Below are 72,089 nucleotides of genomic sequence, written 5' to 3'. Positions count from 1 at the left end.
AAGCCTCTAGGAGGACAAGTGGAGGGTTGGCACAAGGAATCTTGCCACCTCATCCTACTTTCCCCATTATTTAACTTGCTCTCTTGGACCTTCTATACCTCCCCCACATGGGCCTATCCCATATGGAGGGAATAACTCAATATAATATCCATCTCCACCTATTTTATATTACTTCTCCCATGGACTTTGAGCCATATCTCACTAAATGCAGCCTAGGTGGAGGGGTGGCACATGGAGGAGCCATGCCACCTTACATTTTACAATATTACTATCATGGATTATGTACAACAAACCTTATGGGTCCTTTTACGTGGAAGGGTGGCACATGGTCATGCCCTGCCACCTCAACCTTGGGCCCTATGCACACCATATTTTATTATACTATTGCCACATATACAAACACACACATATTAATGCCTTTTTCCTTAGACAATTTTATCCATAACAGTTCCCCCCCCAGGCAGGGAATGCACATCATTTCCATGCCTGGGTCCATCACGCACAAAGAAAGGCTTGAGGTAACGCTTGTTGATCACCTTCTTGCCATATGGTTCAGGCAGCTCCTAAACTTGTACAGACCCATTGCTACATTCCTTGATGACTTTGTATGGACCAGTCCACAGTGGCAGAAACTTCTTATCCATTTGGTGGTCTAATCTGTTATCAAAGCATAGCACCACATCCCCCTCAGCAAAGTGTCTTTCCCATCCCTTGCGAATCTTAGCATCCAAACGGGCCTTTTGTCGATTCTTTTGGACCTCTGTTTGGTGTAGTGCAAGGCATCGGGTTTCATCTAACTTCTCAAGTTGTACCAATCTGGCCTCTACATGTTCATCTTCTGTCATCCTTTGTTCTTGTGCCAATCTCAAAGCTAGAATCTCCATCTCTAGTGGTAAAACGGCCTCAGTACCATACACCAACTCAAAAGGAGTGTGACCTGTAGATGTTTTATGAGTGATGTTGTAAGCCCACACGGCTTCAGTGACCTTCTGATCCCATTGGCTCCTATTCCCTGTGGCCATTTTTCCCATGGTTTTACAAAGGAGGCCATTAGTTCGCTCTGTTTGACCCATGGATGCCAGATAATAGATGCTAGAAGTGTGATGATCAATACCCATGCGATCCATGAGTAACTCCACTGCTTCATTTAAGAATGGACTCCCATGGTCAGAGACAATCTCCATGGGTGTCCCAAACCTTGTGCAGATATGTTCAAATATGAAATTTGAAACTGCCTTACCATTGCACCGGGGAGGGCAATAGCTTCAGCCCACTTAGTGACATACTGAGTGGCTACCAAAAGATATTTCTTTTTGCGGGCAGTCATGGGCAAGGGCCCGACAAAATCTATTCCCCACTTCTGAAACGGATGGATGGACATCACTGGGTGATGTTGACCCGGATGCAAATCCTTCTTACCAAAGAATTGGCATGGTTCACAGGTTTCGCAATACAAAGTGATATTTCTGAACAAGGTCGGCCAATAGTATCCAGCATGTAAAATCTTTTTAGCTGTATAGTCACTGGCATAGTGGCCTCCACAAAATCCATCATGATAATGCTTCAATACCTTAGGCACTTCATCAGCATCAATGGCCTGTCTTAGTACCCCATCCATGCCTTAACGGTACAACACCCCATCAAGGAGGGTGTAGCGCCGCCTACTATCTCTACGGATCTTCTTTCTCTCATAGCTAGTACTTTCTGAAGGAAAGGAGAAAGCAGTCAGAAACTTGTAGATACCACCATACCATGGATCCCCAACTTCTATGGCTACTACAAGGGTTACATCAAGGCACTCCTCTAAATCAATCAAAGCATTCTTCAAGTTGGAACAACCCCCTTTTACAATTTTGAAAGAAAAATCATATTCTTGTAGAACTGCCAACCATTTGGCCAACCGGCCCATGGGATTTGGTGATTGAAGAACGTGCTTTGCAAGACCAGTGCTAGTGAGTATAATGAAGGACTTTCCAGCCACATAATGCTTAAATTTCTCAATGCTAACACCAAAGACAAGGCATGCTTGTCAGCCTCTAAATAGCATCACTCAGTGTCGAGCAATTGTCGAGAAGCAAATCAAACGGGATACATGAATCGATCCTCCCCTTACTGGAGAAGAATACCTACCAAAGTGTGCTCACCAAACCCAGGATTGATATAGAAAGTCTTTGACCAATCTGGTTTGCGTAGAATGGGTTCTGAAGGCAGAGCATTCTTGATTTGTGCAAAGCCATGATCACAATCCTCATCCCAAGAGAAATCAACCCCATCTTTTGATAGCATAGTCATGGGTCGTGTCAAAGTAGCATATTGATCAATGAAGCGGCGATAGTATCCTGCTAGATTGACAAATGAGCGTACCTGACGTTTGGTTGTAGGCGGGGAGAGCTTGAGGATGGCTTCTACCTTCTCGAGGTTAGGCTTGACGCCCTCGGATGAGACACTATGTCCCAGTAACCTCCCTTGAGTGGCTCCAATGGTGCATTTCTCAGGATTGATGCTGCCATTTGCATCATTGACCCTTTGGAAGGCCAATCTAACCTTCATGACGTGCTCCTTACGTGTCGAGAATATACAGAAATCATCTATAAACACCTCTAAGAAATCCCCCAAATAAGGAGCAAACACCATTTGCATAAATCTTTGAAAGGTAGCAGGAGCATTGGTGAGGCCAAATGGCATTACTTTGAATGATGTCCCCTAGGGTGTGGCAAATGTGGTTTTAAGCACATCTTCTTCGACAATTATGATTTGATAAAACCTGGAGTAACCATCACAGAAAGTATACATCTCATGACCACTTACCTTCTCAAGAATGAGGTCTTGAAAGGGCAGAGGATGATGATAACTCTTGGTGGTTGCATTGAGTTTCTTATAGTCAATGCAGACCCGCCACTTGTTGTTTTTCTTTGGGGTGACTACCACTGGTGAAACCCATTCAGTATTGGGAACCGGAACAATAAACCCAGCCTCTACAAGCTTCTACAACTCCGAGCGCAAAGCATCAACCTGCAGGGGCCCTAGTCTCTGATACTTCTAAGCCACAGGCTTCGCATCAGGCTTCAACTCTATCTTGTGCTCTATGGCAGTCACATGGCAAAGGTGGTGGTAGCTAGTTGCAAAGAGGTCAGGGAAATCTTTGAACATTTCTAGGAACTCATCTTTCTCACTTGGAGTGACGTCTGGGGAAAGCATAGATTCAAGCTGTTGAGGACTAGCTGTTACCTTTTCTGCAGGTGGCGGGGTCGGAGACACCTCCATCATGTAAACTTCCTCCTCTGAGAATTCCTCCCCCCCGTCTGATTCTTCCATTGTTTCAGACATCGAGGATGAGGGAGTATCACTAACTTGCTCCTCTTCTTCTTTCGGTTCCATGGCACCGGGTTGCACCGGGATCTTCTCCTTAGAAGCACCAAAAGACATGTGTCCTATCTTCCAATAGCTGACTGCATCACTCTTTCTCAACCATGGTCTCCTGAGTATGGCTGGGTAACTCCTGCCTGTATCTTCAATGTCCATTGCATAGAAATTGACAGTGGTGGTCAACCCATTGACAGTGATGGGCAAATCCTCAATGACTCCCAGGGTGGTGAGTCGTCGACCATCTGTTACCTTGATTCGAGTGGAGGAACGCCTTGTACATTTCAAATTCAATTTCTTCATGATTCGGGGCACCATGATATTACATGCAGCTCCCCCATCAAGACACACATTTTTGACATGGCAATTATCTATGATGACATCGACTGTATGTGGGTGCCAATCAATTTCTTCAGAGATAGAGGATACCTCTCATACCTTTCCCTATTTCTTATTCCTCCTTGTTGAGAGCCGGATGTGTCAATTTTACGAGCAAAAACCTATGAGCAGGTTTATCCGAGCGTGTTTTTCAAGAGATTTTTAAAAATGTTTTTCTTTAGGAAACATGGTTTTTACACTTTTATTTTCACTAGAACTAGATCCCTTTATCATAAAAATATACAGACTAGTCACTCATTCATTTTTACACAACATAATTTTCTTATTTAGAGACATCCCTTTGTACCTCTGTTATTACCTTAAAAAAGTGTTGATTCCTTTAAGAAACATTCCTCATAATCACTCTCAATGTAATAATACTATGCATATATAATTACTTATTAACACATTTATATCATATGGCAATATCTTTTTAGTGTTTTTATAGCATATTTATGGACATGTTTCTAAAGAAGTTTAAATTACTATAAATAAGTATTAACTTGGGCTTATATATCACTCTCATAAAATACATGTAATATTTAATACTATATATGAAAGATTTTCCAAAATATAACTCCATAGATGTGCTCAAATGGGGTGTTCCGATCAATTTGAGTGGTTGAATGACTATATTTGGACATTGGATATGAAAGTTATGTCACTTTTAAAAGTGCTGTCCAAGGTAGTTTCGCCAGCGAAACTACCTTGGGAGACTTGCTTCAAAGGGGTTTCGCTGGCGAAACTACTTGGATGGCTTGCTTCAATGAGTTTTCTTTGAAGAAACTCTTTCATGAAGATAGATTGAGAGAGGGTTTTCAATGTCACCTCCTATTAAGTAAAAGTTGTAAGAAGGATCATAAGGGAATTTTCATAGAGAAGTCTACTCTACATGTGGGTTTCTTCAAAAGCCATCCCATTATGCTCTCACCATTCCTACAGATTCACCTAAAGATTTTTGTATGAAATAGGCATTGCTATAATACTTTGCATATTTCTAAGTGAAACTATGTTTTCTTCTGATCGATTTTCGCCATATTTATGCATAGTTGGAAGCTTTTTTTTTCCTTCGCTCGGACGCTCGGAAGATTTTGCTCAGAAAATGCTCATCCCCTTGAGAGCCCTTGCTGTAGCTCACGTCTCACCTTAGGGCTTAATGCTATTAGTTGAGGGAGCGTGATGCTTAAAGAACGATGAGCAAGGTCCTAAACGACCGAATAGTCTTCTTGCCCCGAGCCGATGGGAAATCCGAGGGTGACCACTTACTCTTGTGGGATCTTTTAGTCTTCTCTGTTGGTGGGACTGCCATCTCAGCATCTGAGGGCTCTGAGAAGGACACCTTCTTCCTAGGGCAGCCCGCTCCATGGCTTGGAGAGGGGTTCGAGGTGGTACGACTTCTTTTCCCGAGGTCAAGGATCTCTACATCAGAATCCTCAGTGCCAGACTCACTTAGAAAATTCACCCTTGGATTATTGGGGCATTCCGTGCAATAATGACCCTTCTCGTGGCACTCGTAGCATACAACATTAGCACGGTCTCTGGGAGGGCGGTTGGCTTGATTTCTGATGCCCACCATCTCAAGCCGAAGATCATTCAGGGCCTTGGCTAGGTCATTGACTCTAGGTTCTATTGTAGGGGGGGCCTCTTTAGGTGGAGGGGCCGAGGGAGTAGACAGGAGGGGGGCTCGTGGGCGAGGCTAGGGAAATCTTCGAGGCGGAGGGTGAGAGTATACACCTTGTTGTGGGTAAGCATCTAAGGGAGGACCATACATTTGAGGTGGAGGCGGTGGATACATCCCTGATGAGGAGTGGGGAATGGCAGGTTAAGACAGAGGACCACCAAAATCTTGATTGGCTATTCCACCACATAGAAGTACCAAGCAATTGTCAAAATCCAAGTTCACAGAGAGCATCTTGATTGTTGAGGGAAAAGGTGATTTCCAAGTAGAGTGGCATATGGTAGGTGACCCAAAGACCCTCAAGTGTATGTTCATTATAAGCAAAAGAGGCAATTTGAAATCTCCATGCCTTTACTACAAGGAGCTAGCATATGCATGGATCCTAAATTTGGAGAAAAGCACCTAAAAGAGATAAGTTTTATCCTTTTAAAGAACTATTCTTTATATCCCTTTGTGCAATGTACACATCTGCACATTATATGGTGTATGTTGGATCATTAAAAAGTTGATATTTCTATATCTTGGATTTGTCTAAAAGCTTCATCCTAAAAAGCATAAGAAAGTGGCAATTCAAGCATTGGAAAAAGTATTATCTGGCATCGGCCTCCACCATGGAGGATATTTTCATATTACAATAGACCTTAAGAAGTCAACAAATGGAAAGAAAGTCCATCTATTGATGTAGTCGAAGCTATAAGATTTTTTTCAAAACCACAAAGCAAAAGAAAACAAGGCAGGCAATCAAGAGGGAAGTATGGCCTTTGGAAGCCCATATATAATGAAATCAAATATCAGACCTTCAAGTGAGTTCAAACAATAGTGAACATTTAGACAAGTGCATAGGAATAACTAATGCAGAAGAAAATCTTAGAATGAAGCATTGACCTTTGGAAGGACAAAATTTTGGGAGGAGATGAGAATATGAAGGTAAACTAATATTGTCTTTGACTAGATTATTTTGATATTGCACTATGTGTTGTTTCTGTTGGACATTATAGTTGTTTGTTGAAGATGACAACTTTCTTTGAGGCCCGTGGGAGTAGAGAGGTTTTGGTCAACCGGCTAGCCTTTCTAACTGTATCAAGATGCTATCTTCTACAAAGATAATTATTGATGACCAGCAATTAAGCAATGATGGAGAGGTTATTGTTTATTTCTTCAAGTGTTTGTCAAAGTCACTTGGTGGCCATCAGACCATTGGTAGAAAGGCCATGTCATCTTGATTGAAAAATATTCTGCCTTGCACATTTTTTGTTATTACCCTGGAAAATATAGCTTAAGGATAGGGCATTTTCTCTCCTACATTACATATGCCCTTGCAAATGGAATTAGAAGTCTTCTCCACTTGGATGGTTATAGAAGACATCATCTTATCAGGTGTAGAAAGGTAGCTTTGGCCCCAGAGGCCAAGCAAATGACCAACCACCACCATCTAAATAAAAAGTACATGTGCCTACTTATGTGCAGCTCATAGAGGAGGCTAGTCCTCAATCCCTAAACTAGAGGTAGAGCATTTGATGCACCTAGATGATTCTCTGAAGAATGCTCACCACTTGGATGATTCTCTTGTATTTGCTCCTCTACCTTCTCCTTATCCTTCTGTACCCTTTCCCCCTCTATTTTTTCCTCAATGCATCGGCTCCTCAAGCATGACCTCTTCATTTTATATTGATCTTCCACTCCCGTACTCTTCCCTCTTGGACTGGGAGAAGCATATCGGAGAAGCTTTGCTATGGTTTTAGCTCTAAATCTATATAAAATGTCTAACTTGTAACTATGCTCCTTCAGCTGCCATAAACAATAATAGAAATTCGATTTTTTTGTCCTATTTCAAACTTTTGTATATGAATCATTCACAATGGAAATCTTATGATTCTTACATCTAGTGAAATTTTTTGGAAAAATTTGTCTAGTATGTACTGTGCATGGATCAATACTCTCCACCCACAAGAATGTGCATCTTGCTACTGTGATGTCTATATACATTATAACAACTCCTCAGGTTTCTATTTGGGTAAGTTCAAAATAGTAATGCTCAAAAGACAAAAAAAGAGTTCAGGTCTTACTTCCAAGTGAGTGGACTCAATAGACTCTAACAAGTTAACATTTGGGGGACAATGATTCAAAGCATCAAATAATCTCTTCAGACATAGTTCAAGTCTTCCAACTGAGTGGGCTCAATAGACTCGAACAAGTTGACATTTGGGGGACAATGATCCAAAGCATCAAAGAATCTCTTCAGACATTTGCAATTGAGATACTTCATGTATTGTAAATAGTTGGTTTTAAAAAATCCTCTATAGAATTTCAAAGTTAAGGCAACCAAGATCACATCTTGGTCAATCTCTCTATGAGTCTTAATGATGGAGTTGAAATAAAAGCACTGTTTTGGTTGAATGTCAATAGTTGCCAAACTCCAAGGTTGACTTGAATAAAAGATGCACAAATAGATTAATATTGATAGCTTAAATGAAACCTTGTAGCTTGTGTGAAGCTTGTTGACTGCCAAACTACAATGTTGACTGCAATAAAAGATGCATGCATAGATTAATGTTCGTGACTTAAATGAAACCTTGAAGCTTGTGTGTAGCCTAGTTAAATATTCACTTACATTGATGCTATGGAAGGTTCTTCACATCCACTAAAGAAAAATCACAATATTTAAACCACTTTGCAATTTGTTCAATTGGTTCTCCTGGATTTCTCAACTTGGAGGAGATTGTAGGATCTACAATATGTACATTATGCACTTACACAATCCTTGCCTGGGACAAACTGTCTGATTGAATTAAGATCTTGTAGATTTATCACAATCCTTGGCCCTAGTTCCATTAATCTTTGCAAAATCTTCACCTCTTGCATTGCAGTCTCATTAACAAAGATTTTAGATTTTTGTACTCCCTTAGTGATCCTTTATATGCTACCTTGGCTCGAGTGCTTATTGTAACCTGCTGTACTTTTATGTCTTTAGTTATTGGCTTCCTTTTAGGTGGTATAAGTAGTATGTCCCTCATCTTAAGATCTTCCAATCTATAGGATTCAATAGCTTGTCATATATATAACATACTCTTTTGAGAGTATCTGTGTCCTTGACCATCATTGTAGCCCTTATGGGCAGGAACAACAACCAACATTGTGTCCTGAATGAACTAAATAAAGATATCCTCCATAGCCTCTTTGAAGTGTGAGTGTAGCTGTTCTTTTCCACCTCATACCTACATTCCAATTGTCACACACTTCCTTCACCAACCTTTGGAAGGGTGCCTTAGGAATGGCAAATCCAATGGCCTTTTGAGCTTTCTTAATTGCTCTCAAAACACTCATGCTTTGTTTGAATTCTATTACCTTTGCTTGTTGGAGGATGTGCATAGGCTTTCTCTTTCTGCCATGTCTAGCTTTTCCTTGTGCATTATCCTATTTATCTCTCTGTTGTCCTTTCCTTTTGGGTGGAGAACATGGTTGTTGCAGCTTTTGCTACACTCGAGACTTTTCCCTATCCTTTTGTAGTCTTTCTTGTCCTTGTCATTACTCCTGATAGCCACTAGGCCTACATAAAGAGATAATTAAACAATAGATATATTATGTGCATAAGAAAGCAATTTGAAGTGTTGGAACATGCCCATACTGCCAAATCGCGCTCTAATACCCTATCTCAATATCAGACCAAAATTTTCCATGTAGTTGTTTGTACCATGCAAATACCACTTTTTGCAAATAGAGGAGCATGAAACCCAAAATGAGTTTCCATTTTTCCTAATGAGGATGGGGTGTTTGGAGGGTTAGTTTTTGTGATTAGTGGTTAATTTGCTTTATGGAAGCCACCGAAGCATATAACTAATGTTAAATTTCATAATTTAGTGGTATTTGGAAGCATTTTTGTACTCCTTTGCTTGAGCAATTTAGTGTTGATTGTTTTGAAAGGGCATTCTTTCTCATGCAAACAAACAAACATTTTTGTACTCCTTTGCCTTGAGTGATTTATTGTTGATGGTTTTGAATGGGGATTCTTTCTCATGCAAGTACATGATCTGCTTTCACTTCAGGCACTAACCTCCCTGGCAACAACACCAAAATGTTCTTACTTTTCCTCTCATTTTTAAGTTCCAAAGTTTTAGTCACCTACAATTATGTTGTTGCTTATTATAACATAGGTGTTCACAATAGTAGCATAGGTCCTCGCATCATATTCTCGTGAGAGGTGTAGGTTAAAGCATGGAAAGTAGTCTTGGTATAAGCTTAGGTGGGAAAGAAGTATTGCTACTAAGGTTTGACGAAGGTTCACACCTCCATAGGGGTTCAAGGATGTAGGAAAGGGTTGTAGGGTTTAGAAGGAGGGTAGGATTGAGAAATCTAACTAGGAGTATACGTCTAAGAGAGGGTTGTAAGGTTTAGGATGAGGTCAAGTTTGAGGAGTGGAGAGCTATTCTCCTTCATGGATTCATGGGGTTTAGGGTTGAGGAGGAGTGAACAAGCACTAGGAAGAGGGGTGCGGAGGAGGAGGAGGAGGAGATGGTGGTGGTGGTGGTGGTGGTGGTGGAGAAGGGAGGATGAGAAGGGAGTGCAAGAGTAAGGGTTGCAAGGGTAAGGGCATTAGGATGAGTTCAAGTTTGAGGAGTGGAGAGCCATTTTCCTTCATGGATTCATGGGGTTTAAGGTCGAGGAGGAGTGAACAAGGGCTACGAGGAGGGGCGAGGAGGAGGAGGGAGGAGGGAGGAGGAGCATGGATGCCAAGAGATCATCAAGCACATGGACGTTAGGAGATCATCAAGCACATGGACACAAACATAAACTAAACATTGAGCTCCAATGAGTGGGCTTCTTTCCATTGAGAGATATTTATACATGTTTGTCTCTACAAAAAATGTATGTGATAGTCTCTATACAATTGTAGGGGACCTCAAGGGTCTCTACACTTTTTGTAGGGGACCTCACAGTAGTCACTTTTTGTATGGACCTCAAGTGTTATGGGACCTCAAGTGTCTCCATACGTTTTGTAGGGGACTCCACAATAGTCTTTACACTTTTTCGAGGGAAATCCACAATAGTCCCTACACTTTTTGTAGGGGACTCAAGCATCTCTACACTTTTTGTAGGGGACTCCGCTATAGTCCCTATACTTATTGTAGGGGGCCCCAAGGGCATCTATTTTGTAGGGGACCTCACAAGTCTAGAGATTTAATTTTCTCTCTCTACTTTAAACATCTCTCTCAATATCATAATTTTGCAAGCATATTTGGACCTTTTCTAGAGAGTATTTTGGTCATTCCTATCCTTGTCCTAGGGTTACTAAATTTCTAAGATCCTTAGTGCTTAAACTCTCCATAATCTTGGATCCTTTTTCCTCATTCAAGCACTCTTTATGCCAAATGCTCTCTCACCTCCGCCATGCCCAAACTTGCTACCACAAAGCAATACATCTCAGGAACAAATAGGAAATGTCCTACCCAAACAAAAGAGATTTGAGAAAACCAAAGCACTAATGATGAAGAATAAAGCAAAGGTTGATAGAGCGAAGGGGATTGACATCTAGCCACCTCTAGAACAAAGTTGGCCACCATGTGGGCAACAATTAATTGGCTACATTTTATAGGACTCCACAAATTCCAAGAGCTCCCATGTAGCATATTGTTTGACTGTGTGGTGGCAATCGAAGCTATGATGCCCACAATGCTACAATAGAGTTATCCTAGGCCAAAGGAAGGTGGCTAGCCATAAACAAGTTATCCTAGGCCAAAGGAAGGTGGCTAGCCATAAACAAGTTTGAAGTGACCTTAACATTCAAACTGCTTACACCAAATGACAATTCACAGGAGCTGAACATTGTCTAATATGATGATCTATTTCTAGAGTGAGCTTTGCTACAAGGTTAGAGCAAAGCCAAAGATGCGCAAGCAAATAATTTCTTCAGCTTCCTACCAAAAAATACAATTGAAGACCCTAGACACACGTGCCTAGGAGTTGGTCCAAAAAGCATTAAAGGCAACCATGGGACGACAAGCAAGCTGGGCAAATTATCTTAAGTTTCAGTTGGCAAATTGTTCTTGTGTTGACTTTGTGATTGGCTTGATAAGGAGGAGCATATAAAGTGAAGGAACATGCATGCCTTCTACAACTTAAAGTTGGTTTTGTCATATCATCACATGGGGAGGCATGATGGTGCACATGTGGCAGAGTAGGAAGGGTTATGATTTAGAGGGAAAGTTATGTGGGGGGAATGAGTTGTAGGGGATGAGGTGACAACCTAAGATTCATGTGATGAGGAAGGCTAGATAATAATACAATAAAATAAAAACACCAACAAAAAGAAATGATGTAGACAAGGGGCCAAATACAAGGAAGGGTACTAGGGGAGAACTTAAAGTCAAAATTGAGTGAAAAAGAACGCAAACACATAGATAGATAGATAGATAGATTTATTGAGAGAGAGAGAGAGAGAGAGAGAGAGAGAGAGAGAACTTAGGATGTTTGACAATCTAGTTACACAAGTTCTTTACAGATTGATTCCTCTTATACCCACATGGCTACTTTCATCCTACACTTATAATGTATGGCATCAACGCGTGCATCTAGTTGCACACCTTGAAGGCCATGATAGATCCATATCCATTTGTTCTGGCTTGTAGTTTTCCTCTGGTTCAAGCATGGGGTGTTCGCGATTGAATGAGGAAGAAACCCATCATGCCATAAAGTTAAAATTCCATCCCAACCTTACATTATTGATTGTGGTGACACTGGCTTTTTTCTAGACCCTTTGGATGTTCTTAGACAATATAATGGCTTATCCATTTGGATGTGTGATGTATGTGCTGACGTTGTAGAATGCTCATAGCATTTTGTATAGGATGCGATGTGTAATGGCAATACGGTCATGGTCTCCATGAGATTGTTGGCAGTGTTGTTACGTGCCCATCTCTTAGTAGTGGGTTGTGCGCAGTCTTTGGGACCAAATGTCAAGTGTGATTAGAATTAGGGGTCGTTGGGACTTGGCATTACATGGAAGGCATATGGGGAGAAGTATGCAAGTCAAGCCATATAGCATGAAAAGAGTTGGGTATACAAACCAAGGTGTGTGGCATGAAAAGTTGATTAACATTGGTCATAATTTCGGAGGCACATGTTATCAAGGTTAGCATGGGGGGTGAGGTAAAGTGATAATGCTGAAGAACGATGCAGGTTGTGGGACAACATCATATGATATGAAGGAAAGAGCCTGGGGAGCCCTTCCTTGATAACCAAGCGGGTGAGTCGCGATGGCTTTGATCTTAATGAAAAAGGCAACTCATGCCTGCCAAAGGCCGAGGTGAGGCAATTGGCAAATGATGGAAGGATGATCCTTGGGGCGACATGCAAGCAGGTCAACCATGCCAATGACTACAATCTCATTGTTCGATTGACAAACACGCACTGATGCTAGGAAATGGGCGATGGTGGTGAAAGGCAAGCAAAGGAGAGTGGATATTGGAGACTTTCCCTTGTTAAGGCTAGTTACACACACTAAAACCCCGTCTGGGCGGGCCGAGCTACATAGAAATGGTTGAATTTTCCTATTGCTTTAGAGGGTTTAAGGCCCACCAAGTGTAGCGTATTAAGTTTTGGTTGAAAAGAAATCCCTCGCCCAAGTGCTTGGGTGGGGGTCTTGCCATCCAACTTGGCGAAATTTGCAGGACCTATCAAGGTCCGCAATGTGGCTTCTCATTGTTAATAGTTTGGGTGGGTAGGTGGGCGACCCGACTTGCCAATGTGTAATTGCCCTAAGATTCGGGGTAGCTCAGATTGCCCCCATTCACACACACACACACACACACACACACACACACACACACACACTCGCACACACACACACACACCCCCCCCTCACGAGAGAAAAAGTGACGAGGTGAAGTGGAGGATGAGAGAGGTGAGTGCGGTGTAATTGCCCTAAGATTTGGGGTAGCTTGGAGCAACTCCATCCATCTTTTTAAGTTAGCTCTGTCTCTCTCTCTCTCACTCACTCACTCACTCACTCACTCACACACACTTACACACACACACACACACACACACACACACAGACAGACAGACAGACAGACAGACAGACAGACAGAGACCTCGTGAGATAAAAAGCGATGAGGCGAAGCGGACGACGAGAGAGGTGAGTGCGGTGTGGAGAGGTGGAGAGAGAGAGAGAGAGAGAGAGAGAGAGAGAGAGAGAGAGACGCTCCAAGGGGGCTGGCTGGGTGGCCACCTTAACGTCCACGACCTACCCCATGGTTCAGCACGCACCCGTGAGACGGAAAGAAGGTTTCCCGGTGGCCATTCTCGACTGTCAACGCGCTCCACTCTACCTCCGTTGCTTTCCTGGAGTCCCTTTCTATCCATCATCAGAGCAGCTCCCTTACCTTCTTCTTCCCCTCCATGGCTTCACTCTGTATCTTCTTCTTCTTCCCTCCATTATGCTCCGTCGCTTCGCCCATTGCTCGCTCCTTTGCCTCCCTCGCCTCCTCCCCAATCCCCTCCCCCCCCCCCTACAGGTACCTTTCATCTTCCTCAGGTTTCATTTTTATGTTTTTCGAGCTAGCTCCCGCCTCCGCGCACTGTCAGGGTACGCCTGCTATGGCGTCGAGATGAAGCTATGGCGTAGATAGATTAAGCTATGGTGAAGACGCTCCAACTGGCCAGCAGCTCAACTAGGACGATTGCATCGCGGCTCTCTCGTTCCGGGAGAGCGTCGTGTCCTAGAATGCATTCCTTTCCCCCTTGTCGCGGGATGGCTATATCATCGGGAAAGATTTTTCATCCGTTCTGTCTCTCTCTCTCTCTCTCTCTCTCTCGGGGATGCCTGTAGTGAGCTGATTGACTTAAGATAAGTTTTTTTTACATAATTCGCGGATTTTGTGTTGCTTGTTTACTTTCGGTTGGATTTTGCAGGCACCACTGCTGCACTTCCTTCTTGCTTGAATTCCTAAACAGTCAACTCCACAAAACTCATTAAGTTGTAGCGATGGACTGCAACTGTGTCGAGCCACAATGGTCGCCGGACGATCTCTTCATGAGATATCAATACATTTCGGATTTCTTTATTGCGCTGGCTTACTTCTCGATACCCTTGGAACTTATCTATTTTGTGAAGAAGTCGGCTGTATTTCCGTACAGATGGGTGCTGGTACAGTTTGGGGCTTTTATAGTACTCTGTGGTGCCACGCATCTAATAAATCTGTGGACCTTCACTACCCACTCACGGACGGTCACGCTGGTGATGACCATCTCAAAAGTACTGACCGCTGTGGTTTCATGTGCCACCGCACTCATGCTTGTCCATATCATTCCCGATCTACTGAGTGTCAAGACACGGGAGCTCTTCTTGAAGAATAAAGCTGCAGAGCTCGACAGGGAAATGGGGCTGATCAGGACTCAAGAAGAAACTGGGAGGCATGTGAGAATGCTGACTCAAGAGATAAGAAGCACATTAGACAGGCACACGATTCTTAACACTACACTCGTGGAACTAGGGAAGACATTAGCATTGGAGGAGTGCGCTTTGTGGATGCCTACACGTAATGGACTAGAGCTACAACTCTCTCACACGCTTCGGCTACATAACCCAGTGTCGATGACTGTACCCATTCATCACCCTACGATCAAACAAGTGTTTAGTAGCCTCAGAGCCATGGTTATTTCTCCTAATAGCCCCGTAGCTATGACACGCCCTCGAACAGGGAAATACATGGCTGGTGATGTAGTAGCCATGCGGGTACCATTGTTGCACCTCAACAACTTTCAAATTGCTGATTGGCCAGAGCCGTCAAAGAGGCCATATGCTCTTATGGTGCTCATGCTACCATCTGACAGTGCCCGCAGGTGGCATGTCCATGAGCTGGAATTAGTTGAGGTGGTGGCAGAACAGGTAAAGTTGTTCAGACTTGAGACCAGGTTGTGAAATTGGTTGTGTATGTGGAGTTTGCAAATTTTAGTTAATAGTCATGCTCAATGAAATTACATCTGATATATGTAGTCCCTTTGAAGTCATGTGTATTGACTGCTAAGCAGTGTATGCACAATTGTCACACTTGGTTGCACAGTTGTCATGATTGTATTATGTCTTCAGAGTCTTTAGCAATGTTCGTCTTGTCACAGCAATCTGACTTGCTTACTCTATCCGTGAGGTTGCAGTATAAAGGGAACAGTGGTTGTGATTGTCAATATACATCTGTAAAGGATTTGGAAAGTTTATGAGTTGTAACAGGAATCTGACTTGCTGCTGCTTTCTATTAGGTAGCAGTTGCCCTCTCACATGCTGCAATTTTAGAGGAGTCAATGAGGGCACGGGATCTGTTAATGGAGCAAAATGTTGCACTGGATATGGCTCGAAGGGAGGCAGAGACAGCAATTCGAGCACGGAATGATTTTCTGGCTGTGATGAACCATGAAATGCGGACCCCAATGCATGCAATCATTGCATTTGCATCTCTTCTGAAGGAAACTGATTTGACTCCTGAACAAAGGTCAATGGTTGAGACCGTCTTGAAAAGTGGCAATCTTCTTGCAACACTGATCAATGATGTACTGGATCTTTCGAGGCTAGAGGATGGGAGCCTTGAACTCGACATACGCACGTTTAACTTGCCTGCTGTGTTTCGAGAGGTATTTGATGCTTTTTTTGGGGGGAGTACATCAAATGTTTTTGATCATGTGGAATGTATGTTCCATTGAGGTGTACTACACCCTCCATTGGGCTCACGTTTTGTCACCTTTCAAGCCAGAGCATGATGGTGTGCATACATGAAATCCTAAAGGGGACATGCAATCTGCACCTATTTTTGAAGTTGTGATGAAGTAGGGATGTTTACTGTGTTACACTACACTTTGCTGTGTGATCTGGTGATGTGAAAGCTGCATGTGATCTTTTTTATAATCTTAAGTGTGGGAGTCTTCTCCTTGTCCTTTAGTGCTAGCCTTCGTCTTGGCTGAGTCTGCCCTTCACCTCCGGAGTGCCAACAGAAACTCAGTACCAAGACTTTGTATAAATGGATGCTCAAGTATGTGTGGGTGTGTGGCTTTGTATGTGTGAGATCATATCTTTATACTATGGTCTACACCCACTGTTGGGTGCTCATGACGGCAGTGGGGATGTCATAGTAGCTAGTCCCTGCTATGCGTGATGGAGTTTATGGTTTTCGATCTTATGAGCGACTATTGTGAGATTGAAACTGCACTATGTTGTGTTTTTAGAGGAGCCCAAGAAACTTGGACACTCATTGCAGTTATGGAATTATGCATGTTTGCTTGTCAACAAGTTATAATAGGTCATCCCCATGTCTTACTGTCTCTTGGTTTTGTATGATTACTTGATGATTTTCTTTTGTGGTAGATTTGGCAACGGACTTGATTCATGAGATTCATACAGACAGACCAGCCATGAAAATTGCAGTGTTTGCTGTAAAAATGTCAAGAGCATGTTGCACCTCTGTTTTATAAATGCATAGGAATGCTGCTCCAAAGGATGGGTCTACATCTGACATGCACGAGTTATGGCATGCCATGTTTGGGCATGTGAATTATGGCAGCCTAATGTTGCTGCAGAAACATGGTATGGATAGAATATGGCTCATGTAGAGATGCCACCAAAGCATGTGTATGAAGGGTGCATCTTGGGTAAAATGCACGGGAATGCTGTCTGAAATGATGGGTCAGTTGTTAGCACTTAGCCTTGGTATGGCCTTGTAGGCTAGTTGGGACATTTGGTCCTAGTCCTGGTCAAGCACTTGAATTGGGGCCATATAGTGGCCACTCTTGTACTTCCTCATTATCCATTTGCAAGTACTCTCAGTTCCTTCAGCTGCTGTTTGCTCTCTTGCATTCCTCTTCAGTTCCATTGCGCCTTGCACCCAACAGTGGTATCATGGCAGGGTCTTGCTCCGGACTGCTTCCCCCAACTTGCATTTTTGCTGCTCCATGTCCGAGCTCACAGTTCGTCACTACAGTTTTTACGCTGCCTTGTTGGAGGACCATTGCTGTAGTAGCTGACAGCTTCAGCATCAGTCATTGCGTGAATTGGTTTGTAACTTGCAGTAGTCTGTCCCCTTACGTTGAGGCCAACTTCAGAATTGCCTACTTCTGCAATTTCGTGTGTACAACCTACTGCTGCAATCTCATTCGTACAGCCTACTCTTGTAATTTTGTCCATACAACGCAAGGCTGCCCATATATGTTACAGATGACTCCGTGGTACACACTGTATCATCGATCGTACATCTTGCGTATAGCTGTCCGTACACTGTACGACTCTCTGTACAACCTTTATCACACATTCGTAAATACGAGACATGTCCGTATAGGCGCTGCATCTTGTCCATACAGGCCCTGCGTCTCAACCGTACAGGGGCTTTCTGCCCGTAAAGTTTTTGGCTGTGAATCGTCTGAACACGTATTGCTTCGCTCCAGGTCACGTTTGCAGGTTTTGTCAACATTCTTGACTTTGTGCCTGCCCGGCTTGTCAGATTTTGGGGCTTTTGTGTAAATTGCACACTTGCAGACAAATTTGGGGCTTTCCCTCTTTTGGGTGTAATTTCCCTCTTTTGGCATTTGGCTGCAATTTTGCCAGTGGAAAAGGCATTTGGCATTTTTCCACTCAGTGTGAGTGAGAATTTAAGACATTTTCTATTTTAGTAGTCTGATTTGGCAGATTTTGGGGCTTTTTGAGGCAAGCGACAGCTCATTGTAGACATTGCATGTTGGTACAGTGACATTGAGCATAATTTTCAACCTGCCCTCTTCTTTCGCATACTTTCCTTAGAAACCCAGTATAGCTGATTATGCTTGGGCACTGGTGATGACATAAGTGTTGCTTTGCTTGCTAATTATGTCTTCCTTTTGTTTTTCAAAAACTTTTTGTTACCTCTTTTTTCTTCTCTTCCGTTTTCTCTTTTATCTTTTGTGTAAATTTTTGGACCTTAGAACAACAAAAAAAGTAAATTTGTACGATTGGATATATTCTAGTCTAACAAAGGAATATATACTTTCCTTTTTTGGAAATTTGGGGCTTTTGTAGGATTGCCTTGGGGTTCAATTTCAGGTCACTTTCGAGCATTTGTAGGGCAGCTTTATGCTTTTGGAGCATTGACATTTGCAGATTATTGCAGTCACATATTGTAGGGCAGCCTTTTGCATTTTGGCTTAGTGTTTGAGCAGCCTACTCACTTGCAGAGCTTTTGCTGTCTTTTTTGGGTTGGCATTTGCAGATTTGCAGTTCGCGTTTGAGCAGCCAGCTCATTGCAATGATTTGTAGGGCACTTTCTTTCTAGGGAATTTTCATTTGCAATGGCAAACCATGAGTCATTTGGAATGCTTTCCCTGCGGACAAGCTTGATGGTACCAACTATCCCATGTGGTTGTCATTGGTGTGCCACTTGCCGGTATCTAGGAATTTCTAGGGTTTGTATTTGTATCCGAGACTAGACGTGTCTCTTCAGCATAAGCATCTGTTGCCCCAGCAGCTACTGCCACTGTCACTTCTCGTTCATCTACCACTGTTGCTGCACCGCCTTCCACACTCGAACAAATACGTTGGGATCAGAGAGATGCATAGACCTGTGTTATAATTGCTATGAATAGCACGAGGGTTGTTATTCTTTACATTTGGTTTTGCGAGGCAGCCAAGGCTGCATGGACACTTTGGCCAGTCTATAGTAGATTCCCAATGAGGCCCGGGCTGCCTATTTGCGCAGGCAGCTGCATGGTGTTAAGATGATTGAAGGGGACAGGGTGGATGCCTATCTCCACATGTCAAGGACTTTAGAGAGCAGCTCATCAATGTTGATGAGATTGTCCTAGATTCACAGGTAGTGTCCACGACACTCAATTGGCTCCGTCACTCAACCCTGGGTTTGCTACGACATTGAGGCTAGTGGCCATGGATAACCCCACCTACTATCCCTTTGATCAACTTGTTTCCCCATTCTTGCATGAGGAGCAGTCATCAAAATAGAGCTACTTCTACTCATGTAGATTAGGCCTTTGCCACAGAGCACAAGGACAAAGGCAAAGGGGGAAAATTACAGCAAGCCCAGACCTTCATCTAGCACCTCATCGTCTCCTCCTCCTGCTGATGGGAAGAAGAAGCGCTGTAATTTTGTAGGAAACCAGGTCATGGCATCTTTGAGTGCCGGAAGCACATTGCTTCCAAGAAGATTAAACAACATCAGGGGTTTGCCGTCACAAATTCACATGCTGTCCATGAGCACAGCAATGAGGCAGCCCATGTTGCTCACAATGAGTGGGCATTTGTTGTGACATGCCATTATACCGTGTCATTGGACTACTGGTATTGCGATAATTCTTTCTATCTTAAATGGTGCGTTGCCCTATTAGTGGATTTAGATGCTCGTTTGGGAGAGACTAAAATGAAATTGTTTAGACGTCACAAGCAGTTGTAGCTTGAATGAAGAGATTTTGGACTACTTTTTGATTAGCCTTCTCCTTTAGTGCTAGCCTTCGTCATGGCTGAGTCTGCCCTTCACCTCTGGAGTGCCAACAGAAACTCAGTACCAAGACTTTGTATAAATGGATGCTCAGGTATGTGTGGGTGTGTGGATTTGTATGTGTGAGAGCATATTTTTATACTATGGTCTACACTCACTGTTGGGCGCTGATGACATCAGTGGGGATGTCATAGTAGCTAGTCCCTGCTATGCGTGATGGAGTTTATGGTTTTCAATCTTATGAATGACTATCGTGAGATTGAAACTGCACTATGTTGTGTTTTTAGAGGACGAGTTTGGGAATGTTTCTGGATTCATCTAGGTACGTGCTTCAAAGCAATCACATCATGCATGCATTTCAGACAGTGAGTTATGCTCCCCAGAACAATGCTTGTTATCCTGTCAAAGGAATTGGACAGGTTGAGGTTATTACTGTGTTGGGGGATACAATGACTCTTTTGGAAGTCTTGTCTTTTCCTGGTATAAAGAAAAATCTGATTTCCATCTCATCCATTTTTGCCAATGGCTTCAGGGTTGTCTTTGATGGTTATCGTTGTGTGGTTTATGAGAATCGGCATGATAACTGGGAGAAAGCTGTATCATCTGGATGCATATGAAAAACAGCTAGCTATTGTGAAGCTAATGCGCTGGCCTATGCTGCTGAATCTGTCATTTCAGACACACACTTGTGGCATGAGAGGTTGGGGCACCTCAATTTCTAAAGTCTGGTCAACATGCATTCAGAGGACATGGTTTTGGATCTTCCAAAGTTGGATGCACTTAACAGCACATGTTTGAGGGCTGCTTGTTGGGAACAGTGCATGGGTTCTCAATCCCAAAAGATGGGACCCTTAGTGCATAAAGGAAGTTGCATTTAGTGCATAGTGATGATGCAGACAGCTTCTCTTGGGGGTTTCTATTATTTCGTCACTTCTGTGGATGACTACACCAAGACACATTCCTGACACCTTGCAACAGAATGGTGTAGAATGGGTCCTTAATGAATGGCCAAGTTTATGCTTAAGGGCAAGTCTTTGCCTAATAAATTTTGGGTAGATGCTCTCGTGTGTGCAAACTACGTGCTGAATCGGGCATCTACTTGGGCATTGAAGACGATTACACCTTATGAGGCATGAATAGGTCGTAAGCCGGTGCTTTCTCACGAGGGTGTTTGGATCTTTAGCATTTGCTCATATTCCCTCTCAGTTGAGGCATAAGCTGGAATATAAGGCCATCAAGTGCATTTTCATTGGCTACAGCTTACAGAGCAAAGATTACAAGTTGTTTCAGTCTAGCAAATGCAAGGTAATTGTCAGTAGAGACGTGGTTTTTGCTGAGCATGCAGCTTTACCTTGGCTAGACTGTAAAAAACAGCCATCAATAGAAGCCTGTGATGTATTTGATTCCATAATGCCCTTCCCTTCACAAAATTTGATGACACTTTGCAGAATCAAACTCCGCCTACTTCTAGCAGCTTGTAGCCTCCTTAGATTCCACATGCTCAGCCTGATTTGCAGCCACATGATGCACCTGCAATTGATCATGCAGTCCAAGAGGAGAATGCTACTATTAGACAGCAAAAGACAGTGCCAAGGTGGCTCTTGGACAATTTATGAGACAGCAAGCAAGCTAAGCCCTTGGTTGCTAGGTGCACAACGACAGATGCATGGCAATTTTCTTGAGCTTGATGTAGCATTGATTGCCACTTCTTGTTACAAGGAACCTCTATGTCACTGAGATAGCAACGAATGGATCCAGGTCATGAGAGCTGAATCATGCAAATGGCACATGGGAGTTGGGTGACTTGCCAGTAGGCAAGCGTGCCATAGACTACAAATTGAAGTGGAAAGCTGATTGCCACAAAGCCTGCCTTGTTGTGAAAGGTTGTGCCCAACAACATGGCATTGACTTGGAAGTTGGAGGAGACATTTGCTCCGACTTCATGCATTACGACCACTTTGTGCGTCATTGCTCTTGCATCTTATAGGCATTGGGAGGTACAGCAGCTGGACATTAAGACCACTTTCCTTCATTGGGAGTTACATGAAGAGATATGTCACCCATCCAGGAGTTGAGGCTGAAGGTTCTGAAAATCAGGTATGCCTGTTGAAAAAGGCCCTCTATGGTTTGAAGAAGGCACCGGTGGGCATGGTATGCCAAGGTACATTCTTTTTTGCTATGCCTTGTGTTTCATAACAGCCCTACAGAGTCCACTCTTTATGTCTAGAAGAATGAATCAAATATGTGGATGACGTGCTTATCACTGGGCCAGGCACTCAGAAAATTGCAAATTTCCAATAGAAATCATTTGCAATGTCAAATATGGGCAGGTTGCACTACTATCTAGGCATCGAGTTTGCTAATGTTGAGGGGGGCATATTGATGAGCAATCCAAATATATTGAACAACTCTTGTAGCGCTTTCATCCAATTCGAGGATTGTAAGCTGGTTTCTACCCCATTTGATGCAAGTCGTTATCAGCATGCTATGGGCTGCCTTATTCACTAAAATATCATACATGGCCTGATTTGTAGTATGTTGTTTCCCAGATAAGTAGGTACCATAGTTCCCACGAGTTTTGGAAACGGGGAAACGGTGTTTCGATCACTAGAAGAAACGGTGGAAACGGAGTTTCGGTTTTTAAGGTTAATAAAATATATTATATATATAATAATGATTGATACATATGTCATACAACAAGGCTTGAGAGGAGAGGGCAAGGGTTGAGGAGAGCAAGGAGAAGAGGAGAGCAAGAAGGAGAGGTTTGAGAGGAGAGCAAGGAGGAGAGGAGAGGGCAAGGGCTGAGGAGAGCAAGGATGAGATGCTAGAGAGGAGAGCAAGGAGGAGTGGCCGCGGGCTGAGAGGGGGTTCGGAGGATGAGAGGAGAGCAAGAGGAGAGGCTAGAGAGGGAGAACAAAAACTGCCCTACCCGCCAATGGGGTTCTTACTCTGTGGTTGAGGCGGGTGTGTGTTTTTTTTTTTTGTGTGTGTGTGTGTGCTGGTACTTTTGCTTCTATAGCTGAGCATTGGTGTCTACAAGCTCTTACTATATACATTTCCCTGGCTAGGCTCCAAAGGCACTGCACCAAAAAATAAATAAAAATAATGGCTTGCCGGAAACATTGTTTTTGTTTCGGGTGCCCAGAAATGCCATTTCTAGGCACTATGGCATGTACATGCACAAGCCCAGCACACATCATTGGTAGGCAACGAAGCAGGTCTTCCGTTACGTGAAGGCCACACAACACTTGGGACTGTTCTATGGTGATTAGTCTTCACTGGATTTGGTTTCATGCTTGGCTCTTCATGCATTTCTTAGTTCAGCAAGAAGCGTAGTTGCTACTTCCAGTTGTGAAGTTTAATACAGAGGGTAGCCTTCATAGCGACAATAAAGTGTGTTTGGCTTCGTAAGCTACTTGTAGATCTTGATGTCAGCAAGACCCCCTCTACCATGATCTACACTGATAGCTAGAGTGCTTTGATCATTGTGCGTAATCCTATCTTTCATGTGCTGCTATATCCATGATGAATAAAAAGATGTGCAACCATAATATAGTTTGCATATAGACCTAAGATGTATGCAGGATAATTCAAGGGGGGTTTGTTAGCTCTTAGCCCTAGTATGGTCTCGTAGGCTACATAGTTACATAGTTTACACGTTTCATACAGCCCAAATTTTGGGTAGGGTTCCTAGGCACAGAGAAGGGGCCAAAAAAAGCGATTTGATGCATTTCACCGCCGCCCGTACGCTCCGTACACCCCATCTGTACAGCCCGTACACAGTCCGTGCAGCCCGTACATGCCCTCTTGCTCATTCTCGAGGTTTGTGCCCCCAATCATCCCCAATGTGCATTCAATTGTCCTTTCTACGGTCTGCTCTTTCGTCTGAATTTGACGCTGCATCCTTTCATGCAGGCTGAAATCTGATTTTTTTGATTTTTCTGAAATCTGACTTTCCTCTCTCGATTCATCCGCTCATCTTGCATGCATGATGCAGGCTTTTTGCAAGCAAGAAGATGCCTTGAAAAGGTATTGCATTGTGGAGACCTTCAATTCCTCTGGTGCATACTATGATAAGAGTGGCACAGTCAAGTGAACCTGCAGCTTTTGTCCTGAGCCGCATCATGGGACATTTCAGAGATTGCAGGCTCACTTTTCCCGAACAAAGGGCTTTAGTGTTGACCCTTGTTCTCGTGTGTCAAAGGAGGTGTATGATGGCTCGAAGGCCTGTAAAGCTAAAATGCTAGGGATTCCAATTGATAGAGTCAATGCATGGGATGAGCCTGAATTAAATATCTCAGCTATTCCAGCATCAATGATGGAGGAGAATAACATTTTTGTAGATGTCGTAGCCTTCAAGCTCTACGTCCGGAGCTAAAAGAAGTGCCCTTCCCTTGTTTAAGCGAGGAGATATGAAGGCAGCCATGCAAAAGACAGCTATGAAGGAGGCAACTAGAGAGGTAACAAAGTTGTGTGTGCAATGTGCGTTGTCTTTCAATATTACTCGAACCCCTCGTTGGAAGTCTGCTATGCGAGCTATCTCGTGTATTGCGTGTGAGTGGGAGGGTCCGAGCTATGAGACATTGCTTACAAAAGAGCTTCACCATGAGAAAGAAGCATTGATGAGAGAGTTGGAGCCTCTGAAGGGAACATGGCAGAAGTATGGTTGTACCTTGCTATGTGATGGCTAGTCAGATGTGAGGAAAAGAAATGTCTACAACATTCTAGTTTCCTCTTGCAAAGGAGCTATGTTCCTTCGTGCTATAGCTTCAGGGACAGTTGTGACAGGTGCATATATACGGTCTCATTTGCGCACAGCTATCCTTGAGATTGGTGCAACAAATGTGGTGCAGGTGATCATAGATAATGGTTCCAATTGTGTGTCCATGGGAAGGATGCTTGAGGATGAGTTTCCCACTATTGTTTGGACACCGTGTTCTCCTCATAGTTTGGATCTTGCCATTGAGGACATGGTGAAGTTGCCTTGGGTTTCTGAGATATTTTCTAAAGCTTTGAGCATGGTAAATTTTGTAACCAAAAGACCCAAGGTCTTGAGCATGTTCAGGGAAAATAGTGACCTTGAGCTTCTAAAGCCCTCAAAGACACGGTTTGCTTATATGTTCATAATGTTGGAGAGGGTTGTTCGAGTGCCGCATGGCTTGCTGTATACAGTTGTTTCCCGTGACTTGCAGGAGCAATGGGAGGATAGGAATGAGCCCAAAGCAATTGGTTAGGAGAGAGGTGCGTCCTGCCATGATAGCCAAGTATAGAGAGAAGAAGAAGAGAGAAAAGTGAGGAGAGAGGTGCTCGCTATCGCGCTAGCCAAGTGTAGAGAGAAAGAAAGAGAAGGGGGTGAGAAAGGAGAGAGAGGGGGGAGGAGAGAGGTGCTCGTTGCTGCCATTGCATCCAAGTATAGAGAGAGAAGAAGAGCAGGAGAGATTCTTCTCCAGTTGAGCTCCTCTTTCCTCGACATAACTTTGGCCCTGGTGGAGCAAAGCCCGATTTTCCTCAACCCACTTGTAGTTTTCCTCATTTCATGGTACCATGGATTCACGGTGGATGACATGGATTCGATGCACCACGTGCCATGCTTACCAGTGAGCCTTAGGTTCATTGATCTTCCGAAGGAGTACCGCTCCGTTTTTGGTGTTTTGGCACAGTGTTGGTGTCGCTGTCCACGCTCGATTCTAGTTGAAAATGGGGTCCCTCGACTCATGGTGATAGCAGGATTCTGGAGTTCTTGCCTAAGGAGATCTTGTTTGAGATCTTAAATGGGGCTATTCTCGTCAGAGGGTTGAGGTTTTTGGACTCCCAAAGTAGTGCCTTCATTGCAGATAGATGGGACACTTTGTGAGAGCCAGGTTGTGCACTACAAGAAGAGCTGCCGCATAGATGTCACCTCCTATAGGACAACGACGAGAGCGCTATGCAGCCATACCTCCGCACTTAGATAGACATCAGCATGCGGCCTAGACTCCTTGGGTTGAGCCTTTTTACGGGGCTTGGACTTGGGTGGATCGAAGGAAACTGGCCAGCGTGTTGTGAAGAATAACAAATGCCGGGCACATCGCCGTCAATAGTGAGGATGGGACTCTCACCAGCCCGTTATCTCAAGAGGAGCAGGCGGAGGGAGGCCTCACAGGTCAACCTCAACACTTCACCTTTTGGGGGGTAGTGAATTGGGCCCGTGAGGAATCTCAACCTATCACAATCCTTCTCTTGGATTTTGAAAAGGCTTATGGCATGGTGGAGTTTCTAAAGGACACCATGGAGAGGTTGGGCTTTTTCGATAGATGGATTCGAGGGGTCATTGCCTTGTATGCAAGGTGCATTGCTAGATGCTTATTGGAGGTCACATATGGGAGGCCTTCTTCCTTTCCTACTCAGTACGGTAGGGCTGCCCTCTTGCTTCTTTTCCTCTTTCTCTTTGTGGCGGAGGCACTAGAGTCTTTTTTGGGCTTTCAGGTAGCGGGACTTACTAGGTTGCGGCTATTGATCCGTTGGAGGAGATATTAGAGTCTGAGTTTGCAGATGACATGACACTCTTTGTGGAGGGCATGACGGAGAGGTCCGGGGGGTCTTAGAGAGCATCTGGGGCTAGGATCAACTAGGCCAAATTAGTCGGCTTCCTCTTAGCGACTGAGGAGGTTCAAGACATCCCGGATTAGGGGCACATGTTTGGCTTTCGTCGGATTCCACGAGGGTAGATAACAAGGTACTTAGGGTGTTAGGTGGGCATCGACATCTCAGTTGAGCAACAAATTGCCCCCATGCTGCAGAGTGTGTGATGCAAGCTTGTATATTGGAGCTTGATCAAACTCTCCCTAGTAGGATGGGCCCTCGTGGCGACAGCCTTGTACAAAACTCGTGCTGGTGTTTTCCTAGGGGATGCATGGGACAGCTCAGGTGCTTATTGCACAATTTCTTGTGGCAAGGTCGGACGATATGAGGAACACTAGAGCCAAGATCGCTAGTAGATGGTGATCTTGCACCAGGCAGAGGGAGGGCTTGGCATCATGGACCTGGAGATGCATAGCAGAGCCCTTTTGGGCAATTGGTAGTGCGGGGTCTCACTCTAGTCTTGGAGCCCTGAAAGCTCTTGCTTCAAGGAGGGTTTCTTAGGAACACATCCCACAGAGAAGTTTAGTGGTAGCAGCCCTACATGTTGATCTTTTCAGAGGCTCCTCTCACAGGGAAGGGCTTGCAGTTGATGAGGAGTCTTCACAGAGTTTGGCAATGCTTGTATGGAGGATTATGTGGGCTAGCCCTTGGTGCCGTGAGGAGTCCAAGGGATAGCTCCTTCTGTGGAACGCGTAGGTTCGAGGTCAAGAGGGTTTCATGCTGAGGAAATGAACGGACATTGGTTAGGCACAGTGGGATAGTGGCCAAGCCAGTTCATTCGGAGCATGGAGCTGTCTCCCCACCGAGACCCAGGCACGAGCGAGAGACGTATGCTCGCACGCGGTATAGATTAGTGATGGTCTGGAATGCCACATCTAACTGTAGTGGGGAAGCCCCGAACTCAGCCTGAATAATTTGATGGGGGACGGATGGCATGCTATGGATCATCCGTGACAACAAGACAACATGTAATCTCTCCACTCGAGTCCACTCTGTGTTGGATAGATCTGGTCCCTAGCAAGTGCTGTTGTACATGCCCTCAGGTCGGACCAAGGAATAAAAAACGAGTACCTTGGTCCGTGGGTCCTGAAAATGTGAATGGAAGTATTGTCTCTCCGGTCAAGCAAGGGAGGCGTATCCTCTACTCAGACGAACGTGCATCGTCAGCCTAATCGTGAAGATAGGTCCAAAGAATAGAACCCCTAGGTAGGTGTATGATGAGACAATCTCAACTGGTGCCCCGTCAAACGTGAATTGCTCCGTGTGTGCGGCTGCCTTGGAAGTGTTGAAGATAATAACCTTGGTTTTACCAAGGTTGACCTTCAAATCATGGGACTCACAAAAGGCCAATAATGCATCTAGATGTCTCTAGAGCCCCTCAGTAGAGGAGGATAAGAGTACCACATCATTAGCATACAATAGAATTTGGAGCATGTAGCTTGCGTGTGTGCAAGAGCTAGAGCTAGAGAGAGAGAGAGAGAGAGAGAGAGAGAGAGAGAGAGAGAGAGAGAGGTTTGTGGGAGGCCTCACCGGCTTGTGAGACATAGTACAATCTAATAGTTGAAAGCTACCGTGGGCTGAAGCAAAGGGTCGCTAAGGCCCTTGCTGAGTGCTAAAGTGCTAAACTAATAGTATTAAAAACATCTAGTACTAAGAGCTAGTGCTCCAAATACATATCCACGCTTTGTGGTGGCGCTTTTATGATTGTACGTGTTTGCCGAGTCGTCTCTCGTTGTGACGGGGGTGTGTGGTCTCTATTATCTCTGTATCCGATGTGCCATGTTAAGAGTGACACCTTGGCTCGAGAGTAGCGTCTATCGTTCGTGCTCTGGTCTGCCTCTGCATCGTGTGTGGTCTCTATGTCTCCGGCTCCATCACTCTGCGCTGTCTCTTCCGGCCGATCCTTGTTGCCCTCGTGTCGGCTATCTCCTCCTTGTCTCTCTCTCTATGGTCTGGGGCTGACTCAAATGCATAGAAGTAGGTTACATGTCGTGCTCGATTTGTCTTTTGTGGCACTGCCACCTCCTGCTGCCTAATCTCTTGTAATAAGGTCTTTGTGTCATCGCATCTCGATCAGATAGAGGCTAACGCAGACCTGGTCATGGAATTGGGGAGACTAGCCCGAACGCATGCCCCTTCTGAAAGAGACTGTGGTACTGTCCTCGAATCTCATAGTAGGCTGGGCAAGTGCATAAGAAGTGCTCCTCTGTCTCCACTAGTGCTAATGTGTATACCCTGTAGATCCACTGCTCTTGAGACACGTCTGTCTTCCGGATATTGAGGTTTGATGATCACTGCACTCATAGATACTCTCAAGAAATGATCATGATAGAATGGGATCTTGGTGGGAAACTCCTGGTTTCCTCCCCAAGTCCGTGATATATAGAGCTGGAGTAGATCCAACTGTATGATACGGTTGAATTTATCTCGTGTGATGTGGAGGAATGGGGCATCCAAACTGTACTAGAAGGGGGGCAGTCCATCTGAATACCTTGGCTGTCAAACCACTTGGATATGCGTGTGTACCAGGATGTGCGAACCCCATTCTCGGCTAGTTATTTGGACGACTCTAGTGCCAACCTCGGTAGTCTCCAGCTAGGCAAGGCCCAGAAACGGTGGAGGTATGTTTGTGTTTGGAAGATAGTATTGATTGGGAGTGGTGTCATGGCAAATTCTTCCTGTATGATTTGATGAGGGACTGAGGGCTTACTTCAAATCATCCTAGACCCCATAGCCATCTGTAGCCTCTTGAATCTCTGCCACTCGGCCGCTAATAGGTCACTCCCCTAGAAGGGTGCCGCATACATGGCTGTCGGTCTCACAATGTGTCAAAAAGCGCTCCCTTCGTCGGAGGGTTCTGGAAATGTGTCTGAAATCACCGTCTCTCTAGATGAGCTAGAGCCCCTTGCCCTTGTGTGAGTCGTGCCTTGGTTGCATGAGTCATCGTGAAAACTGGCCCTGCAAAGACTGCCCCTAGATAGGTGTATGACTGCATGATCTCAATTGGCTGTCCTCGGTGGCGAGAGAGAGATTGCTAGAAGAGACTTTTGCTCCTACTTCTAGGCTGTCCTTTATCAGATGCATTGTTGCACTGGCTGCTGATCGGTCAGCTGGATATAAGAACAGCCTTCTTAAATGTGGATTTACAGGAAGTTTTTGTGAACCAACCCATTGGTTTTGTTCTGGCCGGAAACCAAGATGTGTAAGCTGAGAACAGCACTTTATGATCTCAAACAAGCTATCAGAGCTCGATATAAGAAGATACATGCCTCCTTTGTCAGCCATAAATTCAGCAACAGTCCAACTGAGAGTACCTTCTATGTAAGAGAGGATCATGGTGTTCTATTTTTGCTCATTGTGTATGTGGATGACATGCTGCTGACTTGGAATAATCAGGTTGCCATCTCAGCTTTCAAAGCTGATTTACAGCAGACATTTGAAATGATAGATTTGTGTCTTTTGCACTATCTCTTGGGCGTACAGTTTATGCAGTTAGATGAAGGCTTAGTGTTCCTTCAGTTCAAGTACATACGGAGGCTCTTGCATAGCTTTGGTTTTCAGGATTGCAAGCCCATTCCTACTCCAGTGGAACCTGGGCTGAAGTTGAGTATTTATGATGCAAGAGAGCCCTATGAAATGGGTATCTATAGTCAGGCAGTATTGGTAAGTGGCTAAGCGTATCTTTTGTTACCTACATGATCTTCAGAATCTTGAATTGTTTTATCCAAGGGGGCCAGCTTGCAGCTATTCAGTGATTCAAACTGGGCAGGTGATACGATACCCAATAGTCCACCAGTGGGACTTGTGTTTTTCTTGGCGATTCATGTGTTGCTACCTGTACCTATTGTAGATTAGCTTTCACTGCGATGGTAGATTGTGTATGGCTGAGAGGGCTACTGGGGGTCGTCATTAGTGTCAGCAGACATCCATACTATGGCTAAGGAGTTCGAGGAGGTTACTTGGAGCCAGTTTCAATAGACACCCACTACCATTCTCACTAATAGTGAATGCTATGGCTGTGGGATGAAATCTAGTTTTCCATGCCTGTACCAAGCACATTGAGATTCACTATCATTGTGTGGAGAGAGGCTTCATGCAGGGAAGATCACATTGACCTACTGCTATACTCAAGACATCATTGTTGATCTTTTCGCCAAGGCAGTATTGTGAATCTTTCTGCAAAGCTTTAGGCATATTTCCTTTTGGTGATTGGGGGGATTTGTTAGATTATGAGTAGTGTGGTATGAACACACCCCTGGGGCGGGCTATCCCTTTGGCTAGGAGGGTTTTCCCCGTAGTGTTAGTATTACGGTTAGTCTCCTATGTAGAGCATATAATACTTATTTTGGTTATTGTCATAACATTACAACTCTTACATTGCCAATACAATTTCTCGTTTTGGTGTTCTTCTCTCATCCCCAAACCTTCACTTTCGCTAAACTGGACATTGTGTTTTTGACTTACTATCTTACCAATTGCTGATTTCTATGAATTGTACAGTAAGAAAGCATCTCTGATTTTGACTACATAAATGCATCTTATGAAAAACATCTCTGCTAATGGATCAGTGTAGGATGCTCATCGGAACCACCATATTGTGAATATTGGATGCGGAGGTTTTTTAGTATTGCTTAAGATAGCAAGATGTTGGTTGTTGACAGGATGTCAGCGTCATGGTGCGCACTGTCTTTCTTTCGCCATCCTTGTTTGTGTGACTGGAAGAATCTTGTTTATCATATATTCTTCAGATCCTTTGCTTGTGGCTAGAAATGTGTTTTGTTTCTCCTGATTATATATTTGACCGTTTACAGGTTCTTAACCTGGTGAAACCCATTGCATCAGTAAAGAAGCTGTCGGTGGCATTACAGTTAGCCCCAGATCTTCCTGAATATGCTGTGGGTGATGATAAGCGGTTGATGCAGACTACGTTAAATGTGGTTGGCAATGCTATAAAGTTTACCAAGGAAGGAAGTGTCATCATTACTGTTTGCTTGGACAGGCAAGAATATTTCAGAGATCCTCGTTTTCCTGACTTCCGTCCCGTTCATGATGATGGACATTTCTTTCTTAGAGTACAGGTGAACTCTCATGGAGTCTCTATTCCTTTCAAATACTGGTCTCCTTTCATGTTCTAGCACATACGATATTCACATAAAAACTCCAGGTTTGAAACAGTTTTTGATCCTGAAGGCGTTTCTCGTCATCTGCAATGCATTGCAGGTTCGGGACACCGGTTTTGGTGTCAGTCCTGCAGATATACCCAAGTTGTTCAACAAATTTGTGCAAGCTGATTCAGCAACTACTCGGAGCTGTGGCGGGACAGGCCTTGGTTTAGCAATTTGTAAGAGGTGGGATTGCCTGCTGGGAGCCTTTGCACAATGTGTTGTGATTGAAATTTCTATAGCCGTTTGCAGCTTTAAACTCTTACGAAAATTTCCTTTGTGGTTCTAGGTTTGTGAGTTTGATGGAAGGTCACATTTGGATAGAAAGCGAGGGTCTAGGAAAAGGCTCCACTGTGACTTTCATTCTGAAACTGCAACTTCCTGAATACTCGAGTGAAATGCGGCAGCTTGCAATTACTACTACTCGAAGTAATATGTGGGCAGACTTTACGGGGATCCGGGTTCTTGTAATTGATGATAGCCCGTAAGTCAGCTTATCTTTCTCTGGATATTTTATAAAATTTACTTTTCATTTTTGGCTGCCATTCAGTCTGACATACTTGTTTCCATTTTTTCTACTGGGATAAAATAGGATCAGGAGCTGCAAAACATGAATGGAGCATAGGACCGTCTGCTGCATGTGATTTTCGTGGTTTTGGTTGATGCACAGTAGGTGCATTTTTGTCTCCATTTGAATTTTGGGTAGACTTCAGGTTAGAAAATCCAGGCATTTACCACTCTTGACCTTGATAGCCTGCTAGAACACAGAGGCGGTTGTAAGATAGCCTAACCCTACGCAACGGAGGAATCATAAACCAAAGGGAGAGCTTTCAACCAGAGGGAAGTTCTTGACTTCAACTTCAATTGAGGTGGTGCACAAAATTGTTTTGCTATGACACTTCAGATCTGGAGTAATAGACAGCAATAAAGAACAATTAAAATAGGTCAAAACCTCACATATGTGCTTCCAGTCAAAATCTCACACATGTGCTTCCAGAAAAATACGTCAAAACCTGACACATGTGCTTGCACAATACCCCCTCACCAAAGTTCGGGATCAGCATGCGGGATGCCATGTTGCGCTGTGAGATTTAACTGCAAAGGGACTCCTGGTTCACAAGCTTACAGACCTCTACACCTCATTGAGCATAAGTTGGCCTTCTCTTTCAATGGTAGAAGTCGTCTCTGGAATTGATATGCTTGACCACCAAGATACACCTCCTGGCTTCAAGTCTCACTTCCTTCATGATCCCTGGATCTTAGGTCTCACTTCCTTGGCTCTGTTTGAAAACCTAGGCATGCACCAGCTATTAGAAATTACCCAACAGAGGGTACACACAGCGGAAGACTTATAGTAATGCCCAGAAGCTCACACATGTGCGTGTGGGATGTGGAATCACAAACTTCTTTACTTAATGTGCATAAAATAGGTGTGCAGACTCATCAATAGACAATGAACCAGCCAGATAGAGAAACCACCAAAATATATTTCCGTCCAAAACTATGGACACAATACAAAATAGATAGATCCAGATGTGGAAAATGGGGAGAGGGTGAGAGACACTCAATTACAGGTTAGAGACAAGAGCTGAGGCACGAACTGATGTTGATAGATTGTGTAATCATAGCAAGTACATAGCCTCATTTATAGGCTGGGCAAGCCTTATCTTCCCACAGAGACACCTCATAGATGAGGTCACACACAAGAGAATCTAGATCCTATAATCTAGGGGAGGAATCACACCTACCACATGAGGTGGCACAAGTGGCCTCAAGACTCTTCACACTCACACAACTGTAGGACACTCCTAGGACTCTAGGACCACACACACTAGGACTCCGATAGTTCCAACAAACTGTCACGATCTGTGACGTATTCCTTTCTCTTTCTAGACTTATGGATGGTTTAATGAATGGACACTTGTGGAAGGGTATGACCTTTCGACGGGACACTTGCCCTTTCGACGGGACACTTCCTAATGAGGCACAACCCTTCACAAGAGACATTCTAATGAAGAGACATTCCTATTGTAATGTACCCTCTCATCAAGGGTCACACCCTTCACAAGGGGTACACACCTCTTCATGCACATACCCTTTGGAGTACACACCTTTTCATGTGTGACTCTTCACTCTCTATATAAGAGAGGCCAAATTGTATGGATGACAATCACATCCACCCTACAGACATTCAAGCAATATAATTATTCCTTGCTCTCTGCTATCTCAGTCTCTTTTCTGTTCCTTAGCACAGTTCTAAATATAGTAAATCTAGGATTTCTTACAGTGGTATCAGAGCAAAATTCGCTCCTGCCTGTAGGAAATGCCCCCCACCTTCTAGCGTTGATCTGATACATTTTTGCCGCTAGAAGGACATCCGTGCACATAGTGCATGGAAGAGATGGAGAGGATGAGCGTAAAATTTTTAAACGCCTAAAGTCATCCTGGCCTCTCCATCTCCCTCACATCACAAGTTGATGTGAATGGACACGACCAAAATCGTGTCCTTTAAGGTGCTTGGGCTGTCCCAAAATCAAGGGACGCGCCTTTTCCACCATGGGACACACCTTTTGGTGATGAGTCTCGACTCCTCACTCATGGGACATACCCCATCGTGGGCAAAGGGACATACCAATTCATGCAGGGTCGCATCCCTTTTGACAATAGGGACATATCCCCTCATGAACAGGTGCACCTATTCCAAGGGTCACACCCCTTCGAATAGGCACACCTCTTAGGCCCAAGTACCTACAAAAGGGAACCTAGAGGGGTAAAAAGGGATAAAAATTAAACCCATCCCCTAACCCTAGGTTACCCTAACTACCCTAGGGTTAACTTAACCCCCAAATTAATTTGGGGCAAATAGCCCTTAGGCAGCCCAACGAAAGGGCGTACCTTTCCAGCCAATACGGATACCAAACAACGGCCGTACGAATTTTCTCGCAGCCTGCGCAAGCATTCGACGCCTTTCCGTACAATTCGTACGGATTTCGAGTAAATCCCTGTGCTGTCCGTACAGCCTGACGCACTCGCCATCAGCCTGCGCCATCGTTCCGTACTTTCCTGCGTAAGCCAGCCCTGCACAGTCCGGATCTTCCTGCGCACCCCCTGCACCAGCCCTGCGCCGTACAATCCGCAGCCCTGTGCCGTACTGCCGCAGCCCTGCGCCTTTACTCACCACCAGCCTGCGCCATTTCGACCGTACAGTCTGTACGGTACTTCCGTACAGCCTGTACCGTACAGCCGTACGGTCAGCACCGCTGTCATCAGCCTGCACTGCCAAGTCCCGGTTCCTGGCGCTGCCAGTCCCTGTTTCCTGACAGCCCCCCCCTCGCTATTTGCAGCCCTGGCCTTGCCATTGCAGCCCTGGCTACCCGATTTCCTGACAGGCTGCTGCCTCTCCTTGTTTCGCCATATTTACCCTGCCAATTCAGCACCAGTTGCCTTTTCTCGCAATGAAGAAAGCCCGTTGACAGCCCGGACCAGACCAGCCTCGAGCACTCCTCACAAAACACTGCAACATGGACCTCCGGACAACGATTTACAGCCTTCTTCTCCGCAATCATTTGGCAGATTAAAGTATTGGCAGGTGGAGTTTTTCCAATCTGCTTTTTCAGGATTCCTTTTAACAAATTACAGCAAATGAAAGAATCCATATTAAAGCATGGAAACCCCTGGTAATTCACCCGGCCATTCAAGGACACCTCAGGCACCTGCTACTACACAATATCGTGTTCAAATTGCACAGCCAGCCCATTTTGGAGCCTTTGCATCTTGGGTCTTCTGTGTCACGTGCCCTCCGAGTGACTTGGATCACATCCTCTACCTTCTGCGTGAGGCGCCTCAATTACATTATTTCCTCAGCACAGTACAGGTTGTGTTCCACGAGACACGAAGATATCCGGAACACGATATTCCTCAGGAGTTTGCTGTTCATTTTTGGAGAGAGTTCTACCCTTCACCTTCGGCATCCCCAGGGTACTCTCCACCTCCTTCAGCTCCCCGATATCCTCCTCTACAGGGTGTACCTTCTCCCAGTCAGTATTTACATCCTGAAGGCACTCCCTCTCCTGGATATCCTCCTCTTCCGACAGCAGCTCCTTATCCTTTTTCAGATCCGTGGACTCTGCTACCTACCCCTGTCTTATCACGAGCAGTAACACCTTTCTCAGAATCTCCAGTGTTACCTCCGACAGGACCTCCCTTACCAGATTTCCACGGGTGGTTCCATCCTGCCTCGCCTGCCCCCTCCAATATGAGCAACCTCAGGGAGCAGCCCGAATCCTCTTTCAGGGATGGTACAAACTAGAGCGCAAGTTCGCGCCTCTCTCACAGGGATTTCCGACATGTCGCACCGCTCGCGTGAAGCCTCTTCCGAGATTAAAGAATCAAGTCCCAAAAAGACCCCTGAAGGCAACACCCAAAGTGAATCTCTATTGCAACTTCAAATATCTCAGCTTCAGGACAGCATCTCCGACCTGGTTCAAAAAGTACAACAACTCCAAGATTCTCGAAGTCCAGCACATACAGAGGACGAGGTGACGCAACCCGACGACGATGCGGATTCTTTCCCCCCCGAGGTAGAAAATACTGAACTGCGTACTCTCTATCGATTACTTCAAGCTTCCAAAACAAAACGACTTGACGTCAAACTTCCGGAAGCCTACACTGGTCAATGTAACCGCCGAACTGTTGACCAATGGCTCGCCAAAATGCGCATGTATTTTGACACTGTTGACCTCACGGAAGGCAAAAAGATCGCCTTGGCAGCCTCCCTCCTGAAGGATACAGCATTTCTATGGTGGCAAAGACGCTTAAAGGACGGAAAAAGTGTGTTAACTTGGGAACGTTTTGAACACGTGCTCCGTAAGCAGTTTGTACCTGCCAATGCGGACTTCCAAGCACGATCAAAACTTCGACAGTTGGAGCAAACGGGTTCCCTGTCTTCTTATATCTCTCAGTTCACCACATTGGTGCTAGAGATTGATGGTTTAACTAAGGATGATCGCCTTCATGCTTTCATCTCAGGCCTACAACCCTCGTTACGCATTGATGTTCTTAAAGCCAATATCGCCACCACAGATGGCGCTATTGCTTACGCGGAGCGCATTACAGATTTCCTCAACACAGGGAAGCAGAGTGCTACTCGCACACAGAACTCTCCTATGGCCAAAGGTGCTCGACCTCAAGATAACACCAGGTTTCGCAAAAACTTCGGTAATCAAGGTCAGCGACAGTCTCAAGATCCCCAGAAGCCTCAGAAATCATTTGCTGGATCCCAACAGAAGCAGTCCCCCAAGGATCGTGTTTCTTCTTCTTCACAAAGTCATTACCGACAGCCCCAACATAAAGGTGCGGCCACTGACAAGAAGAACAACTCCAGTTCAAAAGGACTTTGTACCATCTGTACAGGCGACCATAGATGGTTCGATTGTCCCAAGCGACCAAAGCAAAATTCTAATATGGAACCTAGCACTTCCCCAAAAGAAGATGCTACCTCAGCACAAGACAAGAAAGGCAAAGCTGTTCGAATGGCGAATACCATCCACCTGAGCCTTGCCAGCAACCCCGAACCTTCCCTGGCCACTCAAGTACTTTGTGTTCAAGGATCGATTCGTGGAACAACGGTCACCATCCTCATCGACAGTGGCTGTTCTCATAATTTCCTAGCCAGTTCTGTGGTCGATAAACTTCGGTTGACCACCAGTCCTAGCCTCATGGACTATCAGATTGAACTCGCAAATGGAACAACTTTCTTGTGCAACACCAGGATTAAAAACTTGTCTTTTCGCATCCAACATTATACGGACAAGTTGAACTTCGACATTATGCCTCTTTCTCGGTACGATGTCATACTCGGACAACAATGGCTCTACGACTATGATCCATCAATCAGCTTTCGCAGCCATACTATCCAGTTTGTCCACCAGGGAAAACTTATTGAGCTAACTGGTTCTAGGGACTCTCCTTCAACCCCAGTTGCCTCTGCCCTACAAGTAAAGAAGTGGGTTCGTAAACGCCAAGCAAAGACTTCACTTCTGTTGGTTACGGCAGTCGAGGAGACACCAACAAAGGATCCTCCTGAATACCTCAACCAACCTTTTTTCCAGCCTTACCTGGATCTTTTTCCACAGGAATTGCCAAAGCAGTTACCACCTCGACGACCAGTGGATCACCCAATCGAACTTATTCCCGGCAGTAATCCACCGTCGAAACCTCCTTATCGGGTTTCTCACACTCAAAATGAAGAAATCCAAAGACAGGTCACCGAGCTACTCGACAAAGGTCACATTCGGCCCAGTCGCAGCCCTTTCGGATCTCCTGTATTACTTGTGGAAAAAAAGAACAAGTCTATGCGCCTCTGCATCGACTACCGAGCCCTCAACAAGCTTACGATCAAAAACAAGTATCCATTGCCTCGCATTGATGACCTTTTCGATCAACTTCTACATGCAACACACTTCTCCAAGATTGATCTTCGTTCAGGTTATCATCAAATTCGTATACGAGAAGGCGATGAGTACAAGACAGCTTTTCGAACAAAGTATGGACACTATGAATGTTTGGTCATGCCTTTTGGGTTAAACAATGCCCCGGCCACATTCATGACATTAATGAACGACATCTTCAGGCCTTTCCTCGATAAGTTCGTCATCGTTTACCTCGATGACATCCTCGTTTTCAGCAGATCCCTACATGAGCACAAACAACATCTTCACCAAGTTTTTGAAGTTCTCCGCGCAAATTCTCTCTACATCAACATTGAGAAGAGTGAGTTCTTCAAGACCCAACTTGAATATTTGGGACATGTTATTTCAGCTCAAGGTATCTCTGTGGATCCCAAGAAGGTCGAGGTAATTCGAAACTGGCCTACTCCTAAGAATGTTCATGATGTCCGCTCTTTTCTCGGATTGGCAAACTTCTACCATACAAAGGTCTATCAGTTTTCCGAAATTGCAGCTCCTATGTCCGAATTATTGAAAAGCACAGCAATTTTTCAGTGGCTTCCCGAAACAGAGTATAGTTTCCAACAACTCAAGCAAGCACTCACTACCACACCAGTTATGGCTATTGCTGACCCAAATCTTCCATTTGAGGTCATGACCGACGCTTCCGACATCGCTACAGGAGCAGTCTTGATGCAAGAAGGCAGAGTTATTGCTTTTGACAGCCATAAACATTCTGATATCCAAACCCGATATCCGGTCTATGATAAGGAGTTTCTTGTTGTTGTACATGCTTATCGCTCTTGGAAACATTATCTCATGGGTGCCGACTCTGTGGTCAAAACAGACCACCACTCTCTCAAGTATATCTTTACTCAGCCAGCCATGAATGCTCGACAAGCACGCTGGGTTGAGTTTCTGGCCAACTTTCACATGACCATTGAGTACATACCAGGACTACGCAATGTAGTTGCAGATGCTCTCAGCAGGTTACCTCTAGCATCAGCCATGGTAATCTCTACATTATCTGTGGATGTTCCGAATTCATTCAAAGGAAAGTATTTCAATGATAAAGACTTCGGCACCGCAGTACAGGTTCTTTCCAAAGATCAACCTTCGACTTCCGAACAGAAGATTTTCTCATCCTATTCTTATACGGACGACCTTTTGTATTATCAAGATCGCGTCTGTGTACCACATGACAAGGATGTTCGACGTCTTTTGTTAAAAGAGCATCATGTAGTTCCTTATGCTGCCCATCCAGGCATCAATAAGACTTATCGGTTACTCAGTGCAACATACTACTGGCCTCAGATGAAAAGAGATGTCATCCACATGGTTACATCTTGTCTATCATGTCAACAAATGAAAGCAAGTCGACGACTTCCAACAGGACTTCTTCAGCCTCTTCCAGTTCCAACTTAAAGGTGGGAAAGTATTTCCATGGATTTCATTACAACACTACCACGATCTTCCCGAGGTAACACTCAGATTATGGTAATTGTTGATCGCTTGTCCAAAATGGCACACTTTGTTGCTTGCAAAAGCAGTGCACAGGCCCCGGACATAGCCAAACTCTTTATACAACATATTTTCCGACACCATGGATTACCCAAGAATATCATATCCGACAGAGATCCTAAGTTTACTAGTCACTTTTGGATTTCCCTGTTCGAATCTTTGGGTACAACTCTACTGTTCAGTTCAGCCTACCACCCAGAATCAGATGGACAGAGTGAAAGAGTCAACCAAGTTCTGGAAGAAATGCTTCGACATTATGTTCAGTCACGCCTCGCAGCCTGGGAAGAGTATCTACCACTCCTCGAGTTTGCTTATAATAACTCTTTCCATAGTGCCATCAGCATGACTCCATTCCAAGCAGCTTATGGACACACTCCGATTGTACCAACAAATTTTGTACTTCAACATCGAGTGGCCCTAGCTGATCAATTGGTTCAAGAAATGCAAGATATTCTACTGCAAGTCAGGGATCATATGCGAAAAGCGCAAGAGCGGTATCAACGGTCTGCCAACAAACATAGACGTCACCTGGAATTTAACACTGGTGACATGGTGCTATTATTTGTAGCCCCACATCGCTATAAGACGGTTAAGTCTGTGTTTCCTAAGTTGCGACCCAGATACTATGGACCTTTCCGGATCGTCAAGAAAAATTCACCTTTAAGTTATAAATTGGAATTACCACCATCATGGGGTAAAATCCATCCAACATTTCATATTTCTTGGTTAAAGACGTACATTCCAGGCGATGAAGCAGTTCCTCCTGCAGGTGATTATGTCCCAGAAATTGAAGACGATTATGTTCTCCTTATTCCTGAGCGTATTTTGGACCATCGACAGCGAGAGACTCGACATCGACTTATCACGGAATTCCTTGTTCTTTGGCGAGATCTGGACGACTCCGACGCTACTTGGCAGTCTGATGAAGACTTACAGCAGTACCCTGATCTTTTACAGCAGTATTTTCAGCATCTACCATGATATTTTCTACATCGGTTCATTATCTCCACCAGGGTCTTCTTTTGAGTGGGAGGGGATGTCACGATCTGTGACGTATTCCTTTCTCTTTCTAGACTTATGGATGGTTTAATGAATGGACACTCGTGGAAGGGTATGACCTTTCGACGGGACACTTGCCCTTTCGACGGGACACTTCCTAATGAGGCACAACCCTTCACAAGAGACATTCTAATGAAGAGACATTCCTATTGTAATGTACCCTCTCATCAAGGGTCACACCCTTCATAAGGGGTACACACCTCTTCATGCACATACCCTTTGGAGTACACACCTTTTCATGTGTGACTCTTCACTCTCTATATAAGAGAGGCCAAATTGTATGGATGACAATCACATCCACCCTACAGACATTCAAGCAATATAATTATTCCTTGCTCTCTGCTATCTCAGTCTCTTTTCTGTTCCTTAGCACAGTTCTAAATATAGTAAATCTAGGATTTCTTACACAAACCCCCCTTCGGAGCTAGGGTGAGAAACTATGACATCATCCAGACCGTGCATCCCAGGCAATCTCAGAGGCTAACAGCTGAGCATAATTCAGAGGTTGAACCAAGCACTCTCATGGCTTAGGTGTCAACGTGATCAGAGACTCAAATCTAAGCATGGATGCATGACCAACTCATAGGTCTAGGGAGTACACCAACATCCTGGAACTCGGCCAGGCCTGATAAAGGAAAGACATAACAACCCCCTTGTCTCCTAACTGGGTACATGGAAATAAGTGGAGCCTTTTTAGGACAAGGCACACAAAATGACAAATTATTACATCATTTTAGGGGGACTTCCCAAGGCAGAGTACCTAACACACATGACTCTAGAAAGCCCACTCTTCATCTATCACCTCATGGAGGGATAGACCAGAAACAGCAGCAGTGCAGGCTTGTTCCTCAGGTCCAGAAGGTGTAGCTTCATCGTCTTCGTCCTCGCTCTGCTCCGCAACCAGATTGGCATGTTCTTTGGCTTGTACCTTTGCCATCTTCTTGAAGCAATGATCCTCTGGATGGCCAAGCTTCTGACAGTAATTACATTTAAGAGGTTTTCCTTTCTTCTTGGGCTTATTCTTGAGAAAGAATGCTTTGCGAGACTCAAAGGAAGATTCTGCTTTCTCTGTAAGCCTACGGTCCTCATCAATGAGATGAGCTACCATATCCTTAAAGCTCATATTGCGGCTGACTCTTAGGACAGCAAGGATCTCATTGTACTTGGAAATGTCTTCAATACTTGAGAGAAGTATAGTAACTTGATCATCATCTTCAACAATGGCTCGGATGGCAGATAATTGTTGGAGAATTGACCCAAGATTGCTCAAGTGTTCATTGAGGGTTTCAGTTTCCTTTATCTTGAGCTTGAAGAGTTTTTGTTTGAGAAAGACTTTGGAATTATGGATCTTATTTCCAAACAAATTCTCTAATTTTTCCCAAACGTCATTTGCAGTCTTATCAAAATCCACATGGTGGATAAGGTTGTCAGCTAAAGCTGGGCCAATGATAGCCATTGCTTTATCATTTTGGTTCTCCCACCAACTGATTCTAGCATCATCACTTTGGGGTTTTGGCTCCTTGCCATTGGTGATATTCCATATGCCTTCTCGCATAAGAAGAAGCCGGAGTTTCGTCTGCCAAGTTGGGAAATTGCTCCCTGAGAATTTCTCGATGAACGAGGAGTTTTTTATGCTATCCATTGGTGGGAAGGTCTTAGCTGTTATTACAGCCAGTGTCTAAATCCCTTGCAATGTTTACTCAAATTTTGCAAAAAAAGCCCCAAATTTTACATAGTAGAAGCTTCAATTATGCCAAAGGCAGACACAGGACAGAAAAGCCCTAAAATTTTGGGTTAGGATTGCTGCAAAATTAGGGTTTGCAGAAAATTGGGGCTTTTCAAAATTTCCTAGAGCATAGTGTTCTAGCAATACCAGGGAAGCTTCAGACCATAAAAGCCCCAACAAATTCACCCAAAATGAGGCAAAATTCTTGAAAAGCGCAATTTAGGGCTTCGGGCTCAAAAATGGGCGGTCGGGCTGAGTCCCCTCCAAATGTGGCGATTTTGACACGGGCAGCTGTGATTGAGTTGTGGCAGCTGAAAGACGACTCCCAGGCAGCAGGATATTTCATTGAAAGCTCAAGTTTGATCAGCCATTCTCGTGATGCCATTCTCTTCCAGAAATATATGCGCCTCAAAAAACAAGCTGCGTAGAGAGGCGACGTACGTGCAGCATAACTCCGAGTTCACAGCAGGGAAATGGACCGGGCAGTCAAGCTGAGCAAAGGCGGAACTGTTTGCTAAGGCGTGGGCAACACAGATCAGCACGGAAGCAACATAGGATGGTCTTTGATGTAGATTGAGGAAGCGTGAATTGCAAACCAGAAGAGCTGCGGTGACGTGCAAGTCGATGGCCACGGCCCTCACAAGGTCGTAAGTCGCCGGTACATGCGAGACGTCGCAACGACACGTTCGCAGGAGCTGAATGGGCAGAACTGAAGCGGCCATCTGGACAGCAACGTGGAGATGGTGGAAGAGTGGCCCAGCGGAGGAGAGAGGTAGTGGGTAGAGGAGTTAGCAAGAAAGTGGTAGCATCAGCGTGGGTAGGATTACTGCTGCGATTTCGGCATTCTTGAGGCTGATGGCGCAACAAACAACATCAACTCGATGAACAACATAGAGCTGCTCAATCGAAGAGGAATGCCATCAAGCAGGAGCTTCAAGGTGGCTCTGATACCAACTGTTGAAAATGGGGAGAGGGTGAGAGACACTCAATTACAGGTTAGAGACAAGAGCTGAGGCACGAACTGATGTTGATAGATTGTGTAATCATAGCAAGTACATAGCCTCATTTATAGGCTGGGCAAGCCTTATCTTCCCACAGAGACACCTCATAGATGAGGTCACACACAAGAGAATCTAGATCCTATAATCTAGGGGAGGAATCACACCTACCACATGAGGTGGCACAAGTGGCCTCAAGACTCTTCACACACACAACTGTAGGACACTCCTAGGACTCTAGGACCACACACACTAGGACTCCGATAGTTCCAACACCAGAGTCCCACCAATGGTGTGGTCCTCTGATTTAACCACAAGGTCCTTCTCCTATCTACTGGCTATCTCTAGACTCGAGTCCGCGTGCTCCACCTCGAGCGTCTGTAGACTTTCCGTCCAGTGTGTTCTACTCCACCTTACTGCCTGTGAATCAGCCTAGGTGGGCAGCCCCTGCCAAGCTTTGTCTGCAACACACAGGTCCCCTTGGTCCTCGTGAATGTAGGCCCCAAGATAACTGTTCCACTGCTCCAACCTGCTTGTGAATGGCTGCTCCAGAAGATGATGATCTCAGCACCTTGCTGCCCTAGAAGACAGCCAAGGTCCAGCCCCTTCCTGGCTAAGTCTGCAGCCCTTCAAGCACCCTCTCACCTCCTGGATATAGGTCCAGAGGGTGGCTTCCTGCTGCTCCTTTCTGCCTCCTGGATTGCTGGCTGCTGGATGATTTGTGAGGCATCAAGCCTCTCCTTTTATAGGCCCTAAGGTCTCCGTAGAAAACTGACCAGCCAGCTTCATACTGGCCGACCAGTCTGCTGCTGGTCCAGCCCTTTAAGGGCTCACAAAACTAGGCCTTTATGGCCCACACTTTTAGCGCTTTTGGCCCTCCAATCTAGGCAAGGGCCCAGCCCCTAGGTCAGCCCTATATAAGGCCTGTTGGCTGCCTCAAACCAGCCCAACCAGCCTCTCTCCTGGCCGACCCATGTGCTGGTCTATCCCGCCTCTGCTGCGCCACTCTGATCTGCCCACTTGCAGGCCCATCTGTACCCGCCTTGCCACGTGGCACTGCGCCACTGGCCCAGGCCATATGCGCCCTATTGCGGGCCTTCCTGCAGGCTCCAGCCTGGCCTGTTTGCAGCGCCATGGTTGCGCCTCTCTGCTGCAGCATCCTTGCCTCCTGCCAGGTCTATACCAGCCCCGTATGCATCCCGTACCTTCTCCGTACTGAAGCGCCGTCTGTCCTTGCTGGAAATCCCTGCGCAATCAGGCTGCTGCAGGTCCCTGCTGTCCACGTGTCTGCCCCGTACATCAGGAGCTCCACGACTTGCCAGGTACCCTTCTTGCTTTGTGTGAGGTGCTGCCCATGTGGCAGACCCCCTCCCTTTCTCTTCTCTGGGCATCTTCTGCCCTAGGTCTCCCTCCCCCACGCTCTCCTCATTTGGGGGGCTTAGAGATGGGGAGGTGACCTTTCCAACACCAGCAATGCTAGAACAGAGGAAATTGCTGATTTATAATCCTAGGTGGTGAAAGAATTGTCAAATAAAGGAAGAGCTTTGAACCAAAAGGAAGTAGTCAAGTAGAAACAATTTTGATTGAGAGGTGTGTGCAAGAATGCTTCACTAGACTACACAGATTTGGAGTAATAAGCAGCAGCAAAGAACAGGTATCTTCCAGGAAGATAGGTCAATGCCTCACACATGTGCTCCCACAAAGTCTCAAACATCTGCAGCTATTGCTGCCTTGGATGCTTAGTGGAGAGCTGATATCTGCTCCAATCTGTGCCCTGCACTCCCTCTGGCTGCATTCCTCAGTGAGCTTAATCGGCCTTAGGTAAACACACAGCAATGCCCCAAAAAGACATTGAAAGGGGTATGACCGACCAGCAGGCTGCTTGGTGACCTGTAGTGGCCTATAGAGCCCCCAACCTTGCCACTCTTTGTGCCCAAATGATGTGTGCTGCCCACATATAGGCGCCTCTATGCTGCCCTCTGCTGGCCTGATATACTACATGAGATTCGGTACCTCTGTCTGCAAAGCTGCCAGCCTCTTGTGCAGCCATTCTCTGCCTATGTGACAGCCCAGTTACTTGCATGCTTATATGGTAGTCTCTTTACTGCCCACGTGGCTTCCGTACATGCTGTTACGTATTGCCTATGTGCTACCCATGTGTGAGTGCCACTGAGCAGTCCACATCGTGATAGAGCGTGAGGGAGATAGAGTAGGGAGTAGGGAGACTCACTGCACACACACACTAGTGGGGATAATCACAATGAGTGAGTGGTACCTCCCCAAGTACACACATATATATTATAGATAAGGTAGTAACCCTTAAGTACATCTAAGTACAAATGTGTACTTAGTGTACTTAAGTGTCCTACACTAAAGTACAACATAAAGTACTATTTACATAGGGTGGCCAGTGCCTTTACCCCAACAACCTCCCACTTAAAGGCAGTGTGCCCTCAAGGAGAGAAAGAATATTGGCCTCAACCAATACCCATAAGAGATCTGCAGTGTGCAAACCTCTCTGCAGCTAACCCTTTGGTTAACAGATCTGCCGGATTGTCATCTGTATGCACCTTAACAAGCTTAATTTGCTTGTTTTCAAGCACCTCCCTGATGAAGTGATATTTCACATCTATGTGCTTCGTCTTTGCATGAAAGACAGGATTACGTGCCAACTGTATGGCACTCTGACTGTCACAATGCAACAATGGAATCTCCAATGGATAACCCAAATCTGCCACTAACCGAGATAGCCATATAGCCTCCTTGCATGCCTCAGTGGCTGCAATATATTCTGCTTCTGTGTGGTAGACAATGCAACGCATTGCTGCATTCTAGATACCCAAGACACTGCACCTCCAGTGAAAGTGAAAACGTATCCGGTAGTAGACTTCCGGGTATCAGGGTGACCGGCATAATCAGAGTCTGTATAACCTTGCACTTTTGCATCTTGACTGCCGAAACATATACACAAGTCCTGTGTACCTTTCAGGTATCTCATGACACCTTTTACTGCATTCCAATGCTTTTTGCCAGGTTTAGCCATGTATCTGCTAACCACTCCCACTGCAAACGCAATATCGGGCCTGGTTGCAACCATAGCATACATGAGACTGCCACATGCTGATGCATACGGAATCTTTGACATCTCAGCTTTTTCAGCATCTGTCTGAGGGCTGTCCAAAGCACTGATTTTCACATAAGGAGGCAATGGAGTACCAATACTCTTCCCCCCCTCCATGTGAAATCTTTGCAAGACCTTGCCAATATATTCCTTCTGAGACAAGTATAGCAGCCGCTTTTCCCGATCCCGAAGTATCCGCATACCCAATATATGGTTGGCATCACCAAGATCTTTCATATCAAAGGTCTGGTGCAATCTCTTTTTCAAGGCATTCATCTCATTATGAGATTTTCCAGCAATTAACATGTCATCCACATACAAAATGAGGATAAGTAAACTGCCATCTGAAGCTTTCTTGGTATACAAGCAGTGATCAATGTCACTTCTCCTGTAACCTTGGGTTCGCATGAATGTATCAAACTTATGATACCATTCCCTGGGTGCCTGCTTTAGACCATAAAGACTTTTCTTTAGTTTGCATACAAGCTTCTCTTTGCCCTTCACTGTAAAACCTTCTGGCTGCTGCATAAAAATTTCCTCATGTAAATCACCATGAAGAAATGGTGTCTTGACATCCATTTGGACCAAGTCCATATCTGCATGTGCAACCAATGCTAATACAGTTCTGAGTGTTGTCATCTTAACAACAGGAGAGAATATCTCGTCAAAGTCAACACCATATTCCTGCTTGAACCCCTTGGCAACCAGTCTGGCTTTATGCCTTGGCTTTTCACCAGGTGTGACCTTAAGTCGATAAACCCATTTGCATGGCAGTACCTTCTTACCAGTAGGCAAGGATACCAATTCCCAAGTGCCATTCTTGTGAAGGCTGTCCATTTCAGCCTTCATAGCAAGATCCCATTGAACCTTGTCTGCCCTCTGCCTAGCCTCTCTGTAGCATGAAGGCTCTCCACAATCAGTGAGCATCAAATAATCAATGCCTGGAACAAATCTTTCTGGCTGCCGCGTCGGTCTAGTTGACCTTCTAACCCAATGACCATCGTCTTGAGCTGGCTGTCCAGCCTGTTCATCACCCTGATAAGGTGGCTGTCCCATGTCTCCTGGCTGCATTTGCATGTCAGGAGGATCACCTAACTGTGCTTCATCCATTGGGATGTCTTCTGCCATACCTGGCTGTCCATTAGGACCTGCTGCAGCATCATTTAATGGCTGGTTATGCTGCTGTTGTGGCTGATTTACAGCCTGTTCGTGTTGCCCATGATGCCTGTTATCATCAATAGTTACTTTTAAAGGTCCCTGCTGTACAACAGGTTCCTTGAACATGATGGTTTCATCAAACACGACATCATTGCTGCGTATAAGTTTTCTGTTCTTGGGATCCCAAATCCTGTAGCCCATCTCACCTTTGTCACCGTAACCTAGGAATATGCATTTAAGAGACTTTGGATCCAGTTTAGTTCTGTCCTCCCTGCGTACATGCACATACGCGACACAACCAAAGACCCGTAGGGTTTGTAAGACGGACGCTTGCCCGTCCATGCCTGTTCAGGCACACCACCACATAGTCTCTTGTTTGGTGACCTGTTAATAAGGTGCACAGCTGTCCTTACAGCTTCAGCCCAAAATGTGTGGGGCAATGCAGCATGTGACAACATGGATCTGACTTTCTCTTGAATGGTCCTGAACATTTTTTCAGCTGTACCATTCTGTGGAGGATCATATGGTGCAGACAACACCCTTTGAATACCCTTTGCCTCACAGAATTCTTGAAATTCTTTGGACAAATACTCTCCGCCATTGTCAGATCGTAAGGCTTTCAGTTTTTTGCCTGTCTCATTTTCGACAAGTGCAACAAACTTAGTGAAAGCCTTGAACGTATCACTCTTCTTTCTGAGAGTGTAAACCCACACTTTGCGGGTGGCGTCATCTATGAATGACAGTATGTACTTTGAACCTCCTAAAGAGAGTGTAGGCATCTCACACACATCTGTATGTACTAGCTCCAAGAGCTGTAATTTCTGATCTGACCTTCTCTTATGAGGTATTTGTACTTGACGACCGTAGAGACAAAATTCACATTTCTTTAAATCTGAATATTTTAGACTCGGCAAGTAACCAAAATGAGCCAATTGCTCCATTCCCTTAATACTCATATGGCCAAGCCGGCTATGCCACAATGAAATCTTTGGCAGCTCGGTGGCATTTACATCAGAATGCGGACAATGTCCAGCATGAAGTGAGTACAAAGTATCAACCTTAGGACCCCTGGCAATAGCCATTGCCCCTTTGCTGATTTTCCATTTCTGACTGCCAAAGGTGGTATGATAACCATCGTCATCCAACAACCCTGTGGAAATCAAGTTTTTCTTCACCTCAGGAACATGCCTGACCCCTTTGAGCATTAACTGCTGGCCATTTTCAAGCACAAGCCTGACATCACCTATGCCAATGATAGAACATGCATGGTTATCACCAAGAAAGACCACTCCCTTTTGCCCTCCTGCATATCTGACAAACAGATTTCTGTAGGATGTCACATGAAAGGAAGCACCTGAATCTATAATCCAGGAAAACATATCTGATCCATCACCAGCATGAGGTGTATGAGCCTCCAGCGAAGAGGTGAAACATATCTCATGTCCACTGTCACTGTCACTAACATAAGTAACATTCAGCTCCTCTTTTTCTTTACCCTTAGACTTGCCTTGAGCCTTGCCTTCTTTGGCTCTTTGGTCATTCTTCTTTTGAAAACACTTTTTCTCAATATGTCCCTTCTTGCCACAATAGTTGCATACAAGATCACTCTTAGAGCGGGACTTGCTCCTCTCTCTTTCTTTGTCTTTTCCACGTGTTTTGGACCTGCTGCGTGCATTCAAAGCATTTGACTTCCCAATAGCATTGTTCTTTCTGTTCATCTCTTCCTGTAGAAGAGCACTCTCCACATCTGCAAATAACAGAATGGCTTTTGAGTTGCTGGTAGAAGTCCTGAATGTGTCCCATGACTCAGGTAGAGAACATAGGATGAGTGTAGCTTTCAGCTCATCATCGAGCTTCAACCCCTGGTTGATCACCTGGCTGAATATGCTGTTAAACTCAATAATATGAGTGGACATAGCTGTCCCCTCCTTCATTTGAAGACCAACAAGATTTTTTAGCCAGTAAGCTTTTCCCGTGGCACTTTTCTTGGCATAAGTATCCTCAAGACGTTGCCACATCTCCCACGCAGTAGGTTCATCCCTGATGCCTACAACCAGTGAATCAACAACTGTAAGCATAATGGTCGACCTGGCCAAGCCGTCCATCTTCTCCCACTGCTCATCAGTAACGTTGGGGGGCTTAACACCCTTTTCCTTTATAGGCTTGTACTGGTCCTTCTGCATCAGCACATTGTAGCATTGTGTCCTCCATATGTCGTAATTTTTAGCTCCTTCGAGCTTCTTTATCTGAAACAAGGACGACACGTCGCTACCGGAACTCATAGTAAAGAAAGTAGACTCCCTGTAGGTGTGCAATGAAGCACTAGTCACTCCAAGAAAAAATTCTCCCGCAGCGGAAGTACGATCAAAAGTGAACTTGGTACTGTTTCAGTGGCACAAAACCAACTGAATATTTTTCTCCCACTTGCTGCAGAAACAGTACAGCAAGCTGTTCCTGTCTTTTTCGCTGGCGAAAGTGCGGTACAGCTGCGTCAAATCGCTTCAGGAAAATCCCAGAACTGATATTAAAAAAAAAAGCAGTACTTTTTGACTTTTCTGATAGTCAAATATGGTCAAACCTGCTGGTTGACAGTCCCGGACTGTCAAAAAAACAGTAACTGTAAATCTCTGATTTTTTGATGAAAATCCCTGATTTTAGACCTTCATATGATTCATAAACTTCCCCCCCAACTGAATTTGCAGTTTGGAAGTAAGGTGGCTCAAAAGCCCTTTGAATGCATGAAGAAAATCAGGGATGTGACCTCCAATATGAGAGATTGACCTTTGACCAAACACTGTAAGTCAAATTTGCACTTTCAAAGCTTAATAGTGCTCCACAAGATAGCCTGATGATGTAGAGTGCTCCCACTTGACAAATTGCCGGTCAGGCTACAAAAGCCCCAAATTTGACTAAAGTCAAACTTGGTCAAAATCGACCAAATCTGTACCAAATGTGATTGCACTTTCAGCAACAAGGTAAAGCATTTGTCACAAGCATAATAGCATCAAAAGCCCCTTGAATTGGCAGCACATTCCGTGCATTGACACAGTAAATGGCATCAAGTGCTACTGCTCACACAAGGCGTTTGACTGCAAATCCATTGAGTTGCATTTAACAAAGCATACACTGCAAGTATCAAGTACAGATCTGTCCAATGCATACTCTCAGTGCCACCACTGTGTACAATCACTGGCCAAGTGATAAGATCTGTCTCAACACTGTTTGCGGCATAATGCCTCAGTGCGAGTGTAAGCCCTGCCCCAAATAGAACGCCTTGCGTACCTTTGCACGGTACCCTGCCTGCTGGCTGTACTTGTACGGTGTACTTGCTGTTGTACTATGCACTCGATTTTCGTGCAAAACAGTACCTTCGAAATGTTGACAGAGAACTTGTTCCTGCTTTGATTGGAGTGCACACAGCTGTTGCAAGATATCTTCAGCACATTTTTCAGGGCAAGTAGAGGTTGGCAATGCAAGTGAGGACAAACCCGTTTCCCATCTGGTCATCGTCCAAGAAGGACTGCTCGGACTGGTCGATCTTGCCGTCGAGGACCTTTCCGCAGAGAAGACATATCAACCGACCTACAGTTTGTCCTCACAATGGGTCTCGATGTTGGATTTCGATGCTGGATTCCACGTAGAGGAGGAGCTGGGCCAGTTTTGTCTGGTCTGGCCGACCTGTGTCGGCCGGTTTGGCTGACCTGTGTCGGCCGGTTTGGCCGACGTGCGCCCTACAGCCCTGGCCACGCCTTGCAGCCGCGCCTTGCAGCCGTGGCCTGCGCCTTGCAGCCCTTGCCAGCGACGTGCAGCCATGCCCTGCGCCCTGGCAGCCGCGCCCTGCGCGCTTGCAGCCGCCGTTCACGCTCGTTGCCTGCCTCCTTGCGATTCGTCCGTACAACCCGCGCTTGAAGCCGCCGTTGCAGCGTTGCCTGCGCCCTTCGCGATCCGTCCGTACGGTTGTACGGACGTCGTACGGCCGTACGGATCGGTCCGTACGGAAGGGGTAGGATAGGGAGAGGAGGGAGTGGAAGTGGAGGGAGAGAGCCCGTTGGCTCTGATACCAGTTGATAGAGCGTGAGGGAGATAGAGTAGGGAGTAGGGAGACTCACTGCACACACACACTAGTGGGGATAATCACAATGAGTGAGTGGTACCTCCCCAAGTACACACATATATATTATAGATAAGGTAGTAACCCTTAAGTACATCTAAGTACAAATGTGTACTTAGTGTACTTAAGTGTCCTACACTAAAGTACAACATAAAGTACTATTTACATAGGGTGGCCAGTGCCTTTACCCCAACACATCGTGTGCGCCATAACCATGTTGATCTGCCCATGTGGCTCACACACCTTGTGTACACATGGCAGCCACGTTAGAGCAGCCCCCTTTCGTTTGGAAAGGACCCTGTTAAGGGGCCTTATAGAGGCTCCAGGCCAGTCGGCCAGCCAACCAGACTAGTTGGTTGTCTGGTCAGTCAGCAGACCTGACAATCGGCTAGCCCAGGGGCCACATTTGCCCTCACATAAACTTTAAAGCCCCCTCCCCTCAGCCTTCAAAATGAGTTCCCCATCAGCTCCAGTGGCTTTTCACCCTATGTCTTGCGTACCCTGGGTGGCCTAAGCCCCTCCTTGAGGCAGGTGGAGCTGGAGTTATGATGCAGCAGAGGCTCCTTGCCATTGTGGGAACCTTGCACTGACACTATGTACATGGTTCACTGTTTTGTATGTTGTTTTATACTATTGTCTACACCCATTGTTGGGCACTGATGACGTCAGTGGGGATGCCATAGTAGCTAGTCCCTGCTATGTGTGTTGGAGTTTATGGTTTCCAACCTTATGAGTGACTATCATGAGATTGAAACTGCACTAGTGTTTTCCTTTTAGAGGATGAGTTGGGCATGTTCTTGGATCATCTAGATATATGCTGTAAAAAAAAACAGTGGTGTGTTCTCTGAGTATTTGCAGAAGTTGAATATGTGAATTGCATGTGATGTGAACTTATCCTCGGCACTCTTTCTCTCTTTTTTTTAGTATGGTATCAGAGCTCTACTGCTTTACTTAACACTCTATTCTACCAGTTTCTCGGAACCAGCTCCTCCCTTCTCTTCTCTACTATCCCAAGCTCAGCGAGGCGCATAGGATATCTTGTGAGTCTGCGTGGAAGTTTCACAAAACTCCAAAAAAGCCAAGATTTATTGTAGCTGCTTGTGAGACTACTTTGATAGATGTTTCTAAATGGCTAAGCTACTGCTTCAAAGCCTTGTTGCCTAGTGTCCATGAACTTTGGAGGGACTTATTAAAGGCCTCGCTGTCAAGCTGGATTGTAAAGGACTATGGAGGAGTGATTCCTATTGTAGCAATTTTTAATTCCTCTCGAAGCATTCAAGAAAAAGAGTCTAACATCTCCTCCAAACCTATGGTTTTACTATGCTTTATACAAAGAGCGAGCTGGAAGATCTGAAGTTTAAAATAAAAAAGCCAATGGCTGAAGTTTTGAAGCTGAGATTTGACAAGATAGATGCAAAGTGCTAAAAGTTGAGAAAACAGCTTTATGTTTTGACTTTTTGTGGCTAATAAAAAAGGTCACGACATTGATTCTAAAAAGATAAGATACACAAAGGTCGTAAGTGTTGAAGATGTTTGCTCTTGGATAGATTTTCTTTTAGATAATCTTTACATCACAATGGGTGTTTCGTTTCAACAAATTATAGGAATCCCTATGGTCAACTGTGCTGTAAAAACGACATTGATTCTAAAAAGAAAAGAGACACAAAGGTCGAAAGTGTTGAAGATGTTTGCTCTTGGATAGATTTTCTTTTAGATAATCTTTACATCACAATAGGTGTTTCGTTGTTTCAACAAATTATAGGAATCCCTATGGGCACTAATTGTGCTGTCTTTTTAGCAAACTTGTATCTTTTCACTTGTGAATTTGAGTTTATGCAACGTCTTATTTCTATCAATACTTGTCGTATCATTTTACATAAGCTTAGCTAAATTAGGCGTTTTATAGATGATTTATTTGTACCAGATGTTCGTGACTTTCAAGACTTTATGTACAAAGATGCTTGTGCTTTTGGAGAAGGAATCTATCCTCGTGACTCTTGTGAACTGAAGTGCACTTCAAGAGGGGATTCTTCTTAGAATTTCTCAATCTACCGTAGGATTAGAGGTTCGATAAACGTGAAAAACCTGAATATAGTGGTTTACACATTATAAAAATGCCTCACGTTGACTCAAACATTTCTGATTTGGCAAATATGGAGTCATTTCTTCCCGATTCCATAGATTTTCCCGCCTTTGTACAACTAAGGAGTCTTTTATCACTCAATGTAGTAATTTGATCACTTTACTAGTACACAAGAGGAAAAAAGTACACACAATCTTAGATATGAAGTCTTTTATCTATGGTGTTTCGGCCTTAGGCATGTTTAAAATGATTGAACATAAGCTGAAAACAAAAAGCAGAGAGCGGAACAGCCCGTTTTTCTCTTAGTTTCAATAGAGAGTTTGATTCATGTGGAGTCTAAGTTAGGAATGTAATTTTGCATCTTTATTGGAAACAGCACATAAGTGCTAGAGGTTCATTTAGTGTTTTTTATGTTTTAAATAATTCATTCATTTTGTAAATTCTTTCTTTCATTCCCAAATGTGTGTGTGTGTGTGTGTGTGTGTGAGAGAGAGAGAGAGAGAGAGAGAGAGAGATTTTATTCCTGTTTTTTGGTTGATTTGGTTTCTTGATTTGTTTGTTTATTTTTGCTTAGTCACGTTCTTCCTTTCTTCTTCCTTTTTTGTTTTCTCTCTCTTTTGGGGGTCTTAGAAACCCATTATAGTTGGTTATGCTTGGGCACTGATGATTACTTTTGCTTTCTAAGTATGTCTACCGTTCGTTGTTCAAAAAATTTTGTTACCTCACTTTTCTTCTCTTTCGTTTTCTCTTTTATTTTCTTTCTAGAATTTTAGACTTTAGAACAACAAAAATCTAAATTTGTATGATTGGATATATTCTATTCTTACTAAGGTATTCTTGTGTGGCAAGTATGGCATCCTCACTTGACTTTACAGAAGCAAGCAAGGTTGGCGACATGATTTATATGTTGTGGAAGTTCAAGATAAAGACAACTCTAAGCTAAGAAACTATGGAACGTGGTGATGAGCCAAGAGAAGCCTTCAGCCTCTACTGTCGTTACTCTGAAGAACATTCTCAACTATGATGAAGTGTTGGAGATATCATAGCTAAAGAGTGTGGTGATGTGATGTGTTGGTGTGTAGTACTAGGAGTTCTAGTACTAGTTTATGTGTGAGTCATGTGTGAGTGCCATGTGTCACTATGGGACTTATCCCATATGCACATGGTGCTAATGTGTCAGTGAGTAGCCTATATAAGGATTGTACTTCACTTATAAAGCTATACTTGATGAATGAATGAAAGCCTTCTTCATGTCTTCATTTGAACATCATTTCCTCACAACTCACACCCTAACCTTCTGTCTGTCTGTCTGTCTGTCTGTCTCTCTCTCTCTCTCTCTCTCCCCCATGTTTCTAACATGAAGAATATGACGGCGAGTTGATTGACTGGGAGACAAGGGCTTGTTTTCATCGGGATGAGGGTAGCGAACATCGTGATTCCACTTAGACGGTGGGAGTGTGGACAATCCTTTGGGACCGTATGAGAGTGAGAGTTTCACTTGTGCAGTCAATCTTTTAGTCTGAGCTTTCCTCTGTATGGCTCAGTGATGCATATCCAATGGTGGGTCATATTATGAAAGTCAAAAGAGATTTGGGATCAATTGGCGCAATTGACACCAAGGTTATGATAGATAGCCCTTGGTATGGCCTTGTAGGCTAGTGTTAGTTAATGTGCTAGCACACTAGCACTATTAGTTCATTTGGATAAAGTCAATCCTTATAACTTAATGTTGCCTCATGGGTGGACCGGGCTAGGGTTTTAGGGTTAGCCCTCAAAGTGATGTCGCATCACTTAAGTTGTGCTCTCAGTCGCACTTTTGTGCTGCTGCAATAATATTCATCTCGTTTTTCTGATCTCTTGCTTCGTTTTGTTGCTCCATTGCTTCCACAAACCCTTCAGTGGTATTTGAGCTGGGTTCCAGCCCTGCCTTGTGCATTCCAGCCAGTTTTGAAGCCTTCCGTCGTGTGAAAGTGTGAGCAGCTGCCTCGACAACTTGTCCAAGATGGAACTACCTGGAGCTGTTATCTAGATGTGTGACTCTATTTGGAGCTGCCTACTGCTGTGTGACCTGTTCTGAAGCTGGCTGGAGCTATTTGCTTGCAGTTGCAGCCTTTCCAGCCCTGCTGTTGCAATCATCCTTCTTGGAGCAGCTCTTCTCTTTACTGGAGAAGCTTCCTTGTGCTGAAGTGCTGTCATAAACAGTCACATTTTTGCAGCAAAACAGTCGCACTTTGCTTTTGTCCCAAACTATTCGGCTTTCTCCAGCACGTGCAGTCGAAGTCTTGCTGCAGCTTTTACCATTGAACAGTCACAAAAGGGTGCTGTTTTTGACAGGTGAAGAACTTCTTTGTTTGTACTATACGTACAGTCTGTACAGACTGTACAACAGAATCTGTCAAGAGCACCTGATAGTGCCCTGCATTCTGTCTACTGCAGACTGCTGCAGTGATTTGTTAGCTTGGAGGTTCCACAGGGGAGTTTTGTGGAACTCATTTCTTGCATGAGTTTTGTGCTTCAGTCAGAAGTTGTAGTTGACTTTCTGCAGGAAAAGGCTTGTATTGACTGCACTTGTTGTGCAGATCATTTCTGCAGAATATTTGGGCTTGCTTTGCCCTTTGTACAGGCATATTTTGACCTTTGCAGATTGGGGCTCCGGTTCCCTTTGTTTTGTAGTAGGACCCCATGCCTTGGGTTTGTTTGCAGGTCATCTCATTTGCAGCATTGTACAAGAAACACAGCTTTTGGTTTCCAGATTTTGTGCAGGCCATTCATCTTGTGTGATGAAAATCAGGCGTTTGCACTTACCTTAGTGCATATAGTCAATTTTCTTTGGGTTCTCTTCATTTGCGACTTAGTACCTGTTGTTGTACCTGTACAGGTGCTGATGTCATCCCTGCCTCATCACAGCCTTTTTCTGTTGGATGTGTGCAGACATGCTTGCTCCAGTCGTGGACAGCCTCTAGGCACTTCCGCCTGAGATCTGCCCTCCAAGAAGTCCTCTTTGCCAAGTACTCCTCTCTTGTGTACAGGTGCTGATGTCATCCCTGCGTCATCACAACCTTTTTCTGTTGGATCTGTGCAGACATGCTTGCTCCAGTCGTGGACAGCCTCTAGGCGGAAGAGATCTGCCCTCCAAGAAGTCCTCTTTGCCAAGTACTCCTCTCTTGTTTTCCTCTGGCTCATCACAATAGAAGCATTTCTTCTCTTCTTCTTGTTTTCTTCATCTGAAGAGTCCGCTCCGTCATCAGATTTGTCTTTCTTGGGCTTGCCCTTGCCGGGCTTACCCTTACCCTTGCCTTTGCTCGTCTTGAGTTGTTAGGACTCTATCATCTGTTCCATCATATTTCTTTTTCAGAGCTTCTTGTTGCAGCAGCAATGGAACCAGCTCCTCTAATGTCATTGGCACTGCTCTCTGCCCTGCAATCATTGTAGTAACAAAACTATTATAGTTCCAGGGGAGCATTTCTAGCAAAAGCCTTGCCATCTTGGTCGAGCTCGTCCTTGGACCAGTTGCTGGCAGCTAATCCTGCACCACCTTCATCTTGGTGATGTGATCCTGTACTGAATCCTCCTCATCCATGCTCATGCCATACAGCTCAGTCATGAGGTCCAAAATCCTCGCTTTGTTGTTGAGCTCATACATGTCCCTCAGAATGGTCCACGCCTCGAAGGAAGAATTTGCCATCTGTAGGTGATGAAGCATGGGATCTGCCGTGGTGCCCACAATGATAGCCAAGGCCTCCGATCTGCCATGCTCTCACTAACATGGGTCCATTGGTGCTGTCATCGCTGCCTTAGTTGCTATGGTTAGAGTAGTCATGGTGGGTTGAGGTATCAATTCTCTCCTTGTCGCAATCTCCCATGACTCCCTCAATACTAATTGGCTCCTATCTTTCACAATGGGTAATTGGTCCCATCAAGCTTGCCCATGTCACCAAAATTAGGGATCTGATATCTGTTGGACATGACAATGAACTGAAAAAGGGTTGTACACCTGTCTGAACCTGAGCCTCCTGCTTGGGTACAATCCTTAAAACACGTGTTTGAGCTTGAGCCTCCTGCCTGGGTACAATCCTTTAGATGTCGAAGTAGATTCCCATTTATGGTGATTCCTTGGCTTGGGTAGGCCTTGGGCAGGCTGTACGATCATTTTGGGTCCAGTTTATCACCCTAAATTGGTCATTTTGGAGCTATTTGGCAGTTTGAATTGGTTGTGGCAGGTGGCGAAGCAGCACTTGCTGCTGCACCAGCCTTGAAGTCTGTGAAGACCCAGTATAGGAGTGCATGCGACAACAGGCTGTACAGTTGATCCTAGAAGCTGTACAACAAACCTACAGCAGTTGTAAGAAATCCTAGATTTACTATATTTAGAAATGTGCTAAGGAATAGGAAAGAGACTGAAATAGCATAGAACAAGGAATATTTGTATTGCTTGAGTGTCTGTAGTGTGTCATCCATACAATTGGGCCTCTCTTATATATGTTGGAATATGGAAGCAAGAACTAGAAACTAGAAAACTAGAAGTGAAATAATAACAAGATTGAAAGACAAGAAGTACCTTGAGAAGAGTGTAGACAAGACATAAGCTAGATAGATAGATTGCAATGATGTGACCCATGAATATATGGGCCAAAGTACAAGACATAAAGCAAGAGTGCTTATGGGATAATTGTAGAGGTGCCACATGGCACACACTCAAGACACAAAGACTAGACTAGACTTAGACAAATGTAGACTAGGGAAATAGTACACTTAGTGTGCACTTATCTCCAACATCCTCCTTAAGTGGACACTAGGAGTAAGACAGAAAGACAAGACTAGAAGACAGACATAAAGATTGATAGACTGAGAGACAAGATAGAAGACATGACAGACAAAGATCCTGAGACACCCCATAAGTGATATCCTCATATGGGTCCACAAGGGTAGGGACAAGATGGATCTAAAACAAAACACAGTCAGATTGATAGACAAATAGACAGACAGACAAGACTAGATAGACAGAAGACTGACTGTAGTCAAACAGAAAGACCCTTTGACCTACATCATCGGTGGTCAAAGTGGTAGACAAGAAATAGAAGTAATCAGAAAGCCCACTTCTCATCATATGAGGAAGGAACAGCAGGATCAGCTGATGGAGATGTTGCAGCAACATGGGCTGAGGTAGATGCAGGGGCTGATGTAGAGGGTTTGGAGTAGCAGTCCCTCTCCCGGTGATTATCACGGCCACAAATGGTGCATGGATGAGCCTTGAAACAGTCCTTCTCCATATGATTAGTTTTGCCACAATGGGTGCAAGGCTTTCTTACCTTAAAACTTCCTTTCTTTGCTAAAAATGCAGTGTCAGTCACCTTTCGTTGTTGAGTTCTTTCTTCCTCTTGGAGAGCATTGATGATACCTTCAAGAGAAGGATTATTGTGATACTTGAAGGTAGTGACAAGAGTAGCATAGGTGTCAGGTAAGCTTTTGAGAAGCACAGCAATAGCAATATCTTCGGAGATGGGAGACTTTACTGATGCAAGCTAAACCATAAGACTGCGAAGATAATTGACATGAGAGGCTATAGTAGCTCCTTCCTGCATATGTAGATCAAAGAATGAGATCATAAGTGCAATCTTAGAGTTTTTAGATCGGGGTCCAAAAAGGGTATCCAAAGTGATCCATGCTTGAGGAGCAGACTGTATGTCGGAGATGTGATGAATGTAATCATCTCCAAGACCGAGCAAGATGATAGCATAGGCTTTGTTGTTCTTGGCAGTGACAGCTTGCTCAATGTCGGGATCTTCGGGATCAGCACGGTGAACAATGTCCCAAAGACCTTCTTTCATAAGATGGCACTTAATTTTGATTTGCCAAGTATGAAAGTTGGACCCATTGAATTTGTCAATAGACATGAGAGAATGAGAGGAAGATGCCATGTGGGAAGGTCTTACCTCTTGCTAAGATGCAAGGGCAGTGTCTATTCCCTTACAATATTGCAAAAATAAATGAAAGGAGAGATCCAAGAAGCCGGTTCTCTCACCACTTTATCAAGGCCATAGCATGTGACAGCCCATCGAAGCAGGAGGAACTAGCAAAAAAAAGGAACTGCTCAGCAAACTGAAAGAGGCAATGTACAGTACCTTAATCCCAGGCAGAGGCAGAGGCGCAAAAAGGAGCGCGGTCCAGGAGGTGCAGGCAGTGCGAGCTCCAAGGCAATGCCGTAGGGAAGACGTGGGCAGCTCTCAGGCAATCTCCGTGCAGTCACGAACAGATGGCGCAGATCTCCGTGAAGATGGCGCAGATCGTGAACAGTAGCTGGAGAGGTGCGGCCTGTGCAGGTACGGATTTCGTACAAACGTACGGACTGTACGAATAGTCTTGACTGTACTTCGAAATGTTCGTTCGTTGATGCAGGTGCAGGAGCAGGAGCTACAGCAGGGACATCAAGAGCAGGAGCTACAGCAGCGCCAGATCTGCGCAGATCTGACGCGCAAATCTGGCAGAGAGCGGAACTGCGCAGCAGATCTGGCAGCGCAATGGCGTGCAGATCTGGCAGAGAGATGGCGGGCAGATCTGCAGCGGCAGCAGGAACGGTAGCAGCGTGGAGAAGACGGGCAGAAGATGAAGATGGCGACCAGCTGAGCGGGGGAGAAATCTGAGAAGAGGCAGCTATGGCTACAACAGACTGAGGGGAGAGAAGAGGGATCAACTTGGCTCTGATACCATGTTGGAATATGGAAGCAAGAACTAGAAACTAGAAAACTAGAAGTGAAATAATAACAAGATTGAAAGACAAGAAGTACCTTGAGAAGAGTGTAGACAAGACATAAGCTAGATAGATAGATTGCAATGATGTGACCCATGAATATATGGGCCAAAGTACAAGACATAAAACAAGAGTGCTTATGGGATAATTGTAGAGGTGCCACATGGCACACACTCAAGACACAAAGACTAGACTAGACTTAGACAAATGTAGACTAGGGAAATAGTACACTTAGTGTGCACTTATCTCCAACAATATAGAGAGTGAAGAGATGCATGAAAAGGTGTGTACTCCAAAGTGTATGTGCATGAAGTATTGAATGTGTCTCTTGTGAAGGGTTGTGCCTCATAGGAAGTGTCCCGTTGAAAGGGCATACCCTTCCACAAGTGTTCATTCATCAAACCATCCATAAGTCTAAGGTATAGAGAAAGGAATACGTCACAGATCGTGACATCCCCTCCCACTCAAAATAAAACCCTGGTAGAAAATATTGCTGTAATATGTCAGGGTACTGTTGTAAGTCTTCATCAAATTGCCAAGTAGCGTCGGAGTCGTCCAGATCTCGCCAAAGAACAAGGAATTCTGTGGTAAGTCGATGTCGAGTCTCTTGCTATCGATGGTCCAAAATACGCTCAAGAATAAGAACATAATTGTCTTCGATTTCTGGGACATAATCACTTGTAGGAGGAACTGCTTCATCGTCTAGAATGTACGTCTTTAACCAAGAAATATGAAATGTCGGGATTTTACCCCATGATGGTGGTAATTTCAATTTGTAACTTAAAGGTGAATTTTTCTTGACGATCCGGAAAGGTCCATAGTATCTTGGTCGTAACTTAGGAAACATAGACTTGACCATCTTGTAGCGATGTGGGGCTACAAATAATAGCACTGTGTCACCGGTTTCAAATTCAAGGTGATGTCTATGTTTGTTGGCGGACCGTTGATACCGCTCTTGTGCTTTTCACATATGATCCCTAACTTGGAGTAGAATATCTTGCATTTCTTGAACCAGTTGATCAGCCAGGGCCAGTCGATGTTGAAGTACAAAATTCATTGGTACAATCGGAGTGTGTCCATAAGCTGCTTGGAGTGGAGTCATGTTGATGGCACTATGGAAAGAGTTATTATAAGCAAACTCAAGGAGTTGTAGATACTCTTCCCAAGCTGCTAGGCGTGATTGAATATAATGTCGGAGCATTTCTTCCAGAACTTGGTTGACTCTTTCAATCTGGCCATCTGATTCTGGGTGGTAGGCTGAACTGAACAATAGAGTTGTACCCAAAGATTCGAACAGAGAAATCCAAAAGTGACTGGTGAACTTAGGATCTTTGTTGGAAATGATATTCTTGGGCAATCCATGGTGTTGGAAGATGTGTTGTATAAAGAGTTTGGCGATGTCCGGAGCCTGCGCACTTCTTTTGCAAGCAACAAAGTGTGCCAGCTTTGACAATCGATCAACAATTACCATAATCTGAGTGTTATCTTTGGATGATCGTGGTAGTGTTGTAATAAAATAAATGGAAATACTTTCCCACCTTTCAATTGGAACTGGAAGAGGCTGAATAAGTCCTGCTGAAAGTCGTTGGCTTGCTTTCATTTGTTGACAAGATAAGCAAGACGTAACCATTTTGATGACATCGCTTTTCATCTGAGGCCAGTAGTATGTTGCACTAAGTAACCTTTAAGTCTTGTTGATGCCTAGATGGGCAGCATAAGGAACTACATGATGCTCTTTTAACAAAAGATGTCAAACATCCTTGTCATGTGGGACAGAGACGTGATCTTGATAATACAGAAGGTCGTCCGTTTAAGAATAGGATGAGAAAATCTTCTGTTTGTAAGTCGAAGGTTGATCTTGTACTGCTGTGCCAAAGTCTTTATCATTGAGATACTTCCCTTTGAATGAATTCGGAACATCCATAGATAATGTAGAGATTACCATAGTTGATGCTAGAGTTAACCTCTGCGACTGGAGGTCCATTTTTTAGTCTTTGCAAGTCCACGTGGATGTGTGAACAATAAACAGGTACCTGGCGAGACTTTCGAGGCAGATAGGGCGTTGGCAGAGGCGTTTTGCAGATTGCGTGGAATCTGGCGCACTTTTCCAGCGTTGAAATCTGCGTTGTGTGCTGCGTACTGTAGGAGAGCAGGGCTCGCCCATCTATGAGTGATCGGATAAGCAGCAACAGCGGCTGTTCATGGGCAAAGGTAGTGTGAGAAAACCAGCGAGAAGCCAGACTGGTTTGGTCGTGGGAGATAGGCAGCAAAACATTGCTGATTGCAGGCAGGTATGGCGGGATGAGCAGGAGAGAAATTGGCGCTGCAACTTCTCCAAACGATGCAGTCAACGTCCACGGCGTGAGTGCAAGAGGAATGGCGAAATCCGTATGGCCGTTTTTGGAGCGGAGAAGGATGACTTGAAATCGCGATTTGATTTCGCCCTTTTTTCCTTGCTGGTTGGTGGTTGCCAAAAATTAAAATGTGGGTTTAGAGAACCCTTGGGTAGTCTAGGTTAGGCCTTGGGTGTAGGGCTGGTTGCCATTTTTAGGCCCTCTAGGTACCCTTTTGTAGGTTGGTGCTTGGTGCCAAAGGGCGTGCCTATTCTAAGGGGTATGACCCTTGGAATAGGTGTACCTTTTCATAAAGGGGGTAACCCTATTTTAAATAGGGGTGTCCCCACACGAAAAGATGTGTCCTTTTTTCCACGATGGGGTGTGTCCCTTGGGTGAGGAGTAAAAAACTCTTCATCAAAAGGTGCGTCCGATGGTGAAAAAGGTGCGTCCCTTGGTTTTGGGACAGCCCAAGCACTTCAAAAGACACGATTTTTGTCGTGTCCATTCACATCAACTCGTGATGTGAGGGAGATGTAGAGGCCACTGATGACTTTAGGTGGGGTTGGCGCTAAAAATTTTTACGCTCATTCTCTCCATCTCTTCCATGCACCAAAGTGCGTGGATATCCTTCTAGCGGAAGTAGATGTGTATCAGATAGGGCTAGAAGGTGGGGGGCATTTCCTACAGGCAGGAGCGAAAATTGCTCTGATACCACTGTAATAAATCCTAGAATTACTATATTTAGAAATGTGCTAAGGAATAGGAAAGAGACTGAAATAGTAGAGAACAAGGAATATTTGTATTGCTTGAGTGTTTGTAGCGTGTCATCCATACAATTGGGCCTCTCTTATATAGAGAGTGAAGAGTCACACATAAAAAGGTGTGTACTCCAAAGTGTATGTGCGTGAAGAGGTGTGTACCCCTTGTGAAGGGTGTGACCCTTGATGAGAGGGTATATTACAATGGTAGTGTCTCTTCAATAGGGTGTGTCTCTTGTGAAGGGTTGTGCCTCATAGAAGTGTCCCGTTGAAAGGGCATACTCTTCCACAAGTGTCCATTCATCAAACCATCCATAAGTCTAAGGTATAGAGAAAGGAATACGTCACAGATCGTGACATCAGTTCTTGTACTGTAAGCACGCCAGCCCGATAGAATAGGCAAAGACTCCCTTGGGCTGTAGATGCCTGGCTTCTGGGTGGCTGTTACGTGTCATGCACATGCATGCATGCTTTGCTGGCTGTGCATGCGATTGGATAGTAGTGAAACATGATGCGTGGATTGCATGTATGAATGATTTCGGGCTGCATATGTGTGAAAAGTTTATTAACATGCAAATGGGTTTGGAGCTTGCATGCTCAGCCTGGATGCTCATGCAGCTTGTACGCTCATGCATGGGCTGGAAAGCCATGCATTTGGAAAGGTTGGTGTGCATGTGAGTTTTCGGTTTATGTGCCACCTTTCTTAGAATTTGCATGAGTGCATACGTGGTGCATGCACACACTACTTTGTGAAAAGTACTAAAAGTATACTGCACTTTTATCAAAACTATACATTCACTTTTACACTCCAGTGGGCCTTAGTGTTTAACCCACGTTTTAACTTTTACTTTGGATTTTTGTGGACAGCAAAGGTGGCTAATGCACGACCAGTTTTGTGGCTTGCACGGAGCCTTTAACAAGCTCAAGGGATGGTCCACATTAGCTCTAAGTGCATGTGCGACTCTGGAAGCTACTTTTTTTGGGTGATCAGGCAGAATTTCACCTATTTCGAGCAGCCTGTTGCCGAATCTTTGTCACTCCAGAGTGTCTTTGCCATCATACATACTTGCCTTGCTGTAAGTTGCGGTAGCCTCACTCCTCCGACTTACTTCATTTCGCTCCAGACAGCAATTCTCTTGCTGTCTGAGCCCTGTGTTAGCCCTTTTTTGTAAACATTATGGCTTCGTGCGCAGCACGATTAATCATCCCCTCGTTGGAGATATCATAGTCAATTGCCTCCATCTTTGAGAGAGTCCAAGGACGTTAACTACAACAAGAATTGCTCGTAGAATTTGCAAATAATTGAAAACACAATGAAAATTATACACAAGAATATGCACAATCTTTCAAAACTCATGAACGGAAAAGATAACAAGCGCACTAGGTGCAATCTCCCCCCATAGGAGTGGTGCTCGTCTTCCACTTCCCACGTATGTGATTGATTCAAGAATTTCAAGCTACATCTTCTCCATGCACGAACCGGACACAAGCCACACACCTTTACAAAATAGCTTGCCTTTTCTAGAAATAGAGTTTGCTTATATGCTTAGGCTAAGCCTCTAAAATATGTACATGAGTATTTATAATTTCAAAAACTAGGCTTTCAGAAGTAAGCCTTGTTTATTCCCTGCATCACTGGTTACACCTTACGTGCACAAAATTACTTCCGGCTAGTAGCCATCGCGCGACTAGTTACTCTTCCCCTGAATTTACAACATCCATCAATAATGCAAATATTTTAAGCATAAGAAGCATTTAAGCGATGCATGTAGTACTAGGTGATCTAGTACTAGTCTATGTGTGTGAGTCTTGTGTGAGTGCCACGTGTCATCATGGGACTTATCCCATATACACTGGGTGCTAGTGTGTGAGTGAGTAGCCTACATAAGGCTTGTACTTCACTTGTCTTGTCATACTTGATGAATGAATGAAAGCCTTCTTCATGTCTTCATTGAGCATTATTTCCTCACACCCTAACTCTCTCTCTCTCTCTCTCTCTTTCTTTTTACCATGTTTCTAACACTTCTCAGCGACCTGTACTTGAGCTATCCATGTCTCAGCTCATGTCTCAATTGAACAATATGAACTACATGGTTTTTAATGTGCAGTATTTTCACTCTTTTCTCTTGATCCTTATGTTGGGAAGAAGAAGAAAAAGCTTGAATATGTGCAGTCCTGGCTTAACTGTTGGGACAAACATTTCAGTTTGGTGGACTATCCGGGTTGTGGGCGCTCACAGTAACCTCTCTCTGTGTCGCCTTATCTCCATCAGGGAGAGCCTAAGGCATCTGTGATCTGGGTAATCAATGACTTGTCACTCAAGAAAGGGTTCCAAAACTGTCTTTGAAGAGGCAGTGGAATGTCCCTCAGATCTTATAAAATGCTGGGCATCTGCAAATGTAGGGCTCCTCAGACTTAACCTCCGCATGGCATAGCCTGCTTATGCTCTCCTCTCTGCTGATACCGCCTGCTCCGCGTGCCTCAAGCTTAATCTAATGGGAGGAGACCCTGATCTGGTCAATCGTACAATTCATAGCATGAGACTTGGTGGTCCATGTAATTAGGCCTCTTGATGTAGCTGTCCTTGAATACCGAGAAGTGTTCCTTGTAATGCTGCATCTTTGTGCCAAGCTTTGCTGATGGTGCTATTCAGGTCCAGTGTATACATTGGCTGAGCAATTCTATTGTGATAATCTTATTCACCTCTGTGTGATAAGGTGTGGTACGTCCAGGATTTACTGAAATCTGGGAGGCATCCATTTATAGGCCATGTGTAGAAAGCCAAGTGGTGACAGTTTGGATTTTGAAATTGTTATTATTGTTATAGAATAAGAAATGTGAAAATTTTTTAAATGCACTATGGGAAGTTTCAAAGCAGAAATTTTCCTGCCAAGGGCTTAAATGCCTTGATTGATGGAAGCCAAAGCCTTTTGTGTTTTAGCTGATGTTGTTTTGCAGGATCTTGCTACCTTGATTGCGGCTCAAAAGTTATTTATCTAGATTTAGATGATGTCTGATATGTACTGACTAAGCTGCTATTCGAATTTGCAGTGTGAGCCGGGCAGTGACCAAAGGTCTATTGAGTCGGCTAGGATGTGAGGTCACTTTTGCAAGTTCAGGCCGTGAGGGTCTGCAAATCATCTCTCATTCTGTTCAGAGCTTCAAAATCATTTTAGTTGACATTTGCATGCCTGCCATGGATGGCTTTGAAGTGGGAATCCGTATGAAGGAAATATTTTCATATGGACCTGAGAGACCATTGGTGGTGGCCTTAACTGCAAATTCTGACCGCTTAACGAGGGAGAGATGCATGAATGTAGGCATGGATAATGTTTTGGTGAAACCTGTTTCTCTAGATAAGATGCGGAGTGTACTCTGGGAGTTATTGTCGGGGGTTCCAGGGAGCGACAACTCACGACAGATTTGACGGGTGTGACCTTTAAGGAAGTCACTGGTAAAGCAAGTTGAAGTTTGCTGCTTGTAGAATGCATGGTGAGGGCCATGAAAAAAAGAGGTCTTTCCAGGCAATCACTGCTTTTGAATACCAGCATACGATGCTGCAGAGACATGCTAACTTTGGTGTGTCCAACTGCTTGGACTGATACTTAGCACAGGGTGTTCATAAGAAGGATATTTACGACCTGTTTCGTGTACATGTTTTCTTTTACAGACCGGTTTAGCGACCTGCTCAACAGAAAAGCTTACCATGTAATCTCAGAGCAGCTTTGAAAAACACCTTGCACTTCGAATATCCATGAAAGCTGACATTTTTTGAAGTAAGCTGTGTGCAAGGCTCTAAATTACCAGTTTTGCTGGGATGCAAGATTGTCACTCAAATTACTGCCTTGGTGTGTTGGCATCAAGGTATGGGTCAGGAGTCGGGAGAAATAGCTTCCTTTCCTGTATCTGGCGATGTATTCTTTCTATAAATAAGCTACTCAGCATCTACTTGGTGATGTTCCTCTACATGGTACGTGTGGCGGTATTGACAGCGTGACTGCAGGAAATTAATAGCATGTCCTCTTGCCAATGAAGGTAAGAATGGACACACTTGTCTACACAATCTACTGTGCACATAAGTTCTATGATGGGGGGCTTGAGTTGACCCTTGCATGTGAGTGTAAATGTTCTATTTTTGAAAGTAAAAATGCTTCATGGTTATGACATGACATGATTGTTGAGTCTTTCTGTGAACAGTATTTGATGTATGACATGATATGATTGACGAATCTCTTTCCTGATTGTAGTCTCCTTCTGAGGATATCATAGTGCTTGAAATGTATGTTCTATAAATGTCGAGGCACAGGAAGTTTAGGTTGAAAGTGCACGAAATTAAGGTATAATATGGAGTTAATGTGCTATCATAGATTAATATGTAATCTCATAAGCAATGACTAATTGATTAGATTGCTCATGTAAGTACCGATTGCCTAATGGTTTGGTCCAAATATGAGAAGCTTATTGATGGTTCAGATTCAGGCTTCAGGATCTATTAAGCATACAGCTTTATTACACTATCAAAACTTTGGACTATATTCTGTTAGGAACTGAGATCTGAGAACTGGTGTATTTGGATGAGAGGGTAGTCTAGACAACACTTCAAATGAGGGTTTGGTAGTGCAGTTGATTTCTTTGAGCACCTCTCATAGCTAATGGGAATCTCCCAATAACTTTGGATGATGAAATCAGAGAGAAAGGGCCCGATGTGACACAAAGCTCTCTTGTTAGAGCTTGAGTTATGAGAGGCTTGAGTGGAGGTAGGAGACTGGAACGCAGAAGCTTGAGGCTGAGTGATTTGAGAGTGGAGTGGATAGTTGAGTCAGTGGAGAGTGAGGAAAGAGAGGAGATGCTAGGGACAGTGAAGGAGGCCTGGCAAGGAATAGAAGAAGTGAGAGGGAAGTGAAATATGCAAATCTGCTATAGTTTTTGAGCCTACAATGCCATGTAGTTGGACTGCTTGGAACAGCTTTTAGCCATGTTTCTAAGTTCCATTGTTCGAGACCACCCCACGTTCCTATGTACTCTAGTCCTTTCGAATGATAATTGATGGGTTGTTAGTGCAAAAAATGGCTTTTCGAGTGGACTTAAAAGTATGTTAAGTTCATATAGCAACCCAAATTGAATTTACATGAGTTTGTGTAGTCTCTCAAAGAGCTAAATTGTTGTCGAAGTGCACTAGAAGTTGAGCTCAGCAAAGCAAGTTCCTTTCCTCTAGTTGGGTCTTAGATATCCAAGGATGGTTCACAAGATGGAATGACTAACTTTTCAACTTACCTATGAAGGACCAAAAATCTTTGATAACTAACCCATCCACACTACATCATGAGTTTTAAGTGCTTGGAATCATCTAAGGAGCAATAAAAGTTAAAGTAATTACAAAGAGGATTAGTGGAACAAATAGGCTCAATTATACCTCCCAAGACTCAGCCTTGGAAAACCTATGAGGCCCATTCACTTATTCAAACAACGCACATCATCTTAGAGCAAAGAAGGGACAGTGGAGGAGAGAAACTTTGGATCACTTATGGGTCCTACGAGGTGCTCTCAGGGTGCCAAGTCTCCTACAATGGCACCTACGTATTGATGAACGGAAAAGGTCTTATTAAGAATACCTAAACGACCCATACAATCCATACTGCTCATTTTCATTTTTTTGGCTTGACATATTTCGAGTGGTAGCATTATTGTCGGTGGGTGAGCTTAGCAAAGCGAAAATAATTTCTAATCCATTTGTTGTGCCCTTCTTTAATTTCCATGTTCCCTCTTTCTCTCTGTCCATTTCAAGGCAAGGCCCCCTCCCCCCCTCTCTCTCTTCTCTCTTCTCCTTGCTACACATCCAAGTCCTCTCTCTCTCTCTCTCTCTCCCCCCCAAGCTGCACACATATGAGGCAAGTCTTATAAATGCTTTATGAGCATTCATCTTGTTAATTTTGTAGCGCGAGCCTAATTACCGAGGAATATCGTTCACCCATTTGGGAACAAGGATTGTCATTCCAGAGGCCTAGAGTACAGGGTGGTCTTGAACAATGGAACCTAGAAACATGGATGAAAGCCATTTTATTTTTGTTACATTTTGTAGAGCTAATTGTGGTCTTCTCAAAGGTAGATTGCAGATGTAGAGTATGTGGATTTCCTATTGTGCGACCTCTTTTTCCCTCTATTCTTTTTGTAAGATTGAGACCCTTTTTTGATATGCATGTTGAAAGAAACAAAAAAGAGTAAAGAAACAAAAAAGAAATAGCTTGTTGTTTGGTAAAGGTGGACATTGTAAGAACACGTTGAGTCGTGTGGCTTGAAGGTTGGTGGATGTGGTTACACATTTGAAATTACTATGGGGATTTTGCATGATTAGGGTTATAGGGGATGAAATAAAATTTGAGCCTCACTAGTATATTCTCACTTGGTCAATCGACCAAGATGTGATGTAGTTGAAATGAATAACAGCTAGCTACAAAAAGTTAACTTGGCCATCACAAATTTGATTGAAACGAAGTACTAATATGAGCCTACATGTTAATACAATCAACTTGATATGCTAGCTCCTTGGTCTATGTAGTAATCTAAAATCTAAACTTAATCTAATCAATGTCAATGTCAAGGACACCATGTCCCAATTATTAGGGGATAGACATTAGAGAACAAATTTACAATGCAAAGAATATGTCAAGAATCATAATGTAAAGAAAGTTTCCAGAATCATAATGCTGAAAAATCAACTCAATATTGCAAAAAAGTTATCAATAGAGACATGCCCATCTTACCTTGTCTAACCTAAAGAGATTGCAACCCAATTGGCATCATTGGCCATGAAACAAAATTCAAAGAGTAGTTGAAATTTCATGAAATGATCCTGGTAAGTATTATGAGAAATTTGTAATAGCCATGGTCACTAGAGATGCTCCATCACCATTTGAAATCATGCTTTTTATACCTATGTAAGTGCAGATTGTTTGAAAGGTCCCATAAAGTCCAAGCCTTGTCTTTAAAAATTTTCCTAGGGTGAGCTTGGTTGTAGAGCCATATGTTGTTCAAGCAAGAGTCTATTGTACTCTAGCAAAAAACACATTGCATGCATAACCTATAAGAACCTTTAAGAGCATGCTCCACCATGATCCAACTTGTATAGCCTTCCTTATTGTCTATGTGCCAATGTGTCCCTAGGTGAATTACTTTATGTACATCGTTCAATACTGTAGGTTGTTCATGGGGCAATACTCATAGTCTAAGAACACTATCTATTCCTTTTTTGTACAGCTATCCCCCTATCTGTAGTTGAACTCTAGGGTTGTCATCATGTGACTGGATAGTAAAACGATAGTCTAGTCATCAATCAAGTTGGGATATGATAATGCCTATTGCATAACTCGAGGCATTCACATGAATGTGGAATATCACATCCCATTCCCAAGTACTCACCGATTGGCCACTCGGGATCCACTTAAAGCCTACCAATGCGCCCCACCAAAGAATCTCCCGAGATTCCCCAGTCACTGAAAGAAAACCGACTGATTTGCCCCAGTTGATCCTTGCCCCTGAGGTGGTGCAATAAAACTCAAGGGCCCCCCTAACCGCATGCAGGCTCTCCTCTGAACCCTCCACATACAAGGCCATATCGTCTGCGAACTCTGAGTCCAGAAGCTCCTCCTGTCTGATCGGTAGCCTCATTCCTTTGAGGCCAACTGTCTATGACGTCAAGAAATAGCCCAACGCCTGTGCGACAAAGAGAAAGAGGAAGGGAGCCACTGGGCAGCCTTGTCTCATGGAGCGGGTGAGCGAGGCTCACAGATTTCCTGCTATAGCTGATATATATGCTTCTGTGGGTCTATCATACTAACCATTCTCTTATGCTTTAGGTAATTCTTTGCATATGGGGAAGGAGTCTTTGCAAACACATAGGGTGGTGGGAGGGCCATGATGGAGGAGTATGAGGCTTTAGTTGGAGTCGAGGAAAAAGTCTTGACCTTGGGGAAAGCCATGGGCATTCTTGGCATCCTCATCCATGGTGGCCTGCATATATTATGGCATCCCTGCTATGACTAACCCCCAGGGTTTGGTTGGAGGCTCAACCCAAACCCTGGGGATGGATACCCTGGTGTTGTCTCTTCCTCGACCTAAGACCTAATGGTGCAGTATAGCCGGAGCTGGCCAGGGCCTGAGCGACAGTGAAGCTGGGCTGATGGATCGTGAAGGTGGTCGTTAGGGTTTCAGTGCAGTTGCTAGGGTTCATTGGTCGACGAACTGTTGGAGCATAGGATGGGTGTGGTCACAGGTTTGTCCTTTAATGCCTTGAATGCTTTATCATTCCATTAGAACATATAATGGGGCTACGATTTTAGCAAGGTATTTAATGAACCAACGATAGAAAT

The 72,089-nt window shown here is 44.4% G+C and overlaps 1 protein-coding gene across 1 annotated transcript; it reads left to right on the top strand.

The window, feature by feature from the left end:
* The first annotated feature begins 14,378 nt into the window (after positions 1-14,378).
* On the top strand, positions 14,379-67,852 carry ETR1 (Signal transduction histidine kinase, hybrid-type, ethylene sensor). The gene is made up of 6 exons (XM_087375490.1): positions 14,379-15,302; positions 15,671-16,039; positions 31,308-31,574; positions 31,717-31,844; positions 31,948-32,142; positions 66,775-67,852. The coding sequence occupies exons 1-6, from the start codon at positions 14,400-14,402 to the stop codon at positions 67,148-67,150; spliced, it is 2,238 nt and encodes a 745-aa protein (XP_087231616.1). The 5' UTR covers positions 14,379-14,399; the 3' UTR covers positions 67,151-67,852.
* Positions 67,853-72,089: the final 4,237 nt, after the last annotated feature.

This window comes from Dipteris shenzhenensis, chromosome 6 (assembly GCF_047967505.1).
Source record: "Dipteris shenzhenensis isolate YYH24624 ecotype China chromosome 6, Dip_SZ_1.0, whole genome shotgun sequence".
In the NCBI taxonomy this organism is placed as follows: Eukaryota; Viridiplantae; Streptophyta; class Polypodiopsida; order Gleicheniales; family Dipteridaceae; genus Dipteris; species Dipteris shenzhenensis.
Note: the sequence above shows the minus strand (reverse complement) of the source record. Positions and strands in the feature narration are given on the sequence as shown.

Excerpts from the sequence above, each read along its gene's own strand:
- ETR1 (XM_087375490.1), top strand. The coding sequence starts at position 14,400 with ATGGACTGCAACTGTGTCGAGCCACAATGGTCGCCGGACGATCTCTTC. Across the intron at positions 16,040-31,307 it reads TGCCTGCTGTGTTTCGAGAG|GTTCTTAACCTGGTGAAACC; the intron begins GTATTTGATGCT and ends GACCGTTTACAG. Across the intron at positions 31,575-31,716 it reads ATTTCTTTCTTAGAGTACAG|GTTCGGGACACCGGTTTTGG; the intron begins GTGAACTCTCAT and ends AATGCATTGCAG.